This window comes from Scardinius erythrophthalmus (genome assembly GCF_964197995.2).
Source record: "Scardinius erythrophthalmus genome assembly, chromosome: 2".
Lineage (NCBI taxonomy): Eukaryota > Metazoa > Chordata > Actinopteri > Cypriniformes > Leuciscidae > Scardinius > Scardinius erythrophthalmus.
The window spans coordinates 38,462,000-38,534,088 of NC_138222.1; the positions used below are offsets into that span (position 1 = coordinate 38,462,000).

Genomic DNA, 72,089 nt, shown 5'->3' on the forward strand with positions numbered 1-72,089 from the left:
CTTGCATCACAATACAACTTTAACACACTAATTCATAATATAAGGAAACCTTATACTGTACTACGAATTAGTGTAAACCCTCTATATATGAATCGTATAACCAGAATGAGTTCTCTATGTGTGAATTTAGCAGATGAATGCAGTGCAGTATCTAGCATGCAGAAGAGGACCACCACACAGGGCCTGCAGAGGAAGACTGAATGTGAGAACAGGAGCCTCATCGCCATGCAGATGACACGAGTCTATCCCTCGACTCTAAGGTAAAACTCATAAAGAGTGCTTGTACACACACAATAGCATCTTCTTCCTGTGCTGGCAGTTCTATTGTGCTATATGGCAAGAGGCCACGCAGAGTGCAATTATTCGTTTGTGATACATCCTTTTTTCCTGTCATTCCCGTTGTGGCGCAGAATGCTGGTTTTGTTCCGACACTCGGCGTTCCGGCTGGCAGCTGTCAGCTCCGATACCGTCTACTGCTCTCTGTGTTCCTAGCCGCTCCAGTCGGAATTCCTAATTAGATTTGCCATTTTCACGCGTCTGATTGCCATACATAACAACATAAAAGGCCGACGTCTCCATACACACAGCTCTAACTGTAACAATTCATAACAATGCTCATTAACATGTATGGTGTGGCAGCATTGATTATGACATTACCATCTAAATGGATGACCTGCCCATGCAATTTCATTACCGGCTTGTAGATATGGATTAATAAACTTCTTATTCTAGTCCAGGCCTGGTTATTAATTACACAAATTAGTGAGGGCAGGGTAATCAACTTAGGGTCTGTTTGCCTTATAATAATTGATCTAATTTTTAGCGAACATTGCTGTTGGGCAAGGCTGAGAGATCACCTCGTTAGCAAAAGTTTAATTCTGATCATAGTTCATGAGTCGTTTGCCTTAAGGTCAGATCTGAATGTCAGAAGCGTTTGAAATTGATTGGTGTTAAATTGAATCAATGTCATGTTCAGGAAAAACAATAACAGTTAATGGATGAGGCTGAGCCATCTGCAGAGGGAGGAGAGATAGAGCAAGATGAGAGGGAAGGAGAGAAGGAAGGAAGGATGCAGGGTAGAGGGAGGGAGAAAGAAAAAAGAGAAAAAGAAAGAAAGAATGAAAGAAAAAGAAAAAAAAACGATGGAAGGTGGAGGGAGAAAGGAAGAAAGAAAAGGATGGACAGGAACGAAAGAAAGAAAGACTGAAAGAAAGAAGGAAAGATGGATGGATGGACAGGAAAGGAAGAAAGATCTGAAGGAAGGAGGGAGGGATGGATAGGAGGAATGAAAATAAATAAGCATGGACAGAAAATAAGGAAGTTTGGACAGCAAAGGAAGAAAGGAAGGATGCAATGTAGAGGGAGAAAGAAAGAAAGAAAGAAAGAAAGAAAGAAAGAAAGAGACAGAAAGGAAGAAAAAATGATGGAAGGTAGAGGGAGGGAGAAAAAACGAAAGAAAGACAGAAAGATGGACAGGAAAAAAAGAATGATCTGAGGGAAGGAGGGATAGGATAAAGAAAAAGAGAGAAGCATGGACCGAAAATAAGGAGGATTGGAAAAGAAAGAAAGAAAGAAAGAAAGAAAGAAAGAAAGAAAGAAAGAAAGAAAGAAAGAAAGGAAAAATGTTTCACATTTGTTTATGAACAGAAAAAAAGCAAAGCAGAACCCCAAAGAGAGAGACTGCCCACACTGTTAATGCAACAAAGAACGAAAGAGTTTAGACAACTCAACTAGTTCACAGCACTTCACCCCTTTATTTCAATAAGAGTGCCTGCAGATAATAACTGCTATCAAAGTTGGCTGAATGCAAGCGTCTGCCGTTCTCTCCATCACTTCACCGTTTTCCTCCTCTCTCTCTCTCTTTGTTTCAAGTGACTGGAAGAATGCCAGCTGTTACAAATCCTCCTGATCCTTTACAAAGCTAGCGCACACCGATGGAAAAAAAGATAGAGGGAGAGATTTACTAGTTCTATGAGGTCTTCACAAACACCTGGCTTCTCTCTCTCCACCTGGAAGAACAGCAGTCATTTTCAGAATTGTGTGAAATTTCACACCCGTTTTTCACAACACATTTTAATATGCACTGTGCTTTTTCTCGTTCCTTCTTCCATCCATCCCTCCATTGCTCACTTGCTCTCGGCTCTGAGTATGAAATCCTTTCATTCTCCTTTATTCGCTGTTGCCAAACTCGGCCTCCCTGCCAATCATGGCTGAGCGACAGCACATACAATTTTCCGCCAGCAATTTGCCCCCTTAAGAGGAAAATTGCTTTGGATAGAACCTCTCCCAGCAAGACAACCACAATAAACAGCTACAACTGTAATGGCATTGGTGCTGTCAGCCCCGGGCCGGGACAGGCGTTCTCACACACCGAGGAGAGATGCTTTAACCGACCCTGCCCTGTAATATCCACACCTGCGCAGACCTGAGCGCTCCGCCAATCCGCTCTTAAACATAACTCACTGCCATCGTGCCAGAATGACTGCTATGAAAGGCTTTTGTCAGATATGCCACGGGACGGCCCGTGTGCGTGTGTGCGCAGATTGTCATTTATTATATGTTGTGTGGTTTTCTGTCAGTGTGCGTATTGATTTGCGCGCTGGCGGAGAGGCAGAGGTCACTTTGATCGGTGTGAGATGAGGAGAGGGAATAGCAGAGAGCTGACATTCCATTAGCTGAGAAAAAAGGACTCCAAATAAAGAGGAATATGTTAAGGACAGGCGGCGGTGGCAGGGTGATATGACTGTAATTAAGAGAAGAGAGAGAACAGAGGAGTGTCTGCCGCGGGAGGCTTTTGTCTGACGGAGACGGCCAAGATCCTGCTCTTATATTACATGCTTGACCTTTCGGCAACCGCACCCCCACCCATCCACTCATCCGTCCTCCCTCCGTTACTTCGCGGGTCTTGCGCACAATCAAACTTTTTGCTCTCCTCATGTGCCCTTTTACTTCAGCGGGACCCAGATGAATCCCAGTCGTTTTGTTTTGTTCACTTAAGCCGGGCTCAGACCACAGGAGTTTCAGGTTGATTTATGCTCGATTTACCCCTCTCGACTTTTGGAGAAAAAAAAAATCACGTCCAGGGCATCGGTTGGCTCCGATGTTCGGCCTAGTTATCTGGTAATGTGAGGCGTTCAAATCTTACACCTCCCGATCCGCCCGACAATATCAAACATGTTTGATATTTAGGATTTTTAATTGTATTGATTGCGACTATGATTATGTCAGTACTTCCACAATAGCCAACGAGAAACAAGTCTACAAACGGAAGACGGAAGTGACTGAACTTTTAAAATGGCGACCGCAAAACAGCAAGCAGCTGTACGGGTATATCTTGTGTGATGCGCCACGATTTTTAAATCTTGTAGCGTGTGCAGATTTGACATTTGAAAGAAGAAAATCTGTAAAGTTTCTCCTTATGTGCGTGATGCAACCAGATTTCACAATCGTTTAAGATATAAAAACTCCCGTAGTCTGAGCCAGGCTTTAGGGAAGATTGCTCATCTGGACCACATGTTGTCTTTTTCAGCGGCTTTTAGGCTGAATTCTGAAAGAAAAGGAAAAAAAAACACCTCAGTGACAAAAAGTGGCCTGATTTACTTTATTTTACCTTACATTGACCTTTTCCAATGGGATTGGGGAACATGTGCAATACCTAATAAACAATATTCTTCACGAAACACAGAGGCATCTCTAACATTACATTTGATATCTGTGTACACAGGTTTGTGGCAGTCAGGGTTTATTAGTTAGACGTTTTGAGGTCTGCATCTCCTCAGAGTGTCAAAGGCATAAGAGCACTACTTTATCATTGTTTGTCTGACTGGGGATCCCACCGGGGCTGTGTGTGTGTGAGAGAGAGAGAGAGAGAGAGAGAGAGAGAGAGAGAGAGAGAGAGAGAGAGAGAGAGAGAGAGAGAGAGAGACAGAGAGCTAGACAGACAGAGAGAGAGACAGACAGAGACAGAGAGAGATACAGAGACAGAGAGAGAGCGAGAGAGAGACAGAGAGAGACAGACAGAGAGAGAGAGACAGAGAGAGACAGAGAGACAGAGAGAGAGAGAGAGAGAGAGAGAGAGAGACAGACAGACAGACAGACAGAAAGACAGACAGACAGACAGACAGACAGACAGACAGACAGAGACAAAGAGCAGGCCCTCTGGATAGGTTTGTATTGTATTCCGAGTCTTGGGCTTTTGATTTCCAGCTATGCTGCAAATAACTGGCTATTTATCTAACATCTAGTTTATTTGTGTTATGAATGTGTGCAGTTCAATGCACTTAACCCTGCTGGAGACGGCGAGAGAGTACACAGAGTAGAAGGATAGAAAGAAAGAAAGAAAGAAAGAAAGAAAGAAAGAAAGCATGCTGACTTTGTGCTCCTATCCCATTGTCTGTTTGACTGTAGCAGGCTGTTGGAGTTCTGATGTTCTGCTATGAATGAATCATGATGGAAACTTAATTCAGGGAGTGAGTCAGACCCATATCTGTGTTTCCTTAAATGTTCCTGAGCATGACAGAGTTTAGAATAAAACATTTACTGTAGTTGGTAAGTGTAAATGTAGGGTTTGTGCATTAATCCAGATGAGTTCATGCAGATACTGCAATGCCTACCTAGGGCGGCCATCTGTCCGGTTTTAAGTCGGATATATCCAGTTTTGAAATACCATCTCTGCCTACCGGCACAGCCTTGAGATCATCTCTGTTTTATATGTTATTCAATGGTATAATTAATTAATTAAAATCAGTTAATATTAAGTGACATACACTCCGTAAAAATAGGGCACAATGTACTGTATTAATTTGACAGCAATTTCCATATGGTTTACCTGTATTTTGAATTTTGAACTTCATTGCGATGTGTTTTAGGGTTAATGGAAATGTCCGTAAAATTACTGGATAATGTCCGGGTAATAAGCTGCCAGTACCTTTTCTGTTATTTTACTGTGGTGTTTCGTTCCTGAATGATTCAGCATTTTTTTATGAATCGGTTGAGTCAGTGATTCAAAGACCCATTCATGAAGTTTTGAGCGAATTGGTTGAATGAACGACATGATTTGACAGTGATTTGCCGCCACACACAAGCGGTTTTAGTTTCAAATTTAAATTATAATTTTTTCCCCCCAATATTTCATATGACTATCTTCAATACATTTTATGTTTAAAACATTAATCTCTTAATGTTATTTATGCAATTGTAACTGCGGTGTATGTGCATCCATGGCATCTCTGAGCAGTACAGTCTGTGAAAATACAGCTAAATGCCACTTCAGATGCAGCTTCTGTGCCAGTGCCACCTCTGCAGTGCAAAGATAATTATTTGATTGGCAATACCCCTATAATGTCTTATTATTCTAATTGCATTCATGGATTTCAGGTTCTGGTTTTATCCTGAAGTCACTGAATTCTCCTTTTTAGTGTTGTAGAAATGCACATCACACCACTGTCAATCAGAACCGAAGAACATCACCCGCTCATGGAAATATTGGTTTAAAGTTCAAAGAGAGCCTTTGTGATGATATTGGACATAACTCAATCCAATTAAATTCATATGTAATTCACACAGATGAATCAGTTTCATTATGCCACCATCTCTGTTCACTATTGTACAAGGGCCAGATACAACAATAGCTGGGTCATGCACAAAGACCATTCTTAAATTGTAAAGCAAGTAAACGTTAAAAAGCGAATGTTACTGTCAAACAAAGAAACAGGGATTTCTGGGGGATGGGGTACATCACGCAAAATTGATTAATATTTGCTTTCAGAATGACACTGGCATGATGCATGGGTGCTTCAGTCATGCAAATGAATATCTTAAAGAGACGAATCACAGCAGCCCCAGTAAAGTTCAACAGGCAGATTTGCATATTTATATTAGCTGTAACTGATAGTAAGTGCATCAGGGAAGAGGAAATATAATGCATTTGTCAAAGTACGCCTCTAACATGGCCGAACGCTGAGCTTATTAACTTCGAAAATTCTGATATCTTCAATTATTCACACAAAGCATGCCTTGCTAGATATATTGTAGAACATTTTGACAAAAGGAACAGGCATTAGAGAGAACATAATGACCCAAATGGAGCCTGTACTTATTATAAAAGCACAGATATCAAAAGCAATATACCACTGATCCAAAACAATACAGCCATAACATAACTTTACCATTGTGATGTAATCATAAAACAGCCCTAGACAGTGGGCTTGTGTCAGAGTTATGGTTAAGGCTACATTAAAAGCAAACTAAAATCATTTATTGCTTCCTCTTTTAACATAAGTTAATCTGAACAAACCATTCAAACAGAATCTCAGAAAAAAGGGGGGTGAGTAGAAATTTCACAGCTTCTGCTGTACCTTTAAAAACCAACCCAAACATTATCACTGCACTGCTTCTCTTATGATGAAATAACAAAAAAGTACATTTACACGCACGCATTTATAGGCCTACTGTACATGTGTGTAAATAAGTCTGCTTATCGAGGCAGTATTTATTTGATCAAAAATACAATAAAACGGTAATAGTGTTAAATATTATAACAATTAAAATGTTCAAATTGTACTTTCAAACTGAATTTTCAGCAACCATATCTCCAGTTTTCAGTGCCACATGATCCTTCAGAAATCATTCTAATATGATTTGATGCTCAAGAAACATTTCTTACACTATAAATGTTGTGCTGCAGTTCAAAGTTCAAAAGATCAGCAAGTTAAAAAACAGCATTTATTTGAAATAAAACATAAATGTCTTTGTCACTTTTGATCAATTTAATGCATCTTAGCTAATTAAAAAAAAAACGTTACTTCACTATTCTGTAAAAAAAAAACAGAATAGTACATGTAATGTCCAATATAATTAGAAGTGCTTTTAACTTTTATCCAAAATGTGCATATATATTACAGAGATAGTTTTCAATCTAAATATGGTGTGTATTGTATAGATTTCACATGCTCTCTAGCAAAATGTGATAAGCAATGAGTTAATCTACTCATCTTCATCCTCCCACACTAATGGCCAACTGCCTCCCTATTCATGATTACAGCTGATAATATCATGTGACGCCACATGTAATTTATGGACGAAATAACATATGCAATATGTGAGAGGTTGTATGCTGCCTTGACGAAAGGTGATACACAAAATAAGAGACGGAATATTCAATTAGTAATCTGCTGAGCCATATGTTAAGCACTCAAGCCATTCCTTATTCTAAAGAATATTTTGAAAAACAACTCCATTTTGAGCCATATCAATGAACGCCATTAGTTTAATGCAGTCCAGAGTAGTGAACTGTAACTTTATCTGTGTGCAGTTTGAATGGTTGGGTTTAGTGTTGGCAGACACTCAATCTCTTGGGTTTGCTCATTGTTTTCATCAGGTGCACTGTTCCTATTCATAGTGTTAAACAGGCCATTATACAACTGCAATTACAACACACTCCACCGCTCTGCAGGTGCTAGGAACTCTGGCAAAAAGCGGAGTTTTAGCTTTGCTCACACTCAAAGTGAATGGCATCCCAAACTTAGTGATTGCCAGTTTTGTAGTGTTGGTTCACTCCAGTAGCGTTGCCAGATTAGTATAGTTTTACACAGCTGGTTGCTTTACACTTTGCCATGAGGGTAATGTAACCCTGAGGAAAAGGATTTAACTTTGTAAATGTTGTGAGAGACTTGCTTGTTAGTTTGACTTCACTTGCAGCATTTTGGCTCTGAATGTTTATGAAATTTGGCAGTCCTAAAAATACTACCAAAATGTCATGCTGTTTTTAGATATGCTGTACAACGCCGTCTTACGCTTACCAAGGCTGCTTTTATTTGACAAAAATACAGTAAAAACAGTTTAAAAATTTCCATTTTAAGATATTCTAATCCTGTGGTGGCAAAGCTGAATTTTCAGCATCATTACACCAGTATACAGTGTCACATGATCCTTCAGAAATGTGATCTTTCAAATATGCTGATTTGGTGCTCAAAAATCATTTCTTCTTGTTATCATTGTTGAAAACAGATGTGTTGCTTATTATTTTTGTGGAAACTGTGATACATATTTTTTTCAGGATCTTTTGATGAATAGATGCGAATGCAAAAGAACAGCATTTATTTGAAATAAAAATCGATTGTAACATTAAAAAGGTCTTTATGGTCCCCTTTGATCAATTTAATGTGTTAAATAAAACAAGTAAAATAAATGAATGAACAAATAACCTTACTGACCTCAAACAGCAGTGTAGATATAGTACTATGGATGGATGGATGGATGGATGAGGGTAAGCAAGAAACAGAGAGACCCCAGGCGCAGCCTTAAAAGGAGACGTAAGTGACTTGTGGTTTTTGCGGGCAATATTTCTTCATCAGCCTTAACTGGAGCAGACAGGCCACAATTATCTGGATTTATGCTTTTCTTCAGAAATATGAACAAGCTACAGTCATTTCAGCACTGCAGTGATGATAACACCAAATCTAATCAGAGACAGCAAAATGGATTTTAAAAGCCTGTTGCTGTAATGCTTCCACTCATAACCAACCATTTCAACCACATGCTTAACTTAATTCCCCTCAGAGAGACAGGCTGCCCAGAGAGGTCTGAAATATAACCGGGTCCTATAAAGGGACTCTTTCTCTGCATTTAACAGGCAGAAGGACACTTCAATTTAGTCGTATGATGGGATGAATTACAGACTGTGAGAGAATAACAAACAATGCAGAAATTTCATTATGGTTTCCCACGATAACTGAATTATGGAGGACAAAACTCCAACAGATAAAAAGATGGAGAAGATGGATTGATGGGGAGCAGTATGTTGGTTATTGACAGGGAAATATATGGTAGTTCTTGGGATTCTTGGACACACTGATGTTATTCACCTAATGCTCAACATGTAGGCACTATATTTTGGATAAAAACAGCCAGTGAGAAGCACGCATGAGTAACTATGATGGATTTACATACAGCAAAATAACTTTCAGTTAAAATATATATAGAAGCAACCAGACACATACATGCGTTTGCATGTTCTCAAGTATCCAAAATAGAACAAACATCTCTCACTGACTCACATTCTTGCTGTGATGTCTCCACACCTTATATTCTCAGATGGAAAGGTTGCCAAATTGTGCGTAATTACTGTATTGAGCTGATATGAAATATCAAATGGTGGGTTCAATAGCTCTCATGGTGGGTGAAAAGTCACTGTACATTTGATGAGCTCATAAATCAATACAAGAAAAAACAGCAGTTAAGCATCCAACAGAAGCTATTAAATCACTTAGCTGGATATTAAGTCAGGCTATGTCAGCTGCCAATACTTTTTAACACCTCCTGCTAAGCAAGCAGTATAAGACCGGTGCTGATTGCTTCAACTTTTACACATACTGAAATATTCACCGTGGCACAGTGTGCTGTCACAACACTGGCAAAGAAGAGATGATTATGTGCTATATCACAGGGTGAAAAGGAAAAGAAAGAGAGAAAGAAAGAGAAAGAAAGAAGAGAGAGGTGGGATTTATTAAGTGAGATTTTCATAATTGGTTTCTTTCGTGGATATACAAACTTTGAATGTGTAGACTTTTCATGGATCTGTGGGAAATACATCACAAATACACACAGGCATTTAGATGCTCTTTAAAGCTTTGATTTAAGTTGGACTAAAGCTATAATTCAGCTTTTTAAAATGTCATGTAAAGTAGGGTTGGGTTGAAAATATTTTCTTTTAATATATATCTTATTTTAATCGATTCTCATCTTGATGAACCGATATCGATTCTTAATGCCGCCTTCATATGCTATCGGAAATGTCCTTCTTCCCACTTGTGAAGAATGAGCTTGTCACGGTCAAGTGCTTTGTTGCTGGAAAGAATAGGAATCATGAAGGACACCTGGTTTATTCTAATCACAAGAATCAACCTTTTATGGTGTGTTTCATTTAGGCCCCATGTAGGAACTTTTAACTGGAATCGTAGTGAAACAGTAGTAAAATATTGTTTATGAGTACTTCTGTTTGTCTGTTACTCACACAGTGGTGCACACAGTACTATCTAACCTCTATTTGTGGACATATTTGGCATTATCTGTGCAAAATACTGCTTTTTTATGTATTCTGAAAAAAGCAAGCACAACAAAGGTTTGTCTGGATGCGTCCATCTTAGTTTTTCGACCTCTGCACTGTAATGCGGTCACCTTGGGTGTGACGTCATTCCCAGCTCCTATACGTCCTTCTTCCGAGGTAAATGGAGCACAACATTAAGGCCGTTCACACCAAGGATGATAACTATAACGATACATTCATACCATAGTTCTAAAACTACACCGATACCCCTTTTCCCAGTACAATACTTTGATTTTTGGTACTCGCCGATACCAATACATGTATTTTTAAATATACTAGGCAGAGAAACCAAAAGAATATAAAACATATTTGTTGATTAAATTTTTTTAGCAAATATTTATTCCCTTTAGTTATTTTCCCGCTTAATTATGATTGTTAAAATGTATTGTGCAAGCCTTTGTTACTTTCACTGTTCTTTCTTTTGCTCTATACAATTTTATCTTTATTTAGAGCTGCTTTAGCAGGGCTCAGTGTTAAGGATTTTTTTCTACTGGCCTGGTTGGGTCAGTGGTTCAAATGTTTAGATACCAGTGAAATACCACAATTCTCTATTACAATTTTGATACTACATCAAAAACTACTAGCCTAATTAATGTAAATTAAAACATTACTAAAGACTGGTAAAAAGTAAGTGATCAAATAAGAACAAGTAATCAAATTACAAATAGCACAAATAAATACAATAGAACAAAGATACAAATGAAATAAACAGTGCTTTTCAGGTTTTTTGGGTGGTTTTAATTTGAATAAAGTAATCAAATGTAAAATAACACTGCATAGTCTTTACTGTATAAATTAAATATAGATTAATCTTTATTAAAGTTTCATAAGTCATTCAGTCAAGAGCAGTGAGTGATTTCTTTGTCCTTTGTGGTTTGATTAACATTAAAAACACAGCAGCAGGTTTATTACGCTGCTGTCCCTTTAAGACTGAATGCTCGCTATTGCTAGCCTTTAAGTTTTCATCAACGTACAGGTTATGAAGTTTATTCTAGTTGTAGCTATGTGGGTGCTTAGTTTTTTCTGTTATTTGGCCTGCTATGCAGTATGCACTATTTAAGACAGTATTGGCTCCGTCGTTGCCGATGGCCTCGTGGTCAGCGCGCCGACATGTAGCGCCGTTGTGCTCGGGCGGCCCGAGTTCGAGTCCCGGCTCGTGGACCTTTCCCAATCCCGTCCCCCGTCTCTCTCCCACCTCGCTTCCTGTCAACTCTCTACTGTCCTGTCACAATAAAAGGCACAAATTGCCAGAAAAACAATATATACAAAAATAAATAAATAAAAAAAATACAGTATTGGCTGCGACTTGACTGCAAATGCTATACAAGACACTTCTCTGCCTCTCAAATACATAAAACATAAGACTTTTAGACTTAAACGCTGTACTTATTCAAACAACCAGTTCTTTATCTACCTTTGCATTGCCTACAAGCAGAAACGCTCCAAAATGTGTGTTGCACTTCATTCACGATAGAGCGGGATGGAGTTATGAGGTTTGATTGACAGTTTGAGGAGCCAATGGAGTCGCAGATAGACATAAAGGGTGACCAATAGTATGATTTAGTGGGGGAAAAAGACGAAATACGGATATAAGAGGTTTCTGCCTCACCAAACAGTTGATGGCTACCATTAATATCCATAGTATGGGAAGAAAATACTATGGAAGTCAATGGGGCCCATCAACTGTTTGGTTACCGACATTCAAAATAATCTTCTTTTGTGTTCAGCAGAAGAAAGAAATTCATACAGGTTTGGAACAACTTGAGGGTGGGTAAATGATGACATAATTTTCATTTTCGGGGAACATGATTAACACACATCACAACAAAATCTGATGAGAAAATGTGATGAGAAAATCTGTAGAACCATCAAGATAATTTGAACTTTACCTAGGATTGTTGGAAGGGGAGAATTCGCGCAAAATTGTCCCGATTATCTTGCAGTTTGTGGGTGCCTTAAATCACACCGCGAACGATTCCAAATTAGAAGAGATAAGCAAACATTATTTTAGCAGTTAACAAGCTAACGTTATAGATCAAATCTGAGCTAAGTATATTAGATATGTAAAACGGGATGTCCTCATTCAACTAAATACAAATTATTATCATAGCGTTACTACTCATTATAATAGCGATAAGTGTTACCACTCCTCAGCTACTGTACAACATTGTATTATGAATAATCGTCCGTCTGACTGGATATTTTCGCTTCAGCTGGTGTTAAGGTTTTTAGTCTTCAAGGTTTAAATTATTCAAATTATGTAAATGATACATATATCTGTAATCTACCTCATCAGACAATGATTTATCAGGGAAATGTTACTGGGGCACAACAAAACTTTAATGGGGCTTGCGGCCCAGTTAAAAGGGTCTAGCCATGCCCCTGGTAAATGCTTTAGTCCGACTGAAATCGTACCAGCACAACCACCCAGATAATGTGATTGTAACACAGCTTTGTTCATCATGTTTACGTTAATAATCAAACTACAACTGGTATTGTGCACTTGCTCCAAAAAACAGAGGTGACGCGCAATGTATATTTAATACTTGAAATATTTGATTGTGCATTGTGGATATACTTAGACTGTAGTAGTTCAATTATGAAAAACCCATTGTAGCCTGGTTATAAACGTAAACACATGTTGTGTTCAGCAACTGAATCATATCAATCATAATTGTGCTAGATGTAATCAATCTTACCCACAGTGCATTGGGGTCAGGTAGGAAACACATTCTCATTTACAATCAATTACACCTCATCAGAGAGAGAGAGAGAGAAAGAAAGAAAGAAAAGAGGGAGGATGAGCGAGTGAGAGAAAGATAAAGAAGGATGGGGTAAGGATGTTTCTCGCTCTACCTCTATAAATACCAGCAGGAGGGCCTTGGCCTGCAGATCAATGCAGTGCAGTTCTTCTGTCAGAGCTGTAATGGTGTAATGGCAGCTGGCTCTCTCATTGCTAACGATCAATAGCCCGTCTCTCCTGGCCTCAGACCGGGGGACACGGTGTTTGTGTGTGAGGTGCTGGATTGGGGTTAAATGACAACCACAGGGCTCCTGACTAGATTTTAGCCTTGTTCTACCTGGTGACCCCTACCGGCTTTACCCCACCTCCGTCTGCACAGGGCTGAGCAGAAGAGCACCTGCATCTCCACAAATACAGACTGAATGACAAAACAATTTACTTTAATTCGGTAAGCAGCTATACACATGCTGTTTTATTTAATATTTAATAACATTGAATCATTTTATTATTTTGTTTATTTCAGTGCATCCATGAAAACCACTCTGCTCACAAGGCATTCTTCCTCAATTTGGCCAATTATTGCCCACAGTGAGTCAGTTCACTTTGCACTTGCAATCTTGAGTTTCACCCTCTTTGCCTTCCTTTTAACTATTTGCCTATTATCACTAATATGGAGAACATCTCTAAACCTGAGCCAGAATGAATGATGTTTGAAGACAAACATTGGTAATGCATTCAATAAGACAGAGAGCAAGAGAGTGGGGCTGAATAAAGGTAGCATTAACCAAACATTTCTATGGACAGATAAACACACTCTTTGACAAACTGATACACAAAGTGGCACAGCCCTTTCTTTGATAGACAGAAAGGTACACATACTTGCACGCACACACATAGACACGGGTGACAATGGTAGACCTTTTAAAAGCCTGACAAAACAGATTTTACAATAACGCAAAAAGTTATGCGTGTGTATATATTGTATACACTAGTGTTGTAATGTACGGTTAAATTGATCAAAAGTGACAGTAAAGACATTTATAATCTTACAAAAGATTTCTATTTAAATCAATTCTGTTCTTTTGAACTTTCTATTCATCAAAAATCTTGAAAAAGTATCATAGTTTCCACAAAAATATAAGCAAAACATTACGTTTTCAACATGAATAATAACGAGACCTGTTTCTTGAGCACCAAATCAGCATAATGATATCTCTTACTATATTATTTTTACTGTATTTTCAGCAAATAAATGCCAAACATATATAACATGTTAACATGATATATTTTTAGTTATAAAAATATATTTGGTCCTTTTTGCATTCTCATTATTTATTAGTTAAATCATGACAAATTATTGCTTTAGTTCGACTGAACAACATTTTTAAAACAACATTTAAAGTGCTTGTAAACAAACTTTCTGAGAAAAACACACACACACACACACACACACACACACACACACACACACACACACACACACACACACACACACACACACACACACACACACATTGGAGACTAAATTTGCTCTAAAAGATAACAAGACATCCAGATTACACCAAATGTAAAAAGGTCTTTTTTTTCTTTTTCTTTTTGTGAACACGTGTAGTACGAACATTTAGTAACACTCACGAAATAGCTGGCACATTCCTAAAGGATAAAAATACGCATATGTGTGCTAGTGTACTGTCCAGCAGCGTGTGCTCATGGTCTAAACCACTCTGCTGCTTTGGGAACTAATGAAGTTTTTTCTCACTGGTGTCACCTTTCCAGAATAACACACTCATAGACTATTTTCTCTCCCTTCATTATAATGATGTACAGCTCACTGAGTTTGCCACAATATCCTTTTAATCCATAAACAAACACACATCGTCTTTGCTACTACCATCACTCTCATGTTCTTACAGCTCTACTAACACCCCCTGTGCTACAAGAGAGAGATAGAGAGCGTGAGCGAGTGTGTGTGTGTGTGTGTGTGTGTGTGTGTCAGGAGTGGTTCTGCAGTGCTCTCTCAACAGCATGTGGACCACCGCGGTGAGTGGGATGACACTTTAGTGTGTGTGTGTGTGTGTATGTGTGTGTTTTGAGTGAGTAGGGGTTAAAGTGACACACTTCCAGTCAACAGGTCCTAGTACAGTGTTCAAATAACTTATCCTGCTAACAAGTGTGTGAAACAGACAGTGTGAATGCGTGTGTACGTATGTGTAACTAAGTGTGTGTGAAAGATTTAAAAGTGTCAGAATGACTGAGGGGGGGAAGGGGGTAGCAAAAAGTAATAAAGAGGAACGGCAAACAGTGTGTCCACTGACAATAACAACAGTCGTCCTTTTATTATGATTTAAAGAAGTTTTATTAGGAATGATAAACATAGGGTTTCATAGCAAGAAATTAGAAAATATATAATAATTAATTAATTGATACTTTTATCAAAGGTAGTGAATATAAACTGAAAATGGTTTTGTAGTGTGTAGTTGAGTATGCAGTAACCAGGTCTGTATGTCTCTACGGCAAGGCAGCATTTGCTGACTCTGTACATTGTCAGGACTTTTCTTTTTCTTTTCAGGAATTCTGACAGTTTTAATTCTCTATTTAGGGACAGACAACATTCTAATTTACTCCATTTAGTTGTAGCTTTTGTGAAATGCTTGAACTTTTTTGTGCTTAATAATTAGACTGTCCAGTTGAGTTTTTATTATGAAAATGTTCTGGGTCTCTGTCTCATACGCCGTGAGAGTGATGCGTGTGTGTGTGTGTGTGTGTGTCCTGTCATTGTCATTAATTTGCGATAAAAGCAACAAGCTTTTGTCACCTTTAAACTGCAAAGTTGTATCTGTATCTGACAGTTGGCATAAATGCATTAACACAGGAATTACAAATGTAGAAATTACAGTATAAAATTGTTTTAATTATGAATGTTAATGATTCAGTTATGAATGAAACAATTAATGAGAACATGAAATTATCAATAAAAATTCTGTTCTTAATTTTTTTTTTAATTATTATTATTACTGCATGATATTTACACAGAACCAAAGCAGAAAATGACCTGCCTTAAGGAGATGATATACTTTATTCAAAAGTGTTTGACAATTCTTAAAACTTCAGCAATCATTATTCATGAAAGTCAAAAATCAATTAAATTAATTAGAATTGCATTTAAAATTGCTGCAGTGCACACATGAAAAATAAATCTGATTCAGGGCTAGTAAAACATAATATAGCTCAATAGCCAAGGTAGAGCCTGTTCAGAGTTAGCCACTATGTATAACAATTTTATTATTATCGTATTTATAATCTTGCTTAGAAGAGTAAGGTTTTATTGCTACAGTCCTAAGACTCTCTGGATGTGATTTAGTGGGAATTTTTTTTAATTAATTTACATATTTATGAACGATTATACATATATATATATATATATATATATATATATATTTATATATATATATATATATATATATATATATATATATATATATATATATATATATATATATATATATATATATATATACTACCACAGCATCATTATCTGCAGCTCATCTATTTTTTTTTTCAGCTCTTGTTCTCGCGAACCGAGCATTTGTTAAACCTACACATCTCATACCAGCTTACGCACGCATACAGTGTTCTCTTCAGCTCGTTAAACCTCACACAATATTTATTTTTGGTCTTACTATTGAGGCTATATTCTGTTGGGTAGGCCTATTCTATCTAAAAAAAGTAAAATAAAAAAATAATAATAACACGAGTCGTTTTATTATGTATGATGTGTGTATTGCACTCAAATGAGAACTCTTATCTACTAATTACCTGCTATTCCTCTCACATCTGCATTCCAGCATCTCTCCTTCACACAAACACGCACACACGCACATTAATGAAGCTTTCTCCCCGGACGTTATATTTGAATTAACTGAGCATCAGTCATAGCTGATCAAAAGATAAACGGCACCGGGGATCTCTCGTGCCTTTATGGAAATTCGCTCTTGATCTCGGTCTTTTCGAACGCGCACGTGAACGGCTGGAGAAACGAGTCGCGCTCCCATGTGCTGCCACTAGGAGGCGTTGCACTCCAGTCCACAGCATAACTTTAACTACGAATTCAACAGCGTGTTTTTTTTAGGTTTCACACACATGCACTCTCAAATGTCGAGTGAGACTTGCTTTAGACATAGAATTAATTTATGTATGTATTTATTATTATTATTTTTAAACAAAGAGCTTTAATGTCAGGAGAGGGTTCTGTCTATCGGCCGTGTGTCCAATCTCACATAGCTGAGAGGATACAGCTAATGTCATTTTAAATCTGCAGTGCAGACAGATGTCATTGTCAGATGGGAATGTGCTTAACTTCGAGAAAAGACAAATAACATATCACTTTAAATCAAATAAAGGGTTATTCTGCACAGTGAGTGAAATTTCTGGGTTTGTAGGACAAACAGTAATTCAGTTTCAGTTCACCTGTGCTGATTTTATTCGGCTTCAGTTTTGTGGGTGAAAACCAAAATTATATATTACCTATTTGTGTATTAAATAAAATACATGCATCACAATATTTGTTTAAAATATGTTTTAATTTAAACAATTCATTTTTGTAAATAGACTAAAAGATGATTATTGGTCAAATGTACATTTACAGCCATTTAAAAAAATTAATAAGAATGTAGAAGAAGTGCAAAAAAAGACTATGGTCATTATGTCTTTCGCTTAATATAATGTAGGTATTTAAAGCTAATAGCCTATAAACTGCATAATATAATGCAAAAGACATTGACAATTGCACGATTAAAAAAAAATATATATATTTGTAAAAAAAAAAAAAAATTGTAATTGAGTTTTTTTATTGATTCTTTACGGTGTTCCTTCACCTAGGTTTGTGGGATTTTTATTTTAGAGGTAGTGAATGGAGTAATGGCAGAGGAATGGCAGGGCGGATACATGGCCAATTTCAGCACAATTACACTTAGTTGACCTCCCTTCTAGGGCAATTTACACGACTCCCAAAGTGTATGCATGTTTATGCAAGACTGGCATGATGGGTACAAAACCCCTAGAGTCCATTTGTGTGCATGTGTGTGTGTGCACGTGTGTGTGTGTGTGCGCGTTGTGCAGGTTTCCTGCTTGAATGTCGTCAAAAAGAGGAGGGTCTTTACCGTAAATCTCTCTCTTTGTTCACAAACCAAAACACTATGAAGTTATTCTCATCAAAAAGGGTTAAATCAGTAAGAAATGTAAGTATTATACAAATCGATTAAACCTTTATTTATTTACTAAATTAAATTACATTTAACAGTGCAGCACTTTTAACCCCTCTCTCTATAATAAATCCATGACTGCTTTAAATTCAGTCTTTGCATTTATTTTAATGCCATGCCATGCATCTTGGCCTCGGATGTTTCTACTAGCTTAAATAAAATCTTGTGTAATGAAATTACACATTTCTTACACATAAGAAAACATAACATGCATACTTGTTTTAAATGATCTGGATTTATAAAAAGTGTAATTTACTTTTTTGAAATGTCATTTCCACAAAGCATGATGCAGCAATAAGGTATTAAAAACTGTTAAGGACTGAAAATCATATCCTGTTCAATTATTACTTTCGAGGACATGAATTTAAACACTTTAACATCTAGCATCTACTCATTTTGATTGCCTTTATATTTTTAAAAAAAAAAACCTGCTCTTATTCTCATTCTCTTTTTTTGCAGGATGACGTTGGGAAACAAAGGCGTGTTAATGATTTTCGGAGGCCACGGTTGAGCTGGAGAGCACTTCAAACTCAAGAGCAGGAAACACGCTGGGCTCCACAGGGTTCCCACAGGTATGAGGGTCTACAAGCACACTGCCTTACTCACAAACACAGACTCTCACATACACTCACAAACATAAAAGAAAAAAAAAAACACAATGCAGAAATGCCTTGACAAGATCATTGCATGAAAATCTGAACACATTTGAACCAATGACATATTTACCCATATTTTTCTCCCTGTTTTTTTGGAAATATCATCACATGGAGGATTTGCTTACATGCATTTTTAAATGATTTGCAGATGTTGTTACTGTTTTTTGTGATATTTTTACTGTGGTAGTGTGGGACATTATACAATCTATTTTAAATCATATATTGTTTGGTCATCCTCTCTGAAAAGAGAAGCATTATACAGTTTTTTGTTTTTGTTTTTTTGAATGAGTTTGTCTCTTCACACAGAGTAGATTAAAGGGACCCTTTTACTTAAGAATAGGATGGTAATAGCAGCTGGCTGCTGTGTGAACTTAAGCTAAAGAGTGTTAACAGCTCTGTTAATTGACCCGACCTCACTTGTAATGAAAAAGATCCATGCTGTAGCATATGGTAGCGCAAAGAATTATGGGAATCGTGGTGCAAGGCTAAGGGTGGAAATGAAGCAGAGTATATGACTGATGTCACTTTATTAGCATTGATTTTATTTTATGTATTTTGTTGCAGCTAATGATATCGATTTGTGCCATGCATATTTACGGTCCCTGTAAAAGGTTAAAGGATTATTTCAGAATTTGTGCTGTGCTTCATGGTCACCATTGCTTATAAAATGCTATTTGAGAGTGACAAATAGCTTTGAACCGGTCAAACAGAAAACAAAATTAACAGACTTATTAGTGAATTTAACATTTCATTCCGTGATAAAATACAAACAGGCCAACATTGAAATGAAAAAGGTTTAGAAAAATCTATTACGAAATAGTAATCCATTTACTATCCAACGATATAAATAGCAGCATGCATTTTAAACCCCACGGTGTAGGTGTGTGTTTGAGCTATTCTGAATCGTGTGTATGCAATGTCAGGTCCTGTTCTCCTTCGTATCGCCATGCTCTGACAGCAGGGCAGGGAACAGAGTGTTTGTTCTTATAGGATCGAACACTGGTTCACTCTCCCACATCCTGAACAGCCTCCCACCACGCTGCAGAATACCAATTAGCATGTTGACGCTAAACGCTAACCGCTCATGCTAACTTAGGCCAAAGTGCTGGGGTGTATCAGGCTGGAAGCATCTTTATGGGTCCCACAGACAAGCAACGGGCAGTACGGACTCGTTGTGTTAAGGAAAACAGTGAGGATGTAGAGTGTGAAATTTTAAGGGGGAAGCGCAAACACAGTGACTGATTGAATTAAATATATTTGTGTGATGTGTGTGTGTGCATGCATGACTCAAGACTCCAGAGATACTCAGAGAGACAGCTGACAAATACTGCCACGGTCTACATGTCACCTGACACCTGTCAATAGTCCGGGTGGGGCATGGCATTCACCTGATAATCATCAAATTATACACACAGCATGCTGCTTTCTGTTTCCTTCCTTTCATGCTTTCTCTTCCTTTTCCTCACTTCTCCCTAGCTTTCTACACACACACACTTACATATTCAATAACCTCTGATACCCTGTGGCCCAGCTGCTCTGTATGAACCTCACATTTAAAAGTGTGTGTGTGTGTGTGTGTGTGTGTGTGTGTGTGTGTGTGTGTGTGTGTGTGTGTGTTTACTGGGCGAGAGAAGAAGCCCTTACCATCACGGCTCACTGGCTCCCAATACTACCAGCATTTTTTTAACAGAGCCAAAGTGAATAGATACAATTTCAGCCGGTGTAGAGAGTGGCACAGCCAAGACAAAAGAGACAAGATCCTGCAATCTGGAGGTCGCTGACACCATCCGAACAGTAATTACTACACTTCCCAAAACACTAGCACCAGCAGCTCTACCCCTACACTCGCTCTCCAAATGCTAACCTAGGCATATTAGCAAGAACTAGAGTCCACAATGTGGCTATACTGTGAATATATGGCTCAGTGGAGATATACACGTGTGGAGATTGCTTTATAAGGAACATGTGTACTCATCAACTGGGCCCAAGGTGAGAGAGAGAGAGAGGGAGAGGGAGATGTCCATTTCAGTTGTATGCTTTGAATGAAAGAGGGGACTAAAGTAAAATTGACAGTCTCGATTCTCTGGGTTGAGCTGTGGGTCTATGAATATGTCAGAGGCATTTTGAAAAGCTATAAGTTATTGTCTGGACCGAGTAGAATTGAAGAGAATGTATGACCTAAAGTGTGTCTCGTTCTCTCTGTTTCTCTTCCTCTTTTGCACAGAATATTATTTACAATTTCTTTATGTGGTTACCCACATAATTACATATATATATATATTTTTTTTTTTCTCCATTCTATTCAGATTCATTGCTTTTATATTTGAATGTGAGATTTATTTTTCAAATTTTTTTTTATTTAAATGAAATGATTCAATATATTATTTGTTTAATTCATTATTCAAATACTGTACATTGCAATTATATTGTAATATAGATATTTTCATTTCATTATCTTCTTGTTTTGCTGGATGCCTATTCAAATATATCCAATTCCATGTTGTAAGATTTTATTGCGCTTTTATCAATATTTGGTTCATATTTGCCCCACACTACAGTATAGCAACTGTCTGTCATATATGTTGATATCATGGCTGGTGAAATGATTTAATTACCTCAGACTATCTCAGACAAAGAAAAACCTCACAGCTACAGAGAAGCTTTTAGTTGTTGTTGTGATCCATTTGTGTGGGCTATTTTCTTAGAAGTTCCACTTTGGTTTCCACAAAAACAGTGACATCCCCCAACACCAGGGCGAGCACTTAAGAAAACTTTGAAGATGAATCAATTTCTATATTATAGCAAGTCCGTAAGGGTGCTGAGCAGGAATCGAACCTCCTGCCTGCACTTCATAGCAGTCAGGCAGCATTGATGAGGTGATTGATCTTGGGATGGAAACGACGGGGAAGAGGAGAAGGATTACGCTTGTCAAACGGAGTCAATACAGTGGGTTGGATGCTCAAATGTTTGCAGTAAATCTTAAATAGTGTCTGTGAAAGCTAAAAAGCCTGAAAACGGCAGCAGAAAAATGGAAGAGCTGCTTTAGGTTTTTCTTTCTCTGCTGTCTACCTAATAAAAAACTGACAGAACTGCAAAAGTCTGAGATCACTGAGTCGTCAGAAGGGTTGTGAGTCTCAGCTAACAGATGCTCACATAAGAACGATGCTCTGAGGAGGAGTGAGACAGAAACACATCATCCTTACAGTTACTGAGTGAATGTGAAATGTGTAAGTAAGAGACCCCAACAGCGTGTCTCCTAGCCTCCAGAAAAGACCCGGTGGAGAAACGGCAGCGCTGTAATAAGTCCCCGCTGGAGTGCTGAGTGGCAGCCGCAGCAGCCGGCCATACGCCGCACCGCGCATTCATCCTCGCACGGCGTCCACCCAGTTATTTACAGCTGGCTTTTCTTTTATGGAAAAATCAAGATGTGATTGATTCAGGTTAATGTGACGGCCAGGCAGCAGCAAGCTGCATTTGAGAGCTCAGGTTAACAGAAAACACTAACTTCCATAAAGCACTACGGGGATAAATCATGCTTATTCAGGCTGGCGTGACAGCCGTTTAAGCTGTGGCAATCATCGAAAGCACCTCTGCCGCCCCTCCGCTCCGCTCCGCAAAATGTCGAGGGGGGTGTGTGGGATTTGATGGGGGACGAGGGAGGGGGCGGATGAAGGGAGACGGAGAGCGTGAGAGAGAGAGTCAGATAGAGGTAAATGAGACCGAGGGAGACAGTCATATCAACGAGCCATCAGCGAGCAGGTGCTTTACATAAGCATCTCGGTAAGCAGTAAGCAAATTCTGTTGACAAAGAAACGCAATAAAACAAAGAGGGTTTGGAAGGAAAAGACGTCCCCAGTGCATTCCTACAGCGCTGCCTCGCTCTCTCCTTCTCTCGCTTTCTCTCTCTCAGGAGCAAGATTATAGTGTTTGCTTTTATCTGTCAGAGATCAATATTTCAAACGTCCGATAAAAGAGGAAATTGAACTGGGAATAGACTGGAGTGCTGTAAAAGTACAAAGCACAATTATCAAAAAGCACTTAAAGAGCTTAATAGGATACACATATTAAAAATGCCCAAATGGATGTCTCAGAGCCATAATGAGGACTCTTCCTCATCCCTCCTCTGCCTCTCTCCACCTTCGGCTGCAAGGTGAAGCTTTTGATCATAATGCTGGCTGAGGGCAGGGGGTTTGATGGTCTGTGGGTGCGAAGCTATATGGACCCCAAGAGGCCTCATGTTTTAACATTGCACCATTAGGTCTGACAAGCTGCACACTCTGTTTATGCGCCTGCCATTATAGCCGCATGAACCCAAGATCGGGGAGGGAGATGTAGCAGACAAGGACGTGGCAGAGATGCAGACAGAATAGACAACTGAGCTGAAGCCCAGACAGGTGATGCACTCTAGCACACATGCACTGGGGTCAGGAGTTGTTTGGGATCACGGGATGGACATTTTCAACATTATTCTTTCTGTTCGTTTCATTACTGGTTCAAGATCAAGCGTACAACAAATCTCAGTCTATGCTTCAGATGATCGACGGATTTACACTCATTTGAACACCTCATCCTAGTCTATAGATGTCCCCTGACATGCAGTGGTGCGTTCTGGGTACTGGCTGTTTGACACCTGGTCTGCAGTGCATCTGGGATCATGTTTGTAGTGGTCTTCATTCACCGGCTTCATGCACACCCCCTCACACCATGTGGAAACTGTCAGAGGCCCCTTCGAAAGTGAAGGTTACACACACGCCCCTGGGATGTCTGTCGTGCTTCCCTTCTGGTCGGGGATGTAGCTGAACCCGTCTTCAAGCTATTGAATCTTCTCCGTTTAACAAAACTTACACCACTTATGGCCTTTGTGTATTGTGAAACCCAACACCACTCTGGAGGGCCGGCGTTCTGCACAAACACACCAGTGCAGAAGTCAACAAAGTCTTGCCATCTGGTAGGGATGCACGTATCCGTATCGGGCCCAATACTTCGCTTGTGTACTCGTACCCATAAAAATGCTCCAATACCAACAACCGATACCACGCAGTGTGTGAAAACAGTGTTTGTGTCCAGACAAAGGAACACTGACAACAGACAATATAATGGGGATAAAAGAGAAGTATATATTATGAAGTAAATGTATCTAATTAGTGAAATATTAAACAAAATATAGTAACTCCTATAAAGCTGTGTTGCGCAACCTGATAAGCGAAAACAGGCAGTGGGTTGAGCTTGTCGAGCGCATCCCTTTTTCACAGACATCAGTGGAAGGTTTGTAGTTCGGTCGGATATGTAAATGGAAAAGAAACGTGGCAATGGAAATGAGGCATTGAAAAGTTTGTAAGTACATCAGGAGTTTATTTAGATTAACACTTGCCTGATGGCTTATGCTACCGCTAACCCGGACGTCAAGGTCACTTCCGTGATTTGGGAAAAGCCGAAAATTTGCTATTTACTAAACAAATTAAGCCAACTAATATGATTCATATTCTTTTGGTTCCTCTACCCAATATATAAAAAAAATAATACAATGCTGCTTGCTAACTGACACAACTGGCAAAAGAGCAGAAGAAGAGACTATCTGTGCACCAACCCAAAACAAGAGTTCAGATGACATGCACGAGCTTGCTAGTTGCCTATACGCTGAGTTTCAATTAATTTTTGTGATGCGCTCCACAAGCTTCACGGAAAAAGAAACCGAAATGACATCCTTTTTGTTTTCTTTATTTTACAAAAGCACAATGTTTTTTTCTTTATTGTGACTGAACACAAATAAAAATAGACCTTTACAGTTTCGAATGAAAATGACATGTAAATGCATCGAACTCGTATCGAACCGTGACCCCCAAACCGAGGTACGTACCGAACCATGACATCTGTGTACGTTACATGTGAAAGTCTGTCACTTTTTGCATCTTTGCTGAATAAAAGTATTAATTTCTTTAAAAACACCATACTGACCCCAAACTTTTGAAAGATAATGTATATTATTATTATTATTTTATTTTATTTATTATTTTGTACCATTTTATTTTAGATATTCAGTTTTATTTATTTTATTATATATTTTCTTAAAATGTATTTTGCCTCAAACCAATCCAAACACCCCATTTTTAAACCATTAGCTTTGGCACTACCTTTTAAAGATATATAACAACTAACACAATACACATCTCAGTCAACTTACAGCCCATGTGATACTAATTTTTCTAATTTTACTGCCTGACCCTCTTTGACCTGCATTTTTTTTTCTCAGCTGTGTTTGTTTCAATTAAATTTCATTTCTCTCTGAAATGGTATGGTAAAACGGTAAACAACACAAGTACATAAAAACTAAATGGAAAAGTCATTGTAAAATATGAAAGGCACAGGAAGTGAAACATTTGCTCGGTCAGTCATTTAGCACACCTGTCCACTGCTTCTGCCCCCCTCCAGAGCGTATCATACTTTTATGTGCAGAGGAAAAGAGATGAAATAGTGTTGTAATACCCAAGCGGTGGCAAATCAATAGCATTCTAGACATAACAAGGACATTAACTTATCTTAAAGAACAGATAAAATTAGAGAGCAGTTGTAACAGAAGCGATATCATGAACATCTCTTGATTGAAACATCCTATTAGCTGAGAGCTCAGTATGATACGACAGACCATTCATTTCAGCCATATCTTAATGGCCCATCATTAGTCATATAATCAATAAGCTTCTTGATTAAGAGAACTCAAGAATGCACGTTTCATCTACAGGCATTTTTTTGCGGATCGATGACAAGGTTATCTCGCAAATGACGAGGATGCAAAAGGAGGATTATGCCCGCGCACACTCAAACACGCAGGGACACACAAATGCTGCAGAGTAAATCATGAAACACTTTGATCAGTAGGCCAGTATAACTGGAGGCAGAGCTTTTAATCGCCAGCGGTAAGTCATTAACTAAATTAGTTTTTAAAGATTTAGGATGCTCTGCAGATTTCATTCTCAGATAGGCCTGAAGTTTCATGGCTTTGAAATATCTGTAGGTTCCCATTGATGGATGAAACGCTGTTGACCGATTCCCCTATAAGTCAGGGCATTTTTCAAAGTTCCAAACAATCTTCATGCCACCTGCTAATGTCTCGGTTCCTGTCCAATCCCCTGAAGGAAGTGCACTGATTTTTCAAATTTCATTAGCTCATTAGTTGAGTAATGTAAGACTGGTGTTCAGATTTATCTAGTGCACTAACTCAATAACCTGTCCAAAGTCCTTGTCCAAGGACATTAGCCATGCAAAAAAAGATCACAAGATCCATTTTTCTATAGCTAAGCAGAAATCAAACATTTAAACATTTATAGGTCATCCTGTTAAAGATAGGCCACCAAAGTCACTCTCCCAGACTTCAATTAACCTTCTGGGCTGTTAGCCTACTGTCTGCAGAAGCTCGGGCTTTCTCTCCCTCCCTCACTTTCTCTTCATCTCTCTCCCTCTCTCAGTCATGAGGTCTTCACATAAGGGAATACTGGAAAGAGAGGGGGAGACGGCTCGTTTGATTCCAATAAAAGAAAACTGAATGTGCTTTTGAAAGAGTTTGTCATTTTGTAGCCAACCTCTTTCCTTTGTCCTTCAGTGATAATTTTCCCTGACATTCAAATCACATTTTTGATATTTGCTCTGTATGATGGGAGATAAGATGAAAACAGCCCATGAAGTGTACTGGGAGCTGTCTGTACCCTTGTGAGGGCGCTTAGGGAGTTTGGTCTTAATGCATTGAAGAAAAGGTCTGCCTGGTGTTAGAAAGATTTGTGCTGGTGCATTTTTACACATGAGGCTGAGTTTAGCAAGTCATCATCAGTGAAGACATTTAAGGTGTGCATGAGCATATGGGATTCCAGAAGTGCAATGCTATAAGTGTAGCCTTTGTAAGTCTCAAGAGAGTTCTTCTGTCCACAACTTTACCTCAGCCATAGTATTTGTGCATGCCTAGAGACAAATTACTGAATAGCTACTGAGTGTTTTAGAGATGTCAACATGAAAAAGACTCTAATCCTGTAAAGAATTAATATCTAAATTATCTCAAGATATGATGATGCTCCATAGAGTTGGTTCTAAAGGGAACTGTATTTACTGTATGCTATACAGTTTAAGAACTATTGTAAATATTGATAAAAATAATATGCATATTATAATATACACACAGTTTTTATAATTTTCTAGTTAGTAAATTAGGTATATTAAGGTTTGAAACCTGTTAGGTAAGCTTCTACACTGTGTGATTTTTTTTAATAGTTGTGCTTTCTTGTATATTCATACAGTGTATTATTAATAGGGCCGTCAATTTAACACGTTCATTTTCTGTGAATAATTATTTTTTATTTTTTTTAACTCAAAATTATATGCCCACTGAACCGTATTTAACATCCCTACCGTTGTAGCCATACTGCTATTAAAGGCAACATGCAACACTTACTAAGGACAGGTGAGGCTGTTCTTGTGTTCAAAAAAGCTGGAGTGCAACAAAAGAAAGGGTCTGGAGATGCATGTTCCAAACTACCTCAGGCATCTTAAAATTGTTTGGCTGTGTAGAAGTTCATCTGTCTGATGAACCTGCACAAAGACAAACGATTAAAAAAACAGTGTGGATGGATTTTTTTTTACTTATCGAAGTTATAGAATATTAATGAAGTTCATTCTGTGAAAACTTAAAAGTAAGTTCAGAGAACATTCATAGCCTGATCTCAGAACAAGAAAGTGTCTGTATGTAGTGTGCATGCCTGTCCGTTTTAATGAGCGGGGAAATACATTTTGAACACAGCTTATGCAGTTGGGAGGGATGAGAACGGCTCAATAAAATACACACCAGAGGTTGAAGCGATGGGGGGAGTAAAAAAAGCTTTTTGACAATGTTAATCCAGGCAGCTGCTCTGAGGCTACCAGGGGGTTTTTATCATCTCTTCAGATGTTGGATCATAGGGAGAAAGAAGCTTTCCAAGGGTAAGCAAAGTCAGGCAAGCCCTTACTGTAACATCAACATACTACAGCTACAGACAGATTCTGCGCATTCTCACAGGGGTTTGTTAAAGCAGAATGGTACTACAACACATTGAAACAGATTTTAAGGAGACTGATTCTCATAGTTTTACTGTCCTTTGGTAAACTTTTCACATACTATGGCAAGCGTTAAGGTCAACTGACAGCACATGTTGATTATCACAAATATTTGATTTACAGGGAGGCACTTAAAAAGTTCTTACTAGAACCAGGAATATTGAACATATTAGCCCGGTTCTGTCAACACTGCATTGGCTCCCTATTAAACATTGCATACATTTTAAAATCTTGCTAATTACTTACAAAGCACTAAATGGTTTATCTCCTCAGTACTTGAGCGAGCTCTTAACGCATTGTAGTCCTTCACGTCTATTGCGATCTCGAAATTCTGGCCAGTTGAAAATACCTAGAATATCAAAATCATGTAGATCCTTTTCCTATTTAGCACCCAAACTCTGGAACAGTCTTCCTAGCCTTGTTCGGGAAGCAGACACCCTCTGTCAGTTTAAATCTAGACTAAAAACACATCACTTTAACCTGGCTTACATACACATAACACATTATCACATTTCTATAATTTACATCTGTTAAAGGATTGTGAGGCTGCATAAATTAGGTCAACCGGAACTGGGAACACTTCCCATAACACCCAATGTACTTGTTACATCGTAAGAAGAACAAAATTAACGTTAATATTAAGCTGCTTTTCCACCGTCGGGTGACACGGTTCTAAGAACGATAAGGAACGGTTCAAGTTATGTTTCCACTTGAGCCTGGTACGGCACAGCATGATTACAAACCGTTCTCGGCCCGGATTTCTCAGCGCGATTGGCTAACCGTGCTGAACGATGCTGCTAGAATGTGTTTAGAGATGTCGCCACTTAGGATTGATCACTTGTCTGTTGCCTGGCTACCAGTTTCTCTGTTGCTGGTTAAGCCCGCTATTTGAGTGACGTAAACACAAATTAATAATAAAATTAAAAGAAATATCTGATCATCATCCATAATGCGGTCGCTATTTACATCTCATATCATCAGTAAACTGTTGTGTTACCAGGGCAACGACTGACACATTTGTATTACATCAGCCTCACAGTGGAAACCATATCTGTACCGGCCGGCCCTGATCGGCACAGAATGTAACGGTTAAGCAAAGAGAATGGTTTGGCCTGACGGTGGAAAAACGGCTTTAGTCTCTCTGTTTATCCCGAGGTTACTGTGGTCAGCCGTATCCAGTCCATCCAGATCAAATGTTGGACCTGCATCTAGACACGACCACAACGAAGCCATGAAGGTCAGCAGAGATCCTGTCAACTAGACAATCCCCTGTGAAGGCCTTGTCGTCACGACGGCCATCGGCACAGATCCCAGCAAAGACCACAAGAACCAGACAATTCCTCTGCACAGTCCCTATGACTAGCTTTGTCTCCAAACTGGCGTGATGAATCCAATCTTCAAGTAAAAGGAACTGGATGAAATATGTGAATGCTACTGATCCACAATCTGATTTCTGACTTGTGATGCAGCCTGAATCATAATCACACCGTGTTTGTTTGTTGGCCAGAGGAGAACTGACCCCCCGACTGAGCCTGTTTTCTCCCAAGGTTTTTTTCTCCATTAAGTTCCTTGTCACTGTCGCCTTTGGCTTGCTTAGTTGGGACACTTAATATTCAACAATATTATTGATTTGACTGCACTGACAGTCAATCTAGTTACATATGCTTTATAAGCCTTTGTTATGGCAAATAAAGTTTAAGTACTTGGAGTTACCACAGTTATAGTTGACAAAGGATAGCGTGGTGTTTTGTGTGAACGAATTATGAATTAATCATTTGTTGTGCTGTCGTTCTTATATTCATCGACGTTCATCATTTTCATTATAGTGAAGGGAGTACATATGAAACGATCTGTAACAGACAAAAATAGTGACACATGGTAAAAAACATTGTTACTCACACTTGTGTGTTTTGCGACATTACTGTCAGATAGTGTATATCGGCCCTGCATCATCTTTAATTTTATGTCTTTCTTAAAATATTGCGTTAAAACTGTCTTGTTTAAAAAAGAATCCGCAGTAAAGTGATGCAGACAAATGAACAGTGTCTTGCTGATGCATTCTGGTACTTATTTAAAAATAGAGCTGAACGATTAATCGCAACAAAACCGCACGCGATTTGCGATTTTCTTATGCGCAGCTTGTCAGTTGAGTGCGGCTGATTGGTAGTAAATACTACCCCATTTGAACGCCAGAGGGCGCTCTCACGCAAACACGATAAATATGCCCCGCCGCAGAAGTACAATAATGCGCATCATTCCAGGAAAACCCTATTGCTGTATAGCCTGACTACGTCAGACTTCGTACTTCCGCTCAATTTCAGTTCGCTTCTGTACTCAGTCTGAGATAGCGACCTATCTTCACGTTTTCCTCCGGCCTCAAAACAGCCGGCCAATCAACGAACAGAGGGCGGGCTGAGAGCCGTGACATAGACGCTGATTGTACCGTGTGTATGCGTAGATTTACTTCACATAATCTGCAAAAGTCGTTCACAGCCATGTTCACTCCGGTATTTCGCTCGATGGTTTTGTTTTCGCATCATACATGTGTTTACAGTGGAAGTTAGATGCGGCTGAGCCTGCGCATAACACACGTCATAACCAAACGTTATGTGATTGGCTTACGGATAACCAATGATTTTAAACTTCAGACAAGTGCCCCCCCGCGAGAAAGAAAACGCTTTTCAATTATGCCCTTCCAGACTCTGTCTATGAAGCAAAGCGAAGTAGCAGAGTTTGGTATTACCAGGCTAATCGCTGTAGCTGAATAAACAGAAGATTGAAATGCTTTGATTAAACATGACTTATACATACACGACTGCCTTATTCTGTGTAAGAAGGCACATCATCTCACAGAGTTTGGAGTAAATGCATGTTATTAAATGTTGTCTGTTGTTGGACGAGGTTCATAAATGCTTCTCATGTTTTGGAAAGATGTTTGACGCGTGTTGTTTTTTCAAATGCACGTTATAAGTGACTCAAACTCACAGTGCTTTCAGATGGAGCAGCGTTTACAGAGCCCAAAAAAATAATCGCAGCCTTTGCGATTTTAAAATCGCGATAAGCCATCTCGATTTAAGTGCGATTACATGGAAAGTGTGATTAATCGTTCAGCCCCATTTAAAAATAAAGTTCAATGCAAAGACTGTGTTTTTCCACAACTTGGCACTGCAAAACATCTGGTAATCTTCGGAAGCCTCTATCATTTATCTCGGCTGCTTGGATTCAAGAAAAGCAGTTTTTGGACTAACAAGGAAGTTTTGAGGTCTGAAACTATTGTTCCCTTTCAGTCGGGTAACGTTTGACTTAGTCGATCGTATACTGACTGTATGGGATAACGCCTAGTGAGCCTGATCACTCTGATTACTCTTAAAATCAAGCCAACAAGCTTTGGCAGGTGCGTAATCAACGCCCCGCATTACCCCCAATTTCCACCAGATGCGTAACTGCTGCGGAACGGCTCCGCTGCGTGACAGCTCCGTGTTCCGTCGTCCGTCAATACCCACCAGGTCCGGATTTGTTGCGGAACGGCTGCGGTCATGACTGACAGCTGACTTCACGAGACCCCATGTAATCTCGCGAATTCTGGTGTGATCGCGCGATATGTAATAAATTAATGTCTAAAATCCTTATTCTATTTATAACTTTACTCAAATTTAATATTTCATTAACGTTACAAAACATAATATCTGTAAATAAAGTTCTTCATGCTAATCAAACAATCCTGCAATGGCTACTTAATTAAAATTTTTAATGTGTTTTTAACCTGTATAGCTATATAACTCATATATAGCTATATAACTAATTACGAGTACATAACTAGCTATTTGCTTTCTATCTTTATTTCTTGGACAAAAATAGTGACTTACCATCCACACCAATCACTTCTGCTATAGTTTTCCACGCCGCATCCTTTTTAATGTTGTCCTTATAAAAAGGATGTGAGGGGTCATAGATGATGGGTTGATTCTGTACCTCAATAATCAGCATTTCTTCATCCATCGTGTCAACGGGGTTAAAACTTCAACAAGCCTGTCTCCGCCCATAATGACGTTTTCAAGTTGTAGTGTAGGGAAATATGAGCGCGGTGTATTTTATTTTGAAAATTAAACGGATCTTTTATTTTGTTTCTGGCTGTTCTGTTTTGTCACTCGACTTCCTGTCCTGCGCACTCTGCCCTGTAGTGCTGCGGAGCGCTCCGGCATCCGGCAAAAATAGAAGCTCTGCGTATCTGCTCCGGAGGGCTGCGGATCGCCGTAGTCGGAACGCAGCTGTACCGCATTCAGTGGAAATACACTCATTGACTTTAATGGAAACCTATTGACTCCGCCGCCGTGCCGGAGCCGTAACGCAGCCGTTACGCATCTGGTGGAAATTGGGGGTTACCCTGCAGGTATAAACACGGAAGTGGATGCACCTACCAGTTGTCGTTCGCTTTCGGAGCTGATCGGTTCATTCTGATGGTCTCTGATCGAGCGACTATACAACGAGTGTGCCAGTGTTCTTCTGGAAGACTCTTCTGGTGTCGGTGTTTACAGCAGTTGCAGCGGTGGTCGCGAGCTACGGGACCTCTCTTCAGCTGTTTCCACAGCATTTTCTTCTTAGTAAGAGTGTTTTGTTGGCGCGGTTGAGGGCGGAAGTAGTGAGTGCTTCACTTTCGATTGTTGCTGCGGTTGTTCCCCTGTGTGCTCCGGCACTGGTGACGGGTCCCATTTCTAAAAGAGCAAACACGGTTGTGATTTGTGTGTCTCTTTCAAGATGCCATTTCATCCGTGCGTTTCTGGGTGCGGTCGGTCTCTGTCGTCCTCTGATGGCCACGAGAGCTGCGTCCCGTGCCTAGGCATTCAGCACGCTGAAGCGGCTCTTGTGGATGATTCATGTCCTCATTGCAGGGATTTGATCATCTCGGTGCTAAGATCAAGACTCGCTTCTGTTAAACGGAAGTGTAGTCCCCGTGCCTTTGCCCCATTCTAGAGCGCCCCCTGGGTTAACCTCCCAGGGGAAACCTGGAATGCCGCAGGGTATGGGTGATCTGAGAGTTACGGTAAGGGGTAATCCGCCCGGCATGGCCCCGTGGATCCCTCCCGTTTCTCAGGCATCGCAGCCGGGGGAAGCTCAGCAGGAATGCGCCGGTCCCTCTGTGATGGACCGAGTGGACATTTCTTTTGGGGCGACTCCGGACGATGGGATGCCCATCGCAGCATCAGAGGGGGAGCTTGATTTGACGGAGGAAGACTCAGTGCTGTTGCCCTCCTCCTGGAGGGTGGCAACGCCGATGTTGGATCCTGAGATGACGACTATGCTCAAGAAGGCCGCCGAGGCGGTCGGGCTCGTGTGTAATACTCCACCGCGTCCCGAACCATCTCGGTTGGATGATTGTTTTTTTGGAGCGGGCCGGTCTGGTTCTCAGCCCGCCGCTCCGGTACCTTTCTTTCCTGAAGTGCATGAGGAGCTCACTAGGTCGTGGAAGGCACCTTTCTCTGCCAGAAACAGGCTTGGTAGCTCCTCCTCCCTCACTACCCTCGATGGAGGTGCGGATAAGGGTTACGAGGCGATCCCCCCAGTGGAGCGGTCTGTTGCGATGCAACTGTGTCCAGCGACCGCTACCTCCTGGAAGGGAGACCCTCGTCTCCCCTCTAAGGCCTGTAAGTTCTCGTCTGCTTTGGTGGGCAGAGCTTACAAGACCTGTGGGCAGGCCGCATCTTCGCTGCATGCCATGGCGTTGCTTCAGGTCCACCAGGCCCAGGCACTCATGGACATACACGAGAGTAGTGCAGATCGTGAGCTCATGGGTGAGCTCCGCACTGCAACCGATTTGGCCCTCTGGGGTACAAAGGTTGCAGCTCGCGCGATCGGTCTGGCGATGTCCACCTTGGTGGTCCAGGAGCGCCATCTCTGGCTCAACCTGGCGGATATGAGGGAAGCGGACAAGGTTTGGTTCCTAGACTCCCCGACTTCCCAGGTTGGGTTATTCGGCGACGCGGTGGAGAACTTTGCCCAACAGTTCTCCACTGTACAGAAGCAGATGGAGGCCATCCGGCACATCCTTCCCCGACGGCCTGCTGCTGCCTCCACCTGGCCGTCGGGGGAAGATCCTCCGCCTGCCTGTCGCCGAGGGCGTCCCCCTGCGGCCGCCTCTTCTCCCGCTGAGCATATGCGGCATGTGGAGGTGAACTTGGTTTACATGTTCCTCAGGGGACATGTCCGGTCAGTGTTGGGGTGAGAAAGGGTCCCACTGATTAATTTCAGAGGCTCCCGGGGCATGTGTGAGACACAGCCATCCTGGATGGTTTCCTCCATGTGTTGACCACTTCAACATTGACTTTATGACCAGATTCGCTAGTGGCCATGGCAGAGTAGCACACTCACGTGGTGTGCTACCAAACCCTTAGCCGTGTACAGGTCTTGGTTTTCGAGTCAGTGACTCTAGACCAGATCTGGGGACATGAGCGCAGGGGCCATGTATTACGGGCATGTAGTCAGTTAAGTTGGGCGTGTCAGACTACATTGGCGTCTTTTCGCCTAGAGTTTCAGCGAGGATAATTCAAGGGCTACCGGACTAACTTCTTGTTTGTTTGGGGACCATCAGAAAGGAGGGCGGTTCCCTGTGCGATGGTTGGCCCACGTGGGAATGTGTGGCCATCATCTTGGTGGAAGTCCAAGGTGCACCGTGTCCACTTGTGTTAAGAGTCCCTCCATCTGGAGCGTGTGCTCTTTCCTAAGCGTCGACATAGGTGCCTCGCTGAACAGATATTGTGTTAGGGGTTGGGCGACATTACACTAATGTGTACTGAACTCACGGCTTAGTAGGCTCCTTCATTGAAGTCAGCCTCACTTAGCCTGAGTTTAGTGTCGGCTTGTTACGCCATTCCCCTCCTTGGACTGGATGAGTGCGTAAATTTACTCTGGTGAGTTCTACAGAACCCTATTGAGTTCCTCCGAGCCCCCTGTCGGTAGTAGACGTGGCGGAGCCTCTGATACTAGTCCTATCACTTGTATGCTTGTGAAACTAGTGTTAGGTGGGGCCCATATGTTGTGATCCCTACGGTGATCCCGTATGTGTATTTCTCTACGGCATGCTTCCTACGGTAAGCTCGTATCTTCCTTCGGCAGAGTCACCTCTGCCGTCATTGACTGGTTGTGTCCAACCCCCCACCCCCCCTCTGCGGCTGGAGCCACCTCTATGACATCCCATATGTTGTACTACCCGCTTAGGCGCCTGGTCCATATGTGTTTTCCACATGTTACTCTCATGTAGATGTAGCTTTGCAGCGTAGACCTCTCCTTCAAGGTACGCTTTCCCAGTGGTCCTATGAAACAGCAGTGACTTCCTAACCAAAGCTCGACCGTCCGCCATGCGGAGGCTCTTGCAGCTTTGTGTTTAGGCACTGGAAGGTGGCAGTAGTAGTGGCGTGTTAGAGGATCCCATACAGTCGGTATACGATCGACTAAGTCGAACGTTACCCAACTGAAAGGGAACGTCTCGGTTACCAATGTAACCCTCGTTCCCTGAAGGAGGGAACAGAGACTTAGTCCCCTTGCCACTTCTACTGGACCACCACTGACTGGGGCACGATCTGCTCCTCAGCGAAAAACAACTGGTAGGTGCATCCACTTCCGTGTTTATACCCGCAGGGTAAGGTGGGGCGTTGATTACGCACCTGCCAAAGCTTGTTGGCTTGATTTTTAGAGTAATCAGAGTGATCGGGCTCACTAGGCGTTATCCCATACAGTCGGTATACGATACAATTCCCTTCAGGGAATGAGAGTTACACTGGTAACCAAGACGATATTTATATAGAACAATGATCTCAGGGCTGTACGTAAACTTTTTTTTTTTTTTTTTGCACATAGCACTGGTGCTACACAAGTTGAACATTTTGTAGCACAGGCCACACATTAATTTTCCTATAAATCATTAGAAATGTCAAAAGTTTTATTATGAACATGAACACGAAATTATTTCAGTCAGGACCACTTCGCCAAGTATGGATAAATAGATTTATTGCGATAATATAGCATACAGTTAGTGTTGGCGGTATGGATCTGTTCTGGGCAAAACTCCCACGCCTGTCCATGCAGCTATGCCTGGACAGAGCGGGAGAGCAGCAAGGCAAACCCCCCATGGGGTACAGAACAGAACCAGTATATGCATGATTACAATCAATTACATGAGTTGAAATGAGCAATTACATATGAAATACAATACATAATAGAAAATTTGCCAAGATTACACTGTAAAGAAAACAAGTGATCAGAAAGATGAAGGTTTGGTTAGGAGGAGTTGGGGTTTGAGGAGGGAGTTTAGATGCGAGCAGCCAGCTATGTGGGAAATGCTGAAGGAGTGTGAGATTTATGTGTGCCGCTGAGATAGATGTCGACAGTGGATTGGACCACGTCATGAACAGCTGGCTAACAGCTGATGCGGGCTTGGCTGATGTGGCCTGCCTGAACTAACGCGATGCTTGATTATGATTTAAATCTGCAATGGTAATATCCTAATTTTTGTCAGGAATTCTTATGCATCCACTGAGAGAAAAAACCTCCTGTACACTTCTCTATACTGGAGAAAATGTATGGATTTGTATGTTTTCTTAAAATTTCTTTAGAGAGAAGCAATGTAGTAAATATGAGTACACACTAATGTCTGTTTCATTCATACTCATAGCCCTAGCACAGAAAGTCCACAAGTGAGACTCATAGAAGTCATGAAACTTATGATGTTCCAAGAAATCCCTTATTATAGTATAGTATTAGTATAGTATAGTATTAGTATAGTATAGTATAGAATAATAGTACTTACGTTTTACAAAGGCATCCATCGATTATTGCTGTTGCAGAATAAAATGCAGATAATGATTTTTTAACTAACTGAAACATTAAGACAATAAAAATACAATAGATATAGTTTATCTGTTTCCTTCTAGACATCTTGGGTATTTTCATAAGAATAAAGTACACTGCAATGCTAATCGACATTTATCACTGTACAGAATACTATAATATAATTTCTGCATCATTCTATGATATGAAGCCACGTCAGATCACAAAATTACGTTTTTTCAAACATTTGACTGATGTTAAGAAGTGAGTTTGTAATAAAAACATGTCATAAATATTTATGTTGGACAATAGGTTTGTAAACGCTTCCCATTATTTGGAAAGATGTTTGGCACGTGTTGTTTTTGACTCGCAGCGCTTGCAGTGATGGAGCAGCATTTGCTGTGAACCGATCGATCCGCTCTGATCTCATTGCAGTGCTTCACTGTGAAACACGCTGCACATATACTTATTTAATGAAAACTTTGTGATTTTATAATCCCACTAATCGCGATGTCAGTTTAATTTTAGGTTAGTCAACTAGATTAACCTCACATACAAACAAGCACACAACAAAGTCTCACTTTGTAAAAAAGCAGCTCTGTCTCACACACATGCAAAACTGTACCGCACGTATGGAACTTTTGAAAATGTGATTTCTCAACTCATGACCCATTTAACTTATCGAACTGAGAATATTCCTTTAAAGTAATTATTTCTTAGATTTCCCCGCATCAAAGGATGGAATTGTACCATGCAAGTCCTACATGTCAGTTTACATTCCTGAGTTCAGCAGCTGCCTATGGGAGCAGGAAGTCAGTGTATTGATGCATGCCGTTGTCTGAGAAGTGTATATTAAAGGACAGCTCAAGTCACAATAGCCTCTCTCTTTCTCTCTGTATGGGCATCCCCTCCATCCCATAATAGCCCCTTGCTCTCACTACGACAGAGGTTAATGATTCTACCCCTGGCCTCGGATGAGCGAGTGATATTTTACCTCTTGCAGGAAGAGGGTGATATATGGAGACTGCAGTTGTTTTGGGGGTTTATAAATTAAAGGAATAGCCTGTATTGGCGGGCAGGATGATGAAATAACAGGCACTTTAGGTAATTCCTCTGATAAAGCAGTCTGACCCCCAAGCAGGGTAGAGGATGATAGAATCAAATGTTCTGGTAGAGGTCAGCCGTTGGAGCATCAGTCTAGTCAAGCCATTACAACAGAAAACAAAGACCCAGCACCTGTCAAAAGAACAAGACAGGTGGGGGCAAGAGTCTAAGGTATCCTTGTCTTTTCCAAACCAAATGAGATTCTTTTTACCTTTTCGAAGAGCCGAGACAGGGTCGACCTATAGGTTTGTAGTGCTCAGTGTTAGAGCTCAATTCTTTTAACATTAAAAACATTTGTAAAAGTATTGCACATGTGCTGAGTGATTTCAAGAAAACGGCATTTTCAAGAAATTGGATTTTATAAACAAATCAAAATAATTGCATTCAGTGAATGTGAAAATTAGAGATTGTGATAATATGTGAAGAAAATATTTATCAAAATGTAATGTTTAACTCAATGTGCTACTTCATAATTACTTACTATATTTACTAGCAATTTCTGAGTGAAAAATTGTTTCAAAGTAAATCCTAGACCTTTTTTTGGAATAAAGAAAGAAAGAAATAACGTAAAAGTGAGTAAATGCTAAAATAGTTTTAATTTTTGGCTAAACTCTATTTTTACAATTGAAGAGAAGAGGCTCAGAACTTTAGTAGACATTTCTATCAGCAGATTGTTGTATCAGAACGGTGTCATAAAATATGCTTAAAATGTAAATCAAACGGCACTTACAGTAACATGTGTACATAATACAAAAAAACAGCATTCAATTGATTGTCTTACTTTTGACTGTAATAGATCTCAGCAGGAGCTGGTGTGTGTGCGTGTGTGTGTGTGTGGTGTGTGTGTGTGTGTGTGTGTTTGATGGCAGGATGTTAAACATTCAGAATGATGATTCTGCATCACTAGTACTAAATAAATGAATAAATATGTGGACGGAAGACAGATGACAAACGCCAGTACTTTTGCTAACCCATTAGCAGTTGACAGCTCTGGTGCGGGCCCAGGATTCTGGTGGGCATGAAACCTGTATATCAGCCTTATTACACCCCCCACTTCCTGACCTGCCCTTCTAATTCATCCATTATAGTTTGTCCTGTCAGGGGCTCTTGTTTTATCGCTAACTAACTCAGGCATTACGGTCTTGATTTACGGTGGCGATTGAGTGCTAGCAAATCATGGAATATTTTCATTGATTACCACAAATTGTCTAATCTGCGCTATGTTCGTAGACCTTGATTGGGTGGTGCTTACCGATTGCTTCCCGCTAACTTAAAAATCAATCAAGGGACACAGTGGGCAGAAGGCTGGATGGATCCGGTTCCAAGCCGGTGAATCATCCTCAATCAAATTTGTTGCAAATTTAAATCCATAAGTCATCAAATGAATTCTAATTTGTATGATGCCTACATATGCACTTTCCCAAGAAGCTGCCGAGAGAGCATAATCTATGGCATCTCTGCTGCGTGCTTAAATGCAAGTGCTTAAATACGGCACATTATCATTGTACTGTTTGTTTTATGTAATGTAACCAAAATCTTCAGAAGCAAGACTCTGTAGTTAAGAACACAAATATTGTTTTTAAAGGATGGGCTGTTTGATAAGTGATGTTTGAGTGGAGGTCTTTTTTCTTTTCTTTTCTTTTTTTTGCTCTACAAGCTTTAAAACTTTGCCTTGCACTTTTACTCATTGACAGCAGGTGTCATGGACACTAATTATAGATCACAAACAGGTAGAAAGAAGATTCAGACAAACAGCATGCAATCCCATCTCATTTATATCAATGCCTCAGAGAGTGAGACATGTCTGGAGGGGAATCTAAAGAGCGTCAGATGCATCTTCCTGAGAAGTTAGCAAGGTTAGGGCATGTTAGCACCTCTGAGATGCTTCAGCAAGTAAAACATACGCGAGTAGTTGTGTGTGTTTGATATGAGGTGCGGATGACAGGTGGTGAAAGGTGACCAACTCCAGGAGGCAGCTCACCTAGCCACATATTACCATCACTGTCATGCTCCCAAACATTGTATTTGTTTACTGAGCCTACTGAGCCTTGGGCTTTATGAAGACATATCCAGTGACAGTAAATCAGAGCCTTTTATTGATAGCAGAACTGAGAGACGGACTGTGGGATCTTCAGATCATGGATCACTTCTCAGCCTTCACAATTGCATCATCTAAAAGCTTAGTAATGACAGACACCAACAACATCAAGCAGTCGGAATCATTCTGAATTTCAAAGAGAGAGACGACAGACAGGCATGTCACATCCCAGAGTGCGATTGACTGCGAGAAAGACAGAAATAGAAAGCAGTAATTGCACAGTAATTTCACCCTCTCCACTCAGTAGATTGTGGGATCGTTTTAAATAGGTGAGTCTGAGATGGAAATATTTTAACTTGCTCATTAAAAAGTAAGAATTCATATAACTTTGCCCATTTAGAGGTTTATAGATTCCAGGTTGAAAATGACCTTGAAAGAAGAGTGGACAAAGACATGATAAAAAAAGCCTCTTAGGGAAAAGTGTCTACATCAGTGAAACATCAACAGGAAATTAACCTAGTTTGATAGTAGGGGAAGAACAGTTTTTTTATGATTTTAAGAAACCAGTGGAGTCCAGAAAAGCATTTTGAAGTAAAAAGATCACTTTATTCAAAATACTGATTTACAGTGATTCTAGTACCAGTGTTTGTCATGAATTTATATTTACTGTACACATATTCCATTTTTAAGTATTACAGCAGCTATTTAGAACATTCCTTCTAAAAATATCTCAGGACAAGGAATTATCCATCATTATGTGGGAAAATTGGAGCCGTATTCCATAATCTGTGTTTCCAAACACCCACACAGCTGCAGCTTTGCACTGATTAAAAGTATATTCATGATTTGCTCTTCCTATTTTGTCTGGTGACATTAGAGTGTTGTTTATATTGTGTCTATTAGTGAATGCTGTTTGTCTATGACAAGTACATCCCTAGTGAGGGGTGTGCTGTGCGTTTGTGTTGTGCCTCCACATTTATCATTTTCCTGTTGTGACTTACTTTTGAAAACAGCATTCCTGTTGCTCAAACAGGCTACTGTGAAAATGAGACTACGAGATTATGTGTTTCCTTAAATGCAGCGTAACCTGCTTTAGGTCACAAAATGTAGCTCTTGCATAATACTTGTGAATCCAACAGACAAAAGTAAAAAGAATGACCAATAGCACTGATTTATGAAATATGGTCAACAGCGATGCTCTGTGTACATCAAAATAAGAATAAAATATCTAGTGCTGGTCAATAATAGCTTTAGTCAAGGACAAACAATGACATTATTGCAAAAATCAGTCACTTATTGTAAACAATACACTAAATATCTTATCATTATTGTACTATTTCTCTATACGGGTGTTTTAGATAAGGCGTATGGTGAGTCATCGGGGTCCTCATATACATTTTATGATTTTCCTCATGCAGTTTATATGTGCATTTGTGTTCTGATCCTCTGAATCCTTGTGAAGTAAATGTATGTGCTGTGAGAGGACGGGCTAATGTTCATCCCATCTTCCCCATCAGCTGCCTGGCTCATCAATAGATCCATCCACCCAATCAATGGCCTGCAGAATCACTCAAAGTGATCAGCCCAAGGCCTGCTCTATCCGCGCAGACAATCAGTATGGACATTCATCTTTTTAGTACACACACACAGGCCATTCGCAGCGTTAAGCAAGCGCACACACACATTTACACTCTCTCCCTCCCGCTGCGGCCAAAACATTAGCTAAAACTGTACAACATTGCCATTATGTGCGGATGCTTCAACCCAAGCACGGATCCCATTTTGCAAACGCAAATGAGTGTTTAAGGGTCTATTAAACCCACACACTGCCGAGCGATATGGTGCGTACACAGGTGTGTTCGCTAGATCATCCTTTTAAAGGCATCCTCTGTGTTTAGCGAAACATGTCCAATTCCCATTTTCTAATTTTTCCCATTCTCTAGTGTCTGCCAAATGCTTGTCCTTTTTGGGCTGAGGTGGAGCCCTGGTCATGACATCTGCTCCGCTGTCAAGCATCAAACATTAAACCCATCCCCCTCCGAGCGAAAGCCTAGCGTCCCCTCCGAATGCTCGCCTGTGCTGGGGAGTGATGGCTTCACCTTTTCTCCCCCAGGGTCATTATGTTAGTGGTGATAGAGTCCCTAGCTAGAGACTGCAGAAGAGTTAGTGAGGAAAGAAGAAAGACCAAATCTGAGTGATGGCCAGAGAGAAACAGAAATGGGAAGAGCGGAGAAGAAGTTTCTTTCTCCCTCTCTCTTGACTGGACAATACACCTGTTCAATGGTGAGGGGGCAAGAGTAAAAGAGTGGGACCGCCTGAGACAAATGAAAGGTGCAGTTGCTCAGTACACAGCGGAGATTGCTTATCGATCCAGATGGCAGTATTCAGGCGCGCTCGCGAGAGCCTGAGAATTTTCTGAGGGAGTTAATAACCAGGCAGCTCAGCTGTCCTGTCCAATTCAGCAAACGCTGACGCCTAATCACACCAGGATCCCTTTTTCTGCCCTCCCTTCTTCTCGCCCCTGGGCCGCGTACCTTCCATCCGTCCTTTTCAGCTTTACGCCGCTTTCTCTCGCTCACTTTCTATCTCTCTATCTCCCTCCTTCCCCTCCCCTCCCCTCCTCTTCCACTCGGATGGTTCGCTGAGAGTGATTGGACTGACAGCCTATAGAAGAAGGCTAATCAAATTGTTTATTATCAGTCTGAATCAATATGTATGGATTCTTAAAGGATCACAGACAGGCCTGAGCGTGAGAGGAGATCGGTGCAGCTGTGGGTTCGGGCCAGGCCCCTCTGACCAGAGCTCTTCTGTTTAAGCAACTTCACTCTTACTTAAGTCGTGACGACCCAGAGGGGTCAGCTGCTGTTGAGGGGGGAGAGTTAGACAGATTGGATATTCCCCCCAACACAACGCACAAACACATGTGCACCCTCCAGCTCTGAAAGTGTCAGCCCCAGCTGCATGATAAACAACCTGTCAATCAAATTACCAGGGAAAACAACGGAGCCTGAATGCGGAGCTCAGTCTCAGCTGGATGTTCGGGTCACGCGGACGTTGTCCGATGCCGTCTCGCTCAAAACGGGGGAAATTTTTGGAGGAGTCAGAGCGCTTAATCTACTTTTGGCCTGTAGATTGTACGTCTATAGCATTAAGGTCAGACACGGCCATGAGTTCCAGTGATTGTGGCGTGTAATTAGACAATGCCGAGGCACGCTGAGAGTGAGACATGTGCGGCAGACAGCGGCTTATTGTGCCCTTGGTGGTCTCATCTCTTACACTGTAATGTTTACGGAGGCGAATGCGGTTTATAAAAAGACATCAGTGCCATTCATGCAAATATACTACCACCTTTGCTGATTGCCATATCATAAAACACATTATTGTGTGATATTTGGTACAGATTAGATTCACACACATCTGATGGACAAACCTCTTTACAAGATGTGATTGGACCCTATAAAGAATGCTGCAGAGGCAACTCTGATCAGAGATATTGATCTGCTCAAATCACACAGCAGGGAGTCAAAAAAGTGAAACGTTTCTCTGTTACCGATAATTGGTATAATAAGCATGAAGAAGCGAGAGAGACAGAATAAGAGAGAGGGAGAAAGGCTCATCTGTGGCATGTCTGTTGACTCAGGGTGGGAATCAATAGGTCCAACAGTGACAGCCTCAGAAGAAATCAAAGATTACCATTAACACATTTACATTTACAAAATGGTGAAAGAACAGCACAATAAAATGGTTACACTTTTATAAACACATTTTGTTTCTTAATTATTATATATATATATATATATATATATATATATATATATATATATATATATATATATATATATATATAGTTTAATGCTCTTTAATGATTTAAGTTATCTCTCAAACATATGTATACATTACTTTTTAAAGGTCAACCACTAAGACTAAAGTTAAGGTTTGTTTTTTATGCTTCATTTGTTTTAGGCTACAGTATATGTTGTTAGATAGTAGGGATGAAATCTGACATTATAAAATGAGGGCATGCTCTGTGGCCCTGTAGCAGAACCAACACAGCCAACTTTTAACAGAGATGCTAATTACAGCTGTTTTATTCCATTTGGCCCTCTTGATCTCTGATTGGAAGCGGACATCAGAAACCACCCATAAGTGGCACAGTTGGCCTACATCTGATACAAATGTTGGCACAACCTTGACACAACATTGGCAAACTACCCATGCCTTTAACAATTCAGTTAAAGGGTGAATGCCAGGACAGTTGTACACCCCTGCCAGCTCTCTCTCCTCTCTTACTTACTTTAAAATGTACGTGAACACCACAGTGTTGCTTTCACCTTTTCTGAAATTTCTGATATGTTCTCTAACATAATTTGCAGTGAGATTTTGTGTGTCATACTAATTAATCAAGCATGCATACATGCTTAAAACTACACAAAATGCACACAATGACAGAATGAAACAACTTATAGTAAAGCATATATAGATAAATCTTTTGACAAAAATGCAGAATGGTTGTTACAGATAAATATTAACACACTGTAATTTTTTAGCTCAATTTTCCACCGGACAAAATTGCGCTTGTTAACTCATGATTTCTGTTCTGTGCGTCTGTGCGCACCAATCTTGCACTTCTATCTACTCCTCAACCAGACCACCTAGACACTTCGGGTTTTCGGCATTATGTTAAGGAAGGTCTAATCTCGGGAACGCACAAAAAAAATCCAGGAAAAGATCTCTTAGTGTTGTGATCCCATGAGGTGAGAAAATTGCGCTAAAACACTCACCGAGTTTTTATTACTTGTTTTATTAATATAGGATCTCCTTAAAATGGGATCTTCTCTTCTTTTTATATCAGACATTTTATTTCATTTTAAAAGTTTATTAAATGTAAATGAACCTTGATACAGTTTTATTATTGTACAATTTGATTTTTTATTATTTTATTGTTGTTACAACTACAGTATGGTATTTTGGCAGAAACTATAGGAAGCAGCAGTGATGACCCAGCAAAGAGTGATGAGAGAAAGGGGCGGTTAATATGATCCCAGTCTCGCACCAGGAAACATGTTCCCGGACATCAAAGTAGAGCTTTGCTTGAGGGCTGCCTGAAACCAGCTCTCCTCCAAACAACCAGAACACTGCTACACAGACCTGCTATTACTTAATATTATGATTAAAACAGCATGTTGTGTTTCAGCTATGCAACTAATTATGCGTTTAAGAGTGACATGTCTGTATTTGTATGCAGACATGAGTGTTATATGGAAGTATGTTGATGTCTGTGAAAACGCATAATGAGCATGTGTTCAGGAGAGTGTTCCAATAACCCATTCCTACATTAGGCTTAATTAATACACACTACTGGTTTGATAACTGAGAGTCTGAAAGTAGATCTCTTTAAGAGATACTTAATCCTACCACAGTCCTATCCTCTCTCACTCTTTCCCTATCTGTCTCTCTCTCTGTCTCTCTCCCCTTTCCAGTACAGGAAGTCTCCAGTGGACTCATTAGTACACTGTTCAACAATGAAAATTTCCCAGAGTTTAGAACCACTTCCAAGGTAAATGTATGCACTCATATATACATTCATTTCACACAAATAAACACACACACACACGATTTCGGATATTGCCATCTTTGTGGGGACATTTTGTCACCGTAATGTAGGGTTTTTACCAGGCCACACACACGCTTTACCAGCCATGTCTTCTTGACACATCCATTGCACTCCTTCATCCACATTTTTTTTTTCATCTTCTTCTTTGAATCCTGAAGCTGCCGTGCAAGCTAGCCTTTGTCTCATTCCCTTTTTTTTTTTTTTTTTTTTTTTTCTCTGAGAATTTTTTTTGCAATTGCTGGAAATAACAGAACAAAACATAATTTTAGGTCAAGTTTAAGAAACAGACTAGAACATTGCAACAAATAATAATGGGGAAATAAAATAATAAATTGGAACATAAACGAATAGATTAAAAAGAATAGAACAGAACATCCATTTAATGTAACAAAATGAAAAAGATATCCATTCAAATTGAATATAAATAGAATGGAACAGAATAAAACTCAAAGTGATTAGAATTTGTTTGTGGGATGAATTTATAACAGTTCTCTAATTCAGTTAAATTACAGTAAAATTGAAGGAATCATCAGAACACATCATATGTGATCTTGCTAATTGAACTGAATGCTTGTTTAAACAAAACACAGAGCTCTATGAGTCTTTATCGCATCACAATATTTTTCACACTTTGATGAATTAAAGAATAAAAGGGCGGGGTAGTGTGAAGGGATGTGACAGTTATAATTCATCTCAATGCTTCCTTTGATGTTTTAGTCTGATAAATAATAACCTCCCACTACCCATTTTCTCCAACACACACAAACACACACTCCCATTTCCTATGGACATACATATTATTTTCATTTAACCTGCCATTTATCTTCAAGTCTGAGTGCTAGGCATAGGTGTGTGTGTGTATGCACAGGAACCCGGCAGTGAATCAAATCAATTGATGGAGAAGTGAGCCGGCAGCCTCTGGGTGCTTACTGAGCATGAAATATTATGGAGATTGTTGTTTAAAGTGATCTCTTCATCATCATCAGCTCTGTGTGTGTGTGTGTGTGTGTGTGTGTGTGCGAGAGAGAGAGAGAGAGAGAGAGAGAGAGAGAGAGAGAGAGAGAGAGAGATGGAGCGATTCCCTGTGCGGAACACAGCTGTCATAACTCAATCAGCCGGATAATGTAGCACAAGTCCGCCACGTGTGCCGGATGCTCTCTCACACTCACACTCTCTTTCTTCCTTAAACACTGTGTTGCCCCCTCCAGCAGTCATAACCCGTGACGGCCACGCTTGTCACAGCTCATATCTTACACTGCCCGTCATACTCAATGATGGCCCCCTGTCACACACTCACACGAACAGAGCTTCATCCATGAAAACACTGGATCTCAAAGGGGCTATCACACACACATACACACACTGATCTTACACACAGCGCGTGTGATTTCTCATGCTGGATTATGCTAGTTACATCAATGTAGTGGGCCGTGTCAAACATGACAGAGGGCCTGAAGCTCTCCCACAGTGACGGTTGAGCACAACTCATCATATTTAAACAGCAGCATAACATGTACAATATCTCCCAGGTGAAAAACTGCTGTTACAGGGGTCAATGGCAAAAAAGAGTGTCCACAATAAAGAAAATGGTTATTAAAAAAAATATCTAGTTCTAAGAAATGTACTCTTCGCAAAAAAAAAAAAAAAAAGCTTTTATACCATTTTCAAAAACATTTCACAATCATTATTGTAATATCATTATTTCTAAGTTTAAAATATATTTTAAAGGTAAGTATTTAGAACAAACATCATGAATAATTAAATTGAATTGACATTTCATTTTTACACATGACTTGACAAACCTGAACTAACCTTGCCTTGTCATAAAAAGGATATTATTGACCTTGACATAATCACGAGGATCTACAGGGTCCTCTCTATGATATAATTCCCTGTTTTATGTTTTTTGTTTTGTTTTTCTGCTGGCAGGGTTATTGGATCTCACAAGTTTGTTTTGGAGGACTCTTTTTTATTTTATTTTATATTAATAAGAAATTATAATTAAAGATTGTGCCAAGCTGCTTAAGATTTTCATTCCAAGATTGTTTTTCATGAGCAATGAAAAAATATCAAAATAAATTTTAATTCAAAAATTATTTTTGAATATTTAATAGACAAGACAAAATAATGGGTATCATGTATCTGACCCAGAGTAAAAGCAATGCATTTAAAACCTGCTTTCAAAATAATTACATATTGAATTGTTTAGTCAGATTATAGATTGGCCAACTTAAAATCAAACTGATCTACTTTATCCCAGCATGGCTGTTATTTTATCTCAGCTGAACACTCAGAGGTCACGTCCCCTCTGCAACTACTGTTCTGACCCATGGCCTGTGTGTTGTGTCCTGCTTAATGGTCCATTCCACAGCTCGGTCCAAAAGAGAGGGCTGCATAATTAAGAGTCACTAGATCGCCCATCCGCTGTTCTACCCGTGTCCGTTACCGTGCTGACTGATATTACATCACTCTGGACGTGTCCTGGATACGGTAGCGGAGAGAGTCTGTTGCTGTGTGAAGATAGCAAGAGGCATCAAACCATGATGGCAGAATCATGACCTAGTGCTAGGAGAAGTCAAGGTCTTCTCTTAACTGTAGATATATTTCCAGCTAAACAAAACATTGACAAAACAAAATAAAGAAAATTGGGATTTGATATGAGAAGCAAAGGAACTGAATGTTTTGCTTCCTCTGTGGGCTTTTAACTGATAACTGTTTCTTCCCTTGTATGGAATTTAATTAGGACTAATTAGCCTTCACATCACTGTAAAACCCAAGAAGTTAACTCAACTCAAACCGATTGAGGAAACTGATATTGATGACTCAATATATATAAGTTCACAATACTCATATGTATTTATTTTTAAACTTAAATGGTTTGCCGCAATCAGTTTCCTCAATCGGTTTGAGTTGAGTTAACTTGTTGGATTTTACAGTGGCACAATCTCCACCTCAGGAGGTCAAACTGAATATTAAATTAGTCTTTTTTTATGTAATAATTTTTATTTTAGGTAATTACAATGACAAATAAGGATGTTGAAAAGGAAATTTGTTTTAAGAATCTAGTTAAAATGCAAGTGCCAAGAAATCGGATGTAGTTTTGAAAATCCTTTACACAATTAATAATAATAATGTCAAGTGTTGTAACCAAATAAACAGTACACCTTGAACAGATTGTGTACATATCTCAATTATTATTTATAAAAAGCTTAGGAACAGGACAATCTTTTAAAAACAGGACAATAGCTGAACTCTGCGTAAAGTTAAATGTTATAACACACATGTGCTAGAGGTGACATATAGGACGCAGACAAGCACCTGATACTCACTTCACCTTGACATATATTCCAGCCTCTTCTAACATGCTAATTATGAGAGAGAGAGTAAGAGAATGTGTAAAGAGAACTTCCTTTTATCAAGCATCACCTTTCAGTGGATGTTAAGAATGATTCCCAAATGTTGCCAGTATCAATAAAAGAATTTAAAGGAACTATTGTTAACTATGGAATAACTGTAGAAAAGTGGTTTATTTATGAACAAAAAACTATATCCACTTTAGAAATCAAAGATACTCATAATTTATGATGCTCAAAAAACATTTGTACAACATATACACTACCGGTCAAAAGTTTTAGATCGGTAAGATTTTTACTGTTTTTAAAACAAGTATCTTCTGCTCACCAAGACTGCATTTATTTGATTAAAAATACAAACAAAAACATTAATATTGTGAAATATTATTACAATTTAAAATAGCTGTTTTCTATGTGAATATATAGTTAAGTGTAATTTATTCCTGTGATCAAAGCTGAATTTTCAGCATCATTACTCCAGTCTTCAGTGCGCATGATCCTTCAGAAATCATTCTAATATGATGATTTGATGCTCAAGAAACATTTATGATTATTATCAATGTTGAAAACAGTTATTTACATTTTTATTTCATGATGCTATGATGAATAGAAAGTTCAAAAGAACAACATTTATCTGAAATGGAAAGCTTTTGTAACATTGAACACTATCGTTCAAAAGTTTGAGGTCAGTAAGAATTTTAATTAAAATTTTTTTGGGGGGGAAATAAAATAAATCAATACTTTTGTTCATCAAGGATGAGTTAAACTGATCAAAAGTTACAGTAAAGACATTTATAATATTAGAAAATATTTTATTTTAAATAAATGTTCTTTTGAACTTTCTATTCATCAAAGAATTTTGGAAAAAAAATTGTACACAACTGTTTTCATTATACATTGATAATAATAATGAATGTTTCTTGAGCATCAAATCATCATATTAGAATGATTTCTGAAGGATCATGTGACACTGAAGACTGGAGTAATGATGCTGAAAATTCAGCTTTCATCTGAGGAATAAATTACATTTTAAAATATATTAAAATAGAAAACAGTCATTTTAAATTGTCTTAATATTTCATATAATATTTTTATTATTATTGTTTTTTTTTTTATCAAATAAATGCAGCCTTGGTGAGCAGAAGAGACTTCTTTTAAAAACATAAAAAATCTTACCGATCTAAAACTTTTGATCAGTAGTATATATATATATATATATATATATATATATATATATATATATATATATATATATATATATATATATATTTTTTTTTTTTTTTTTTTTTTTTTTACTGTAATTATAAACACAAAGAGTGATAAGAAATGTCTGGTAACATTGTTTTTACAATACAGGTGTACCAATCTGCATTAATTCATGCTTAACTAATGCACAGATAATCTTGAGTTAATGTATGACTCATGAAGAACTAAACCATTCATTAATGATTACCGCATCAGTAACTAATAACGTGTCTATCTGGTTAATAGATTAAGTCTAAGTTAAAAGATTAATATATGAATTGCTGTTAATAAATGTGGTATCATGGATTAATTCCATATTAACATAGTTTAAACTAACAGTGTAAATGAATGTGCTAATTATCACAATAGGCCAAAGCCATGTATCTCAACTTCCATCCGTCTGTTTTAATGAATCATTAGCTAATGATTTGCACATAAATTATCATGTTATGACTTTACTTCTTGAGGCACATGACTTTGTAAGTCATACATTGACTCAAGATTATTTGTGCATTAATTAAGCATGAATTAATGCATATTAGTGCACCCATATTGTTAAGTGTTACCAAATGTATTAATGGCTGCTGAAAATTCAGCTTTGCCATCATAGGAATAAATTACATTTTAAAATACATAAAAAAAAAAAAGAAGCTATTTTAAATTGTAATAATATTTCACAATACTACTGTTGTTACTGTATTTTGATCAAATAAATGCAGCCTTGGTGAGACTTCTTTCAGAAACATTTAAAAAATCTTACCAACCCCAAAGTTTGAAACAGTAGTGTGCATGCATTTACTCCCCTTTATTTCTCCCTGCTTTTCTTTTTCTCTTTTCATTCATGAAAATGCAACACGCTCTCCTGCCCTCTTCTCTCAAAGTTTCAGTCTCAGCATACAGCTGCTTTCATTTTACATTCTCCTCTCATCCCTGCTGCTTGGTTGCAGCCACCGGTTGTTCCTCCAAGCGGAATGCTTTTTTGTCATGCCGGAAAGCCACTCTGTTTGCATTTGTGGCCTACTTGCAATCGGTTTAATAAATTCATCCTCTAAAGTTTGTCCCTCATTTTAAAATATCAAAGTCTTGTGCTACTATTTCCATCTCACTGATACACAGTCAACTACATTTCTTGCCATACCTGTTTTAATCACCCATAACAATAAAACAAAAATGTATTTAGAAGGATTAGAAGATGCTTGAGCTTACAGACATTACGCACTCTCACACTCTTTCTCTCTCTCACACACACACACACACACACACAATCTTGCAGAACAGCAGCAATTTACGAGCCTGTTATCTGTGAGTCTGTGTGTGTTCACGTCAGTGTCTGCATATGTGTCTTTGTATGCAGTCCTGTGTGTGTGTGTGTGTGTGAGGTCCTGAGAAAGTCTGAATTTCAGTCCTGTGTTCTGTCATTGCTCTGATAAAGATGGTGGAAACAGTGAGACTCACTGAGCAACCAGACTTCAACACTATCAATGGAAAGACCTGTGTTTCCACGCCAGCTCAAACAGTCCATCCTTAGAAACCACAGACGCGTAAGATAAGACCCTTCAGTTCAGGATGACTACAACCAATCTCACATTGAGTTACTTGAGTTAAAAACTCAAACAAGTAAACAAAAATGTATATCCCTGATGAACAAAATAATTTTTTGTCTCGCAGCCTGAAAGTGCCCAAAACCCTTTTAAAAACAGCCATCGGCCAGACCAGTCGGACAAACAAACTAGCCTAGGCTTCGCGGATAAGAAAAAATGTTGTTTGCTATTGCTGTGATCTCATGTGAGTGACAGGTTGTCTCGCCCTCGCGCCTGTAAACATCGTCAGAGAAGAGATGGCACTGCAAGAGGAAAGAAAGGGTATTTTGATTAAAGGTTACTAGGCAAATATATTGCAAATACTGCAATATTCCATAAAAAGGGGTCTCCACAATGGATGCATCTAAGTAGGGATTCCCATTATCCGTGGAAGGACAACAGATGAAAAGAGGGTCACATACACACTTGTGATTCATTGTAACGTCTCTTGCCAGCGGCCACCTGTTGCTGCTCTTAAGCACTACCTCATCCTGGCATCTCTCTCTCATCGTGTTGACTCTCTCTTTAACAGTCCTTCTATACTAACCTGATCTCCAGATGTTATCGTACTCAGAGTGCACTGTTACTGTCCACAGCTGGCCACCTACCACACTCAACTACCATTTATAGACCCTTCTGAGAAAAAAAAAAAACAGCCGTTTTAGCTTACCGCCTCTACGGATGATAGCCCAAACAATGCCTGCGTTTCTGCCTGTACAGAAGGTTTGTAAAACTAGAGGGCAATATCTTCCCTCCGAAGCACGGAAAAGATTTAATCACTCTGTGACTTTGGACATTTCCAATCACTTACAACGCCTTTTTTGATCAAATTTAATTAATGGACTGCAATTGCCCGAGCTGAAATTAGTAGCATTTAAATGCATCCATTTACTTGATTAAAGTTAGATGATGAGAGAAAGAGAGAAAGAGGTAAGCTAAGCCTGGAGGAACCGAGGAGAACAGTAAGAAAAGGAGAGGGGAGTCGGGTGTCAGGTGCACACAGTGAAGCGAGCTACAAAAAGCCACAGGTAAATAAATGACGAGGGACTGTCGTGTCACTTCCTTGTCGGTTGAGCTCGGCTGAATATCGTGTAAGGCTCAGGCATCACGCGCTCTCGGATTCTCACCGAAGAACGCAGTCTGGTTACATCACTCAAAAATGCTGTTCTCGCTCTCCCTCCGCTGTGTTCGTCACGTCCTCTTGTGAGTGTAACTTACAAGTGAGAGAGATTTATAGGGTTCAGCAAAGTAAGGTGAAGCCCAGTGTAAGAGACTGAACCCTAGCCCTCAACGATAATATACTCACACTAAGATATGAATTACACCAACCTCTCTCTCTGAAAAAAAAAAAATCTATTTTTCTTTCTCTTTCCTCTTTGAAAAGCAATATCTCTTTATCTTTATCTGCTAATTTGCCTTTTCTTTTCTAGGTCCAAACTAACCAAAGACTGGGCGGAATGAAAATATCCAGAAGGCTTCAAAAGCGAATAGAAGAGGTTTCCATCAAGTCCTGGTATCAGTAAATGTGGGTGTTTGGGGCACTGTGTCACATTTCTGAGAAGCTACTACAGTCACCTTTACTGAGCTGTTTTACATTAGCATTAACACCTTTTATATTAGCATTATTACTGAACACATCAGTTGTCAAATATGTGTCCCACACATCTTTAAAATTCTTCAGAATCGTGCCGCTGCAGAGCTCTCTCTGTTTCTTTTGCCCTCATTTCTCATCCCTCTGTCCATCTCTCCCTCGTTATTTATTCAGTAAAATGGGAGATTGATCAGATAATTGCATTAGGAGGGGCAGATTGGTCATAATCATGGTGGTATTGGCAGCTCGGGGCCGGAGGCTCAGCACTGACATTAACTCAGACTCAGCAGTCAGAGGTCAGCACCACTGAGATTAAACTCTTCTCTTTCTATGGTCAGCATGGTTCGGGCCATTTTACAGCCTCACGTCACCCCAACTGACCCCTTGATGACCACTTGACAAAATGGAGGGGAGGGTGAGGACAAAAGAGAGCTGACCAAGGAGGGTGAGCGGCGGGATGAAAGCAGAGGGGGTAACTAAGAGGAGAGGTAATGGAGGGATGTGAAGAATAAAAAAAGCACAAAGACCGAGGCAGCATACCAAAGAAGTGAGGTCATGAGCGCTTCCTCTGCATCAAATTATGCATATGAAATGAAGTTATTCATTGTATCATTTTAAACTTTATTTTATATTTGAATTTATTTTAAGCCTATAGGTAACTGCTGTTTCAGTGTCCATTGGGATCATTTTCAAATTTAAACCAACAGAGACTAACTACATTAGTTATTAGACAAGGTCACTTCTTTAGTCGTGACATACTTTTTTGATAAAAACCCTTTGCTTCTCTCACTTCTGCCCCCAAACTCTCTATGGAAGCAATTACATCATATTAAAAGGTCTGAAAAGGAATCGGTAATCAGAGGACATCTCAAACACAACACAAATGAAACCCAAGGGCTAATTGTTGCACAGCCATTCTAAAAAGATGGAAATAATTGTAACCAGGAGGAGGGAATATGCTGTGTACTTTTTAGGAAAGTTATGGAGATTACAAATGCATGTTCATATTCAAGAATCTCCCAAAGCAAAATGACTGATAATGTTTCCAATTTACTCGTTGTGTGTATATCTCCTCAATTTGTGCTGGATGAATAGTAGGGGTTGTAAGAAGTACACAAGTACACTGTAATTCTACTTCAGCTATAAATATAACACTTAATACATTTTACATCAATTACATCAGGAATAATTTAATGCACAATAAACTCACTGTAATGTTAACCAGCAAAACAATCCTCATAAAATAACAGACAATTTCAATAACAGTAGAAAAGGCAGTCCTAAATCAAATAGTTTACTATCTTAAAACATTGTCTCTTCTTCACAAGTTTTATGCTTCTGAGTTACAGCAATATTGTATGCTGTTTCCAAAACCCCTTGATGTTCATTGTGAATGAAGCAGCTGACTCTAGGCCAGTGTAAATGCAGAGACAGCACATGAAGACTGCACAGAAATGCAACATTTTCCATAACTGTTAAAGAGTTATATGACGGGCAAATTCAATCCACTGTTGTATTTCATTGATGTCATTATGCAAAGTAAATAAGAAAAACATTAGACAACACATACAATTGTGAATAAGGCACTTTAAAATAAATACATACAACACATACATACATACAAAATATTGTTGGTTTAACTCAAAAAAGTAAGTAACCTGGTTACCTTAAAATTTTAAGTTCATTGAAATAAAAAAAAATTGTTACTACAATGAAGGAGATTGGTTTAATCAACAGAAAGTCAAAATAGTTGATTTGATACGTACATACAGTGCATATGTACAAACATACATCTTAAAATATATACATACATTTATTTATGAAGACCCATTTTGTCTACTACATTTCTGGCCTTAAATAAATCAATTTAGAATATTTTTTTAAGTGTTGGTTGACAAATAATTTTCATGTTTCTCTGTCTGCTGTGCACACTCTATGTGTCTCATGGGTGTGTTTAGGGTGAAAACATCTGCATTTAAACTATTCCCCTTCCTTACGGCTGAATACAACCACTTGCTCAGCAGAGCAACAGGAAGCCAGCCATTTTTACAATAGCTGCACTTAAACATGCCAGAAAAATGCCACTTCACAGAGGCATGCATGCTGCTAAAGTATGGGGGATAACCTAAAAAAAATACAATACAAAAAAATGTTTATCTCCTGTGTGTATTCATTCATCCATTTCAAATGTTCTCTTAACACCTCAGTTATTCTGTAGGTGAAGGGGTATTACATTTTATGTTTGGGGAAAAAAGGAATAAAATGTTAACGGCTTTGTTTGGTAAATTGATGCTTCTTAAGCAACATGCTAGAAAACACGGATACCTTCAAAAACCAGTGTTGGAAAACCCGGTCTGTTTATTATTATTATTATTATTATTATTATTATTATTATTATTACATCTATATGGGTGTCCACTTGCTACCGTGAGCAGTTTATACACACTGGTGCAATTCTAAATTCATTCGGCATTAAGACACTGTGAGATTTCCTTCAATGCGGCTTAACCCAGCTCCCTACGGATTTCAGCCCAATAGTTGGATGAAAACTGTGTGTACACACATGCCGTTTAGTTACTCAAACATTGTAAACTGTATAACTAAAGATTAAGTCTGATTCATATAGAGTTTACCCTGTCAATAAATCATTCAGTGCCTGCTGGGACGCTGAAGACTGACGGCAAGAGAATGGAGAGCAGAGGAGAGATGGCGACTGCATGAAAATAATTCATGTTTGCTCTTGCAGATGATAATAACCTAGCATTAAAAACCCTTATTGACCTATGCTTAATATTTTATATATTTAATTAATATGGTTTGTCCATCTGCCTTCATTGTTTTGGTAAACATAATTTAATCTTTAAGAACTCGTGGTGAAAACTGCAATAAAATTATGGATTTTTTTTTTTTTTTTTTAACAAACCAGCTCATTCTTTAAACTCTTAAAATAAAAGCTTTCGTAGATTCATCATCTCTCTCTGAGCAGACGTGTAAAGTAGTTCTACGTTCCTGTGCGTCTTCGCAGTCAGCAAAGAGCAGTATCAATCAAGCAACAGGACTCCAGTACATATGTGAGCCGATTCTTTCTCCTTCTCCCCCCGCCTCTCTGTCCCTCCTCAGGGGCTAATGTAACCCCTCGCAGGACACAGGTCTTCATTTACATGCTTTACAAGTCACTTACGCCTTCTCACCTGATAAGGTCAGAGTTCAGTGTGATGTGGCACCCTCGGGCTGCAGGGTCTGTGGGAGAAGTATTTAGCCATGTCATTACGACTGGTCCCAGTAAACTGGGAGGCTGTTTTATGTCAAGTTTAAAGAGATATGCTTTACAAGGACTGGGTTTCAGATCAAAACCAATCTAAAGGCCTCAGCTAGAATTTGCTATATGAATTAAACCATAATATTATATAAATTCTAACAAAATAAAATAAATAAATATAAGACTTTTCTAAAGACTTTTCATGAGATTAATCATAATTATGTTATCCTATTGACAGCCACAGTTTTTTATTTGGGGGTCTGTGGCCTCAAAACGTTTGAAAACAGCTGTTCTCAGCGACATATGTGACACATTCAGTCTTACCAGAAGACGCCATGGCGGTTACAAATGTTGAAAACTAATACTCTTTGTTTGCATTTGATCTGGAAACCTCAGTGTTAGTCATAGCCACTTCCTCCTGTAATACCATACTAACTTACATGGCTCTTTTGCCAGACACATAAACATGATCTTGACCATGCCTATTGTTCATGTACAAACGGCCTGGAATCCATCTGGTATATAACCATTACAGTAAAAAAAGGGATGTCCTGACTGGAAATGGAAGAAGGGGATTCAACGCTTGATTACTTAAATAAAGTACAATTTGAGATTAGTTGTGTCAGATTTAACATGTTCCAAAATATATAATAAAAAAAAACCTCTATCAAATATGACGTAATATTTCATAAATAATATATTTGATTAATTTCATATACTGTAACACTTTTTTTTTTTTTAAATGTGTAGTGAAAATCTGTAGCTCTCTTCGGAGAACAATGCTGTTATTCATAGTGCTCAACTGCTGTAGATCACCGTGCATATGTGTGTAGATAGTCTGGGTGCTGATAGTGCTGTAAACCCCGGGTAACTCACTCTGCCTCATAGTCAGTGTGGCCCATTTAAAAGCCCTTTGATCCAACCTGGGGTGAATGAGTCACTGACTAAAGCAAAGACACAAACACAGACACACACATACACATACAGAGCGCCTGGGGTTGCATACTCTCACATACAGCATGGAAACCAATGATGAAACACACTCACACATAGAATGAGATCACCACTGTCCACAGGAAAACACCTCTGCCAGCCAGCTATGACTTCAAAACAAGTGTATCTATATATGGTGACGATACTAAAACATGCAGATACAAACAGAAAGAGAGAGAGAGAGAGAGAGAGAGAGCCAGAAGGACAGGTCTACTCCCTGAGGAAGGTCATTAGCTCAGGCCTGTGTTTCATTAGTCTGAATAGTTTAACATTTTAACATGCCACTGCAATGTGTGTGTGATCAACAGCTACAGACCTGACACCTCCTCATCAACCTCTCCACAGAAGTCTCGCTCACACACACACACACACGAAAATACATGCAAGCCTATCCTTCACATAGCACAATATTGAAACATGCATATACACGCACACACACACACACACACACACACACACGAGGTGAAAATGTCATGAAATACAAAATTATGATGTTTGTTATCACAAAACTGTTAATGCACTTCTGGTTTAAAAAATACAGAAGGTGAGATCTGATTTACAGAAATTTGTAATGGTTAGGATAGAAGGGTTTCTGCATCTTACTAAATAACATCAAATAGCTAACAAGCTAAATAATGTCAAAACACAACGTTCAGATAATGTGAAAAGTAAAACACAAAAATGTGTAAAGGTTGGGGATAAAAGAAAACTGGCAGAAAGAAAGTCATTATTCTCTCTGTGGCTATGGATAAGATTATATTGGATTAGAAGAATTTTGCAATGCAAATGAAAGCTGGTGAAATCAATAAACTCTGTTCAACTCAATATGCAAACTAATTAAGAGGTAATATAATCAAAGTAGAATAACGTGGGGAGCGATGGTTCTTTAGAGAGAAAACCCAATCAAATCTTTTTATGAGAAAGATAAAATCTAAAGCGATCTCTCTTTGTACAAATGATGACCTGCTCTTTGTGCAAGCTTAATAAAGGAGGCTTGTCTTAAGAGGTTGTATTCAATGTGCATATTCCAATCAATATGAATTACATAGTCTCTTATCTATGGTATCACCAGCAGACGGCTAAACTAATTAATGTTGTATTGAGTGTTTAAACTCAATTATGTTCCAAAGTCACAGAAAGACACAGAGAAATGTTCTTCTGTGTGGGGATGCAGGCCCTGGGTTTCTTCGTAGCTGTACAGAGAGCACTCGTTCTCCCAGCGTGACGTCGCGAAATGTTTTTAAATCATTATCATGAAGCTACAGTCGGCTGATAATTGATGCTAGCACACTCTTGAACAATTGTGAGATGTTTGTGCTTCTTGTGTTTGAACAGGATATTTAGAAACCTATTTGTTGATACTAAAGTATTTGTGTTTTATGGTAAACTACGCTTTCTCTCTCTCTCTCTCTCTCTCTCTCTCTCTCTCTCTCTCTCTCTCTCTCTCTCTCACACACACAGACACATTCTGTCTCTTTTCCATCTCGCTTATTGCAGCTGATAGCCCATTTTCTAATGCTAATGTCAGTGTGTGTGTTAGCAAGAGATGTGAGCATCTTTGTGGTATGAGTGCATAGTTTGTTCATCTGATCATGTGTGTGTGTGTGTGTGTGTTGGCCTGTATCTAATGTGCTCTGACAACAGAGACAGATCTGATTCAGTAGGGGACTGGATGTGGGGTAAGTGTGTAGCCGCCCTCAATAGACTTGTTAAAGATTCTTGTCACTCACACACACACACACACACACACACACACACACACACACACACACACACACACACACACACACACACAAATCCATTCATGACAGGCACATACACAAAGGCATTCACAGACATGACGAACACACACACACACACACACACACACACACACACACACTCATGAAGTTTGTTTCCTCTATTCTCTGTGCAGTCACCCAATGCGTCACTCATTACTCATTAACAAGGTTCACCATGCCTATATTCAACATCAGAATTTCTGTATGTAAATAATTGCCAAATATTATAATGTATAATACAACAGTTTGTTCGGCTCCTCTAAACCCAAACCCAAAACAGTTTTGTTATACAGTTTTCATTATTTACATCACTCCACTTGACCTATTACCGTTCCTGTTGAAAGTCTGTGTGTTTCTTGGATGAGCAAAAGTTTATTTGTTGTATTTTATCCCATTTATTCTGGTCATTTAATTAGTTATTTACAGTATATACAATTTTTCTGTAATAAATATCAGTAAACTGTTGCAGTAAAGCAGCATGACTGCAAGTTTATAATTATTATTATTATTTTTATATATAAAAAAACATTTTTTTTTTTTAATTGCTAACAAGCATTAGTTAATACTGAAGCAACTTTTTCAAAACTCTCACACAGTCTGCATTACCAACATTAATCTTGGCCAAACAAAACTCACTCAGACCAACAAAACACTTCATATATGTCTCAAAATAAACTTTTTCCAACACTGGCAACAATTCTCATTCAGAAAACATACACTGTCACTCATAACACACTGATCTAAAACTTTGGTCAGCATAGACTTCTGTTTCGCTAAATGTGTGAAGAATTTTTAAAATGTGGCTTCATTATTGACTGATGCTTGTTAGCAATTGAAAAAAAAAATATATATATACTGTTGCTGTAAATATTATATTATATTATATTAATTTCTTCCTCTGACAAGTGTTGTTTGGAGATTTCTATTCAGTAAATTGAAAAAGTGGCGACAGAAAATGAGCAAACAAAAAGATGGATACAACACTACACCAATAGTGATATCTGGAAATAGCACAAGGTGATCCATTTCTAAAACAATTAGCTGCAATTAACATTTTTGTTTTAGTTTAGATTTTCTTACTTTTTTTTCTTGTTCATTCTCGACTTTTCACAAGAATTTTGGGCAGCATGTGTGTCTAAGATGTTGTGATTTGGCAAGACCGGTGTTTACTAGTTCCTTCACGGCCATGTGTGTGTGTGTGTGTGTGGATGCACAAGCTTAGGTATGCGCCGTGTATGTATGTGTGCTAATGGTGTGAGTGTGTGTGAGGTCTGAGGTGTCATGTGACAGCTGTACAGGATGGCATTTCTTTGACACTAAAGAGTGTGAGCAGCTCTCCAGAATTTAAAATTCAGATTTCAGATTCTGTGCATATGTCGATACGGCAGTCACATCCGCACTGTGAGACTGCCCTTCCTTGCCAGGCAATCTGTTCATCTACAGCCCTTCATTAGATCTCATCTCTTCCCTCTCTCTCTCCTGGTCTCACACTTCTTTTAGCTACTTTGTAGTTGTACTTTTTTCTGATTATGTAGGAACTTTTTTTTCTCCTAAGCATTTAAGTGATTATTAAATGTGACATTCACAGTCTGATTACAGTTAATTATTAAAAAACAGTTGACTTAACACTTAGTATGTGTCTTGATGTAAGCCAAGGCCAAAAGAAAATCTGTTAAATAGAGAGAAAGAGGAACAGAGAGAGAAAAGAAATGAAGGCGAAAAAGCTCTATTAAATCTTGGTAACGCAGCAAGGTCCCATTAGTTAATGTAAATTAATTAAAGTACAACTGTTCATGTTAGCTCAGGTCCATTAAATAATATATACATATACAACCTTTTATTTTAATAACGTTTTATTAAATGTTGAAATTAACATGAATTAAGATTAGACTGAATTAAGATTGTTAGTTCGTTAACTAATTCTAATGCTAACAAATGAAACCTAAAGGGTAACACTTTACGATAAGGTCCAATGAGTTAGTGTTAGTTAATGCATTAACTAACAATGAACAATACATTTGTTACCGTATTCATTCATTTATCTTTGTTAATGATAGTTCATAAAAATGAACCTTATTGTAAAGTGTCACCTTGTAAAGTGTTATCAAAAGCTTTTTTTTAAAGTACAATAAGATACATACATCCTAACGTACTTTTGTTACTGATCCACCATTTCACACACCATGTTTTTCCCATATAATGTTTGTGTGAATGCAGCTACAATGTTGACAGGAAATCCTGTAACAACCCTCATCAACCAATTCCAGCTCAATGGAACAGTTTAACACAGAACCGCTTTGCTCATGTCACCTCAGGGTACATGATTAACTCCTATTAAAGAGGTCTGTTGCCGATGGTTACCAATGCCGAGATGGTGACCCCACTGAATGTCTGTTGGTGGTGCGGTATGGACACACACACATGCACGGACACAAGCACGCACACACACACACACACGCACGCACACACACACACACACACACACACACACACACACACACACATACATATAGATCTGATCATAGACTCGTTTACAATATTTTTTTGTGTGTGTGTGTTTAATTTTCCTTTAGCTGTGCTCTGACATTGGGTGGCATGACAACTAGAACTACTGAAGTTTGTGTATGGTAGTTTAGGAAGCTGTGAGACTCTACAAGAAAATATGTCAGCTTCTTAATCACAACAAAAGCAAATACAGAAAGGGAGAGAAAGAGAGTAAATTAAGCAACTCTCACTGAATGATGTCATGAATATATTTAGGGGAAAACTATGACACTGTCAATGAATAAACACATTTTGGAATTTTTTTAATTTGTATTCCCTTTTACATTTTATTTAATTGCAATTTTAAAACAAGTAAATGTTATAATTAATGTATCCTGAGAAATAAACAGATTTGATCTAGCACAGTATTTCCCAAATGTCTCTGTGTGTGTGTGTGTGTCTTTCATTGCATTTTTACTCTCTGTGTGGGCTTTTATTCACCTGACTTACCCAAGAGATTCTCTTTATCTAAAAAAAAAAGAAAAAAAAAGGTTATTTCATTCAACCGTCTGGCTTACAGCTTTGAATATAACTGGCTCCATCTTTCCCTCACAGAATTCATGCTTCACTTCACTCCAATAAAAGCTGGGCCCGGCCTGCTGCAGAATGGACCCTGGTGACTGTTTGGAGGCTATTGAGAACGTTCTCCGTTTCATACAGTCCCACTTACAGCTCAACGTTTTCATTAATGGTGGTGAGCGCATTAACCCAGGCCAGCACCCAATTACTGCCAACAAGGGACTGATCCGTCTCAGAACGCAATCTGAAAATGTTGTCATGCAAAAACCAAGCAGAAAGAGAGAGAATTAGAGAAAAAGAGGGAGGGGGTGGAGGAGGGGATGGAATTCTTTCATTAATTTAACACTCATTAAAGCTTGGGAGGTAGAGCTGATTTTAAGTCCATTAGTTCTGAATGCAGATGACACTGACAGGACCTCTGAGATTCCTCAATCTGACGGAGTTGGGTGGTGTTAACCGTAAAAAAAACGGTTACCCCCAACTGGGGGGCAGTGTACTCTTTCTTCCTCTCTCTCTCTCCCCATCTCTGTCTTTCTCTCCCTCTAGGAAAATGTACCAAATCTCCATCCATATTTAATCACTGCCATCTGACATCACTTAGGGGTTATGTTACAGAAATGTAGAAGTCAGGATAGAGTTACATTAAAATTTAATCTAAAACAAAAAAACATAACGCTTTGAAGTGTCTCAAGACACTTCTTCGACTTTGAAGACTCCGTCAGATTCGCATGTGCCACCTGAGAAATTCCACACATATGTAAAAGTGATTATTGTGAATTGCAGTATCTCTGGTAGGAGGCTGATCATCTATCACTGAGTGAGATGTAAATAACACCGGCCGTTGAATATTAAATATCGGAGATGTTTTACGGGTGTAAGTGTCACATGTTCGTGTGTTGAGTTTCATGACATGGCTCCTCGTGGAGCTGGGTGATAGCGCTGACTGATTTGAGTTATGTGGTGAGGAGAGAGGATAATCTTACCTGGGTCAGGCCTACCTGCCTCCATGGCCAGGGAAGATGACACCTGTCCTGTGTCCGCACTGCTGCTGAATGGAGGCGACTGGTCCAAAATATAGCGCTGTGAAGATACAAGGCTCGCAACACTGAGTGAGTCACAAACCAACTGTTGAGAATCACAGGCATCGTTTACTGGCCGATGTCAGCTAGTCACTAAATGTCAAATGGAATATCCTGTAAAGTTCTTAAAAATGAAATGAAATGTTCTTATCATTGCTTGGATCACAGTCGCACTGGCTGCACAAGTCTTGCCGTCCACAGCACAATGTTCTCAGACAAAATAGCATTATCGTTACCAGGCTATCAGAAATGTTTTCACAATAGTGACAGCTCAAGGGTTGTATTTCACCGCAAATCGCTCAGAGGAACACAAACAACACCCACACAGCAAACTAAATAAACAGTGATAAAACAAAACCCAATACCACAACAAACACGCATATAGTATTCACATACCGCAAACTGTCTATCTCTCTCTTTCTCTCTCTCTCTTCATACCGTGAAATGAAGACATCAGCAGATCTATATAACAGTAATTCAACAACATAATCAAATTGTTAGTGCAAATGCTGAGCATCCCATTCTCTTTCCGCCATGTTTCCCCCACGCACACACATACACACGAATACAGTGGACCACTGACCACAGGAGGCTTGGCCATTATAGTACAGCCATAACTAACCCTGATTAGAGCCGTATTGATGGTGTGTGACATGCAGTTTGCTATAATATGCTGCCTGGTCAAATGGCTGCAATAATGAAGTATATGAGAAACACTAAGTTTACTCTGTTGTTTTAATATGGATGGATCGATTATCTAATAAAAAAGCCAAAGGACTCTTAGAGGTTTTAAACTACAGGGTGGACTCTGTTTCTATTGGAAAGTAAATGTTTTGTGCTGCAGATGCATTCTGGGAACGAGCGCAAGTAAACTATCCCTTTAATTCTGGTTATTCATTAATATTTCCTGTCTTGTCATGTTTGATTTTTGAGATATTTTAGATTATAAAGGCATAATCTACTTTATTGGTCACTTGCAACTAATTAGAATTCATAATTTCTTCAATGAGTTGCTAAACACAATATCCTAAACTGTAAAAATCTCTGCAGGGCTAATTTTGACTGTTAAAACTGGGCTTTCCCAACAGTCGATCAATTAAAGATTAACTTGTAGGATGGAATATTTGTCATTCACGCCAGATGCCATAGTCACGTCTGGCCCGAGAGCACTCTAACATCTTTTTGATGCATTCATTTCTATTCAAGCAAGATTTGGATTGAACTCTTCATAAAAAAGGTATCTGGGTCAGTGGCCCTGAGGACTACGGCATCTCGATCAGCAACACACAAAGCTTCGGGTGTTTTAAATCCTAGCACGGGTCAATTGTGGCACATCCTGGAAAGAACCACTGATATCAGTATGAATGTCTACAGGTTTTTTTCCAAGCCCATAATGCAACACTGGAAACTTAATGGCTCCTGTGAGAGAGTCCTAAAAAGACCTATCAGGGCCTGTATCTCTATTCCCACCATTTAGAGTACACACATACATATTCATGCTGACAAGGTTTATTGCGCTGCCTCACGGCCCTCATCGCAACAGGTTAATATTAAAACTCAGCCGTTACTCCTGAGACCACACCAGAGAGAAAGAAAGAGAAAGAGATGGATTAAGGGGGGGAAACAGAAAGACAACGAGAATGAAATGAACACAAGTGTGATAGAAAAAGGAAATAAAGCAGACACGCCGGTCTGATGTGAAGGTAAAAAAAAAAAATGAGAGGACAGATTAGTGATAAACGCTGAATACAACAAACTTTACATTTACATTTATTCATTAATCTGCTTTCATCCAAAGCGATTTACAAATAAGCAAAATCAGACGTGAGGTTTTAAACAATGAGCTGTGTATCCAAGTACAAAACCTTGGAGAGAGAGAAAAAACAAAGAGAGAGACAAACGGTGTAGATTGCTGTTTCTGAATTTACAGTAATTCTTGAGTTTCTCATATTGTGTACATGATGAATATGATGAACAATGATTCATTTTGCAATACTGCATGACAGAAGGTTTAAGAAGTTTCCATCCATGTAACAGAACTTTCTGCCTTAAATTTTTACGGAATTTTGTGTGTCATTTAAACAAAGTATATTAAACAGACTTAAAAAAAGCTGAATCTCTTATAACTTTTAAAAAAAAGTTGAAATTGCTTGAAGTTGAAGTTTCCATAACTTATTGATCATTTTTTAAAGTGTACCAAACTGCTCTTGTCTGTAATAAAAAACAAAATTATATCATCATTTAGTATATTTTTTATTAAATATTTTTGTACCACCATATAAAATGGAAAAAAAGTGGGCAAAGAAGAATATTTTGTGTGTAGATAATATATGAACTATTTAAATGTCTTCATACTATAATGAGGCTGATCACAGTATAGTATAGAAATAGTATAGAAATGTCGTTTCTTTCTGACAACACTTCCTCCGTTGGCATTGTACAGTATGTGAGGACAGGGGAGGAATGCATGTCCTTATACAGTGCATCTTAAGACACTCTGACGATGAGGAAACGTAATCTACGGGATGACATTAACGAAGGAGTGAGCATCTACCTGTCTTTGAGCCCCATGGCAGACAGTGCAGGCTAAGGTTACCGGCCCTCATTCTGATGGTGAAAGGAACACAATCAACCTACTTAATCTCCCACTGCTCTTAAAGGAAGAGGAAACCGATCTGGGCTCCATTCTACAGACAAACCACACAAGAGTACATGGGCTTCATCTTAAAATGGACCTACACATTAAATTACACTCAAGCACTGGAAGCACAGATGGCCTAAATGCAGCCCTTCTCTTCTTTTATTCACAAGGGAAAAAAGAAAGGAGGGAGAGATAGAGGGAACTGTTTTCATAACGGACAGTGTCACCACCCTTGTGGCCTTGAGACTTGGAGAATGAGCTCCGAGTCCCTAAAATTTAAGGCATTAGCATCAGAAAGAGGCTAAATACCCGTCCTGCAATAAAACCCCAACAAAAGAACTTCCAGCAATTTCAGCAGTGATGATAAACCCAAGCCGGAGACAGCCATTGCTCTGTGAGAGGGACAAGACCTTACTGTACGCCCTCCCCTCGTACTGTTGGGAGGCTTCTGCAGGCATGAGTGCACTAATAAAGTACGCACCCAATGTCTGCCCACTGCCGCCTGGCTTTTAGGACCCCACAGTGAGAGTCCCACCTGTCTGTCTAGGGACAATGGGAGCTGTAATACAATATCTCTGTGTGTGTGTCGCTCCGTGCCAGGAGAAAAGCTGAAGGAGTGGACAGATAAATGACTCGCACAATTGGACTGCGGCCAGGCCCCTGTCCCACCTCAGACTCGGAGCGAACCTGCGGCCAGACCGAGCAGAAGACAGAGCCCTGATTCAGGATTCAGTGTGAGAGAGAGAGAGAGAGAGAATGAATGAGACAGAAAGAATAAGAAACAGAAAGATTGAGAAAGTTTTTACTGAACTTTTGACTTCGCACCTGCTCCAAATTCTGATTTAAGACACAATGCATATTAAAATTGGGGTTGTGCAAAATTCTAAATTGAAAGACTTCAGAGTTCACTTTCAGTTCATGAGTATGATTTTTTTTTTTTTTTTAATGACAGGGAGAAGAACGTACTGAATTGAAATTCAAAAATACTGTGGTCCGCAAAAGTTAATATAAAATATGATTTAAATATAGAAACAATATATATATATAATTCTTTTCATTTATTTTTTAATAATGGCTTTACTTGTCAAAATGTATTTTAATTCTACTTAACTCAATTCTGCATCCTGTTTGATTTTTACAATCAATTTAATTCTGAATGGTGCACAAACCTTAGTGAAAATAAAATATTATAAAATATACAACCTCCGCCCTTAGTATTACATGTGGCTCTGTGCAAATGAATCAAAGAAGCCTTTATTTTTTTCTGTCATGACAGAGCATATATTTCAAAATGTATCATTGAAGTATCATATATTTAAAATATATATATTAACAAAAATGATTTTCTTAGAATTATTTATACAATTGTGAATTGTTATTGCATTAATACTTCATTTATACAGCATTAAACAGTATTGTGTAAAGTCATTTTTTTATTGTATACATGCTGCTCAAGATGCAGCTTCTGTGCTGTTCTAGCAGTTTGATTACTCTGCCATGACACACACACACACACACACACACACACACACACACACACACACAAAGACAGGCTGAGAAATCTTCCTCCATGTTTGCTCTTTCAATCTAGAGGTTCTCTTTCAGCCAGCTGTGTACACGTCTCAGAGACTGAGACTCTTTCCTCAGGAAATCATGAACCATGAGAACAGAGGGCGGGAGTGAGTTAAGAAAAAGGGAGAAAATACCGGACTAATCAGGATGAAAGTGAGGATAAAGGACAACACTAATAACAGACAACGAACAGATGAAAATCCAAATGAGCAGTGGATCCATGAAAAGACAATGCTAATTGCCCTAATTGTATCCTTTGCTCCTACATGCCGCACACGCCTGTCACCTGGGAATGATTGACAGGTGGGCAGGTGTGGTGCTGAGCAGTGGTTCGGTCGAGCAGCACTTCAATTGTCCCAAAGGTGTCTTTGATCTCCCCTGCGTAGACCAAAAACACAGCAGGGAGTCACAGCCAGCCCCCGGGGCTAAAGCCAGTACAGACACTATAGAGCAGAGGTGGGTCCGTTACGTGAAGAGGTCGCACGCTCCATTGAGAACTCCCTGAGGCTCATGCTGAATCCTGTCAGATCTCATAACCTTCCCCTTTGAGAAACTGAAACAACGACCACCTGCCTTATTATTCAATCGCTCACACCACACCTCCATAACTGTACAGACTGCAGATCTCTCATCTGTAATATCATCATTATATCAGCCTTTTCTGCTAATAAGGTAACTCCACATATCAATCTGAAAAAGGCTCATTATAATCTTGTTCTTTTGCACATTCTACCCCTTTTATTAAATGTAATGAAGTAAAAGGCATCTTCATAGACTAACCTGCACATAATATATTGCTAATGTCAAATTATAAATAATGAAAACCTAAACTAGCGTGGCCTAGATGCACTGCATACGGCTTACTGACCTGATGTCCTGTTTCATAAAAGCCAATGAAACTGATTAATACTCTGAAGCATGAGCATGAAATAGAGCACACTTAACACTGCTCAAACAACAGTAATAAAACAATGAGAAACTCAAAGATGGAAAAGTTCCTTCATCTCTGTGTGTTTTTAAAAATGCACTGCCCTATTTGCTCAAGCAACAACAGGTCTCAGAAAACGTGTCACAAAGCTGTTTTCATTTCTCTGGATGCTGCAAGGCAGGGGGTGAAGAATGTTATTATTATTATTGTTATTAATTATTTTAGATTTTATGTCCTTATCTCATTAGTGTCTTCATTGTCGCATGCAAATGTACCTCTGTCTTTTGCAGAGTACAGAAGGCCTTTATACACACACACAAATATTATCTCTCTTCTGGATCATTCTCAATTCTGCTGATCATTCTGCTGTTCAGGTGTTTTAAAATAATAATAATAATAAAAAAAAATAATCTAATCAGTTATTTTGTATAAAATTGTCTGCTTCATAAAAAATAATTTCAGAGAAAGTTCAATTTCAGTTTAAATCACATTATGAGACATCCATGCATTTCGACTGCTTTAAATAAGATGACCATTTACTTAGCAGTGAATAATACTAATTATAATTATTATTATTATTATTTTAATAATAAAAGGATGAAGAAGAAGAAGAAGAAGAAGAAGAAGAGGAAAAAGAAATACAAATTAGGCAATTATACTGCAAATTACAGATATGCAGTGGAATGTTTACAACTCAAAATAAGAACTGCAGGAATAAGAACATGACTAAAGATTATTAAATACATATTAAATATTAAATTTCTCTGTTTTTTAGTTTACGAACATTCCATAAAAACATTCTGTTTTTTCATTTATTTTTAAGAGAATAAATGAAAAATATGGAATTATTATTTAAAAGTAGAAAATTACAAAATAAGTAATTTATTTGTTATTATTATTGTTTTTTTATCATTAGTAATAATTAGGAAAATAGGTTCTCTTATATTTTTAACCATCGAAATTTAACCAAGCTATGTGTCTCATATTGTGGTTTAAAATGAAATTGAGCATTCTTAAAAAAAAAAAAAGATTATTCAAGCTGTACTGTATTTCATTGACGTCATGTTAACATAAAACATGAGGCATAAACATTATGTTTAATAGCCTAATATTCAACGATATCAGTCATTACATATCAAATTGAGAAACTATTAGGTGCACAACATTACTTTTACATTACAATTCAATTATTGGCCTTAAGAAATGTATACGTTGACGAAATTGACGCAAATATGAAATGCATCGGTCCAGGAGCAAAATTGAACGGGTGTGAATCAAATCACTTGTATTGCAAACACCGTGAGACAAATGTCATAATTGAGAGGGGTTTGGTGTCAATGATGTCAATGAAGTGCGCGCTGTCTGTCATTGAAGAATCCGGAAACTGGGCTGTTCAAACAAAGTGCCTGTCCCGGGGTGAGAGCACAGATTGAGAGGGGCGGGGACCCTCTGCCGCTCCCGGACTGTTTGCAGGGGTCATTTAGCATCGCGATCTTGTAAATATTGGGGAATTTAGCCAGCTATAAAATCCGGGGAGGAGGCGGTGTGGGGCGAGAGGATGCAAGCCTCGAATTAACAGATCCTGCGTTTCAGGAAGTGCAATGGTGTGTTAAATTAAATGCAGCTGGTGAAAAAGCTGGACATAGGCTATATTTTATTTTAAACGATGATAGATTGATAGTTATTATTTTATTTTTTAAAGCCCACTATTAATCAGTGAGATTTCCTTAAAGGGTTTATTGCCTTAATGTTTTAAAAGTAGTTGAATAAGTAGACTAGCACGAATCGATAACGATATAATAACAATAAAATACCCCGATAACAGGTTTTTTTTTTTAGGCTAGGCTTTTGTTGGTGAGGACAAAATGTTAAAGGGCGACGATAAATCCAGAGGATAAAGCAAATGCCACTATTCGTTTGTAGAGCGCAAACTAAATATAAATAGGCTCATTTATATTTTTCATCATGTATATCAATGGTTGGCTAAAGGGCATTTACAGTCCGACTAAAACCAAATCTCCTGGAAACATGAGACAATCATAGGCTACCAAATTAAAGCATCCTAACTATCATTACAATATGAAAATATTTTCATCTAAAAACTATTAACTCACGGGTTAGCCAAGCCAATATGAAAAGTTTCCCTTATGAGACAGGAACGGTGAACCAATCCATCTAAACAAACGCTGAAAGAAAGGGGATTCTAAAACGATCGATTGTTTAATTAAAGATGCTGAAGCCTGTCAACCGCCAGAATGATGAACTCAGAAATGTGACTTACAGAGGAGCTGCATGTGTTTTAATGAAGCACTCTGTAATTGCATTTGCATCCTGACGGACTCGGTCTGACACGTTGAAGTTAAATATGTAACCGACTTTGGATTAACATTTCACACGTTTAATGCACTCTGTCGGGAGAAGAAATCCATAGTCCATCAGCAGAAGAAATTCTGCCAGAACTAAAAACAGGATATCGACTGGAGAAACTCAAAATTATTTAAAATAAACGAATAAAATCAAAATAAACGTAGCCTATACAATTTTAAATAATTAAGATGATTGCATAAACGCGGTAAAACACAATACAAATCATCAAGACAGACACTCTTTCTTTTGGAAAACTGATGTATTTGATTATTAGAGTAAAGAATTACAGTATCGTAGTTGTTAGTAGGTATTAAACTGTAGAGAAACTGGGCCCTAAAAGATCTTTCAACTTTTCAAGAAAGTGCATGTAACAGTCCATATATATATATATTTATATAATATTTATAAAAACACTATCATCATTTGTCCCCTGGCCGAGATGGACTTTGTCTTGTCGAGTAAGACTATGTACAATTGTTGTAAAGGAATTTGTTGCTCCACGTTCGAGAAAAAAAAAAAAAAAAAAATGTATAGGGTGCGTCAACACGTGATGTGCAGTAGATGCTAATACCTAGCAGCAGTTTGAAAGCCCAACAAAATATAAACCTCAAAGATCACACAAGGTATTTTGTCTGTTCCCCTCTCATTCATGAGTGTGTGGACCTCTTCATGTTGTCATCTAACAACCCTTTAAGCTTTGTATTCTATTTGCACAAATAAAGAGTGAGAACTGAATGTAATAAAAAGCAAAAGGAAAATACTAAGGTCTAAATAAACAGCTGAGGTGAAACCCACTTTTTTACATTTCTTTTTTTTCTTTTTACCTTCTAAAACAGAGAGAAAAGGACTAACCTATGTCCCTGGATTTATGAAATGTTGATATTTCTCAGAGGAAAGTTTCTACACAGCTTGTAAACCATCTAGCACAGATAAGTGTAAAGTATTTACAGCCTTACGTTGCACTTTAAGCTCTAAATCATTACATGAACATCAAGTTTTGTTAACACATACTACAGATAGAAAATAATTTAATGTCATGGTGAAGTCTTCTACCAAGAAAAGCTAAGTTTCAAAAGCACACTTTAAAACACTCATACAGATTCACTCTGCTGATAAAACGGAAAATAACATAAAAACTAAGTAACTGTTAATATTTCCACTTGGTTTTCGAGCAAGGTTATAATCACTAATAAATAAGCTCCAAAAACTATAACGTGTTGT

The 72,089-nt window shown here is 38.8% G+C and overlaps 1 protein-coding gene and 1 long non-coding RNA gene across 2 annotated transcripts in view; one reads left to right on the forward strand and one right to left on the reverse strand.

Annotated features, from left to right (window-relative positions):
• The first annotated feature begins 18,018 nt into the window (after positions 1-18,018).
• On the forward strand, positions 18,019-55,467 carry LOC308681037. The gene is made up of 4 exons (XR_014028975.1): positions 18,019-18,085; positions 18,569-18,681; positions 45,283-45,359; positions 53,025-55,467. It is a non-coding gene; the product is annotated as an uncharacterized lncRNA (long non-coding RNA).
• A 16,223-nt stretch (positions 55,468-71,690) lies between these two features.
• Positions 71,691-72,089, reverse strand: part of sall1a (spalt-like transcription factor 1a) — a 13,872-nt gene continuing 13,473 nt past the window's right edge. The window contains exon 3 of the mRNA XM_081359955.1: positions 71,691-72,089. This exon is cut by the window's right edge and continues 619 nt beyond it. The gene's annotated coding sequence lies outside the window, so the exon portion shown is untranslated.